General features: G+C 42.2%; 3 protein-coding genes across 6 annotated transcripts; 1 reads left to right on the top strand and 2 right to left on the bottom strand.

Annotated features, from left to right (window-relative positions):
• Positions 1-12,912: 12,912 nt before the first annotated feature.
• hibadha (3-hydroxyisobutyrate dehydrogenase a) lies at positions 12,913-34,859 on the bottom strand. The gene is made up of 8 exons (XM_010757199.3): positions 34,727-34,859; positions 31,942-32,102; positions 31,578-31,687; positions 30,806-30,927; positions 20,855-20,988; positions 20,113-20,189; positions 15,114-15,270; positions 12,913-14,417 (listed from the first exon to the last, which is right to left on the bottom strand). The coding sequence occupies exons 1-8, from the start codon at positions 34,794-34,796 to the stop codon at positions 14,259-14,261; spliced, it is 990 nt and encodes a 329-aa protein (XP_010755501.1). The 5' UTR covers positions 34,797-34,859; the 3' UTR covers positions 12,913-14,258.
• A 425-nt stretch (positions 34,860-35,284) lies between these two features.
• On the top strand, positions 35,285-55,165 carry tax1bp1a (Tax1 (human T-cell leukemia virus type I) binding protein 1a). Of its 4 annotated transcripts, none has more exons than XM_027286369.1 (18): positions 35,285-35,435; positions 35,777-35,880; positions 37,174-37,388; positions 40,635-40,737; positions 41,393-41,583; positions 41,761-41,916; positions 44,697-44,845; positions 45,390-45,480; positions 45,568-45,753; positions 45,913-46,164; positions 46,323-46,514; positions 46,620-46,692; positions 47,308-47,816; positions 50,573-50,659; positions 51,625-51,808; positions 51,893-52,104; positions 52,860-52,942; positions 53,545-55,165. In XM_027286369.1, the coding sequence occupies exons 3-18, from the start codon at positions 37,200-37,202 to the stop codon at positions 53,753-53,755; spliced, it is 2,868 nt and encodes a 955-aa protein (XP_027142170.1). In that variant the 5' UTR covers positions 35,285-35,435; positions 35,777-35,880; positions 37,174-37,199; the 3' UTR covers positions 53,756-55,165. The 4 variants fall into 4 exon arrangements, with proteins under 4 accessions (XP_027142170.1, XP_027142171.1, XP_019130999.1 ...); XM_027286370.1 differs by having other exon boundaries at positions 35,777-35,896; XM_019275454.2 differs by lacking the exon at positions 35,777-35,880.
• Positions 55,166-55,260: 95 nt separating this feature from the next.
• On the bottom strand, positions 55,261-69,341 carry jazf1a (JAZF zinc finger 1a). The gene is made up of 5 exons (XM_019275460.2): positions 68,972-69,341; positions 62,345-62,417; positions 60,902-61,098; positions 59,543-59,712; positions 55,261-58,469 (listed from the first exon to the last, which is right to left on the bottom strand). The coding sequence occupies exons 1-5, from the start codon at positions 69,084-69,086 to the stop codon at positions 58,293-58,295; spliced, it is 732 nt and encodes a 243-aa protein (XP_019131005.1). The 5' UTR covers positions 69,087-69,341; the 3' UTR covers positions 55,261-58,292.
• Between the last annotated feature and the right edge of the window lie 2,748 nt (positions 69,342-72,089).

Genomic DNA, 72,089 nt, shown 5'->3' with positions numbered 1-72,089 from the left:
GGAACTGCATTTTTCCTTGAACTAATTCCATGATGATGCGATAAGTGTACACTGCACTGTAAATAACTCATACACTGTGGCTATATTTCATTTAGCAGATGCTTTTGTGCAAAGTGACAGTCCTTTCAATGTCCACAGTTAATCATGTTAATTTCCTCCCTGTAGTGCAGCTCATGTTTTCTCTCTTCCAGAACTGCATGACTGTACGTCCTCATTACTTGTACTGATGCACAAATCCATATGGAATCTCCTGTCAGTGTGACAGTCCTCAAGGTCCCACTGCTTTATCAGCCCGCCTTTGCACTGATAGCGGTAGAAATCCAGTCAGCGCAAATCAATGCGGCAAGAATTTTAGTTCGCCAGCCGGCAAGTGTGAAAGAACACTGCAGATAATTACGTCATGCGTGTACAGGCCCTCTAGACTACCAACCTCATTGCTTCTATGGCAAGCTGCTATGTAATACACACATTGTGCGTACACATGCATTTTCCTATGATGTTCCCACCACCTTAGTTTAGTAATACAGGGGAGGCTTACTACACAGCTGCTCTGATGTACAATTGTCACTTTCAGTCCAAGTAATGGCCACATAATGGCCTAGTGTCACTTTGATAGTGCTGGGAGGAGCTCAGCCACCAAGGTCTCCCAAAAGTCTTACTCAGCGTTGCGATGATGATCAACTTATTAAATTTCATTTGGTTGTTCAGCTGCTTTTCCCCATGAGATCTTTTTTTGTTTTGTGCTCACGGAGCACACCACATCGTGCAATATTGTTTAAAATGATTTAATAAGCACTTTGTTTTACGACAGAGTGTTATTATTTTACGACCCTCTCGGCAGCCAATGGCTTTGCAGATCAGTCCAATTCTCTCCACACCTCATTTTATTTTACTGCACGCTGGCCGCTTTACTGCTCGGCAACGGCGGTGGCTGAAGGCGACATGAAAAGTTGTGCTCCTTCTTTCCCAGAGAATCAAGTGTGGAGTATAAGAAAAAGCTTGTTCCCACAGTCATACTGAACTTGCATCAGTCAAAACGCAGCATGCTGTGTTTTACAGTGAGACTGAGGTTTATTTGACGTCTTCTGCCATGATCAGACTCAGAGGTTTGATGGTGAGTTAAAGTCTGCGCGGGTGCACAGTCGGAGTGTGTCTGCTTGTGTATGCCTGCCTGTTGGTGTGTGTACCTGTGATAGAGCACCTCATTGCTGCAGTGATGTATCCTCATTATGCCTGCGTCCCATGACCGTCACACCCAGCCTTACTGGTCCTCTCCTGGGGAAACAGGGTGTCTGGGCTTCCCCTTCTCTTCGCTCCTCCATCTCCCAACCCCCTGTCCTTCTGACTCCAACCTTCCCATCCCCCAACCTGCACTCAGGGTGAAATGCTGAGTCGTGCTGCTGACCAGTGGCTGTGGTTTGGTGATGTTAACTGAACATGAAAAGCTTGAATTTATAAAGTAGACACAGCTAAATTGAGGGTCATGCATATTGACCTTAGCACAAAATCTCTTTCTGCACAAATTCTAATGGGGCAAGAGGTTCAACTGACTCTTACTTGCTAAACCCCTCCTCACAGTTTCTTTCTATGTTGACACCACATGTACAGGGCTCAAGGAAAAACAATACTTTCTAAAGAATAGGAATAAAATGTTTATTTGCTGTAACAATTCCAACATATTTCACTAACTTGCAGGATCAACCGATACTTTCAAGGTACAGGAGTACATCATTAACTAATAACTACCTTAGTTTTTTGGATTACAGTTATATTTAAAGAATCTCTACTATATGGAGTGTGGTCATGAATAATAATGTCTTCTAAGGTTGACCGTTTACCATAGCCGTTTTTATCAGAATGGAGGACAATTATTTCAACGCTTGGCGCACCTACCGAGCGCACCTTTCAACACCTCGGATGCCATGAACGCAGCATTTTTGTTGTCGGGTACTTTACAAAGAAAGTAAGCCTTTCTGGAGCTCTTTAGAGAAGACTGACTTTGTCTTTGACATGGCATGACTGTTAACTTATGGACTGGTTCTGTCAAAAAGAGCTAAAAGCAGTGCTTGCCTATGACTCACAGATTGACACATATGTAAACAAATCAGTGTTTAGTTCAGACGTGTGGTGCATTCATATGTTTTTTTTTTACATTAAGTTAGGTAATAACGAGTGGAACAGAACATGATGAACAAGTAATCTCTGAAAACAAGTATACTATAATTATTTCTTGGAAAACCAGGACAATTTAGTAGTGAATGTTGAATACAGGGACATTTTGGTGTTCTACAGATACTTGTGAAGATTCGGGACACCCAACTTGAAACTGGGACAACCCCAAACAAAGTAGGACGTCTGGTAACCGTTTGTCTTCTACATGGATTATCAGCTGGTGAGAATGATTACCTTTTGCATGGGACCTGCATGGGAGCTTTAGCCTGCATAGAGTCTTTTAGCACAGTGTAATGCTTGTAACCATCAAGTGCATTATAGCTTCATCTGATAAAATCTGCCCCCTACAATTGTCACTTTAATTGTCAGAACTGACGGCTGTACTGGCTTGAAATGAGAGGCCTGTTTTGTCTACCTCTGTCTAAAACCAATGACCCATTTTTATTTTTCAAAATGTAGTTTGTTTTATGTGTAACTGTATGTGCAGTGTGCATGAACGGAAAGCTTGACAGGCATAGCAGCAGTAACTAAGGAGTTGGGGCTTAGCAAATGGTGAACCGCCCAATGCCGAAGCTCATACTAAAGATGTGCATTTTGATACAAGTACCTACGAAGCAGGAACAGCATGGTGTGTATGAGTGTGTGTGCTGAGGCACGTAAGTTCGGGAGGTAAGGTTACACCATGGGAAAGGCAGCACAGGAGATAGTGGTACTAGATAGTGAGATCTTCAGAAGAGAAGTTAAGAGCCTCTGCTTAGTGCCTTAATGGATGATTTGAAAGAACACTCATACTGTTTGGCTAGGAACAGACCTCCCCAAAACTATAAAACCGTTGTGACTGACAAGGTAGAGGTAGGGTCAGCGGTGTGTGTGTGTGTGTGTCTGTAGTTAGGGCTCAAGATATATGTACAAAAAAAATCTTGCAACAGAAACATTTATCTGTGGGATTAAAGTTACGTTGAAGATATACGGTTATGTATGTATGAGCTGCAGGATGCAGGCTTAAATGGTAATCTGGCTTCTTCCCTAAATGCATGATTATTGGTATTCTAATATTTTACATTTTATCTGTTATGTTAGAATCTTGTAAACATCATCTTACATTAATGTCTCTTTTAATGACAGCAGTCAGAACCCTTTCTTTCTTTTAGTTATTAGTTGTTGCATATTAAATTGACACAGATCTCTGATGGACTTTAAAGTTTTACTTATTTTTAATATTTGATTGTTTCAATTTGTCTGTGTGTGACTGTTTTGTGCCATCTTGTGATATGTGTATATGCAATTGTCTCTTGCAAAATTATATATTGGTATCCCAGGATAAGTAAATAAGAAATATGTTTGGTTGTTTTTTGTTTTGCATAATAAATTGCACAGTTTTTAATTAATAATATAGTGAATATAGTGAATAATATAGACTCAGAATAAAACATAAGCATAATTTATGACTTAGAAAACTGTGAAATTATTTTTATATTTTATATCAAAGTGTTCCACACTAGTGTTATTTGTGTTACTTCCCTGGAAAACAAGAAGTGATGCGTTTAATTGTTTCTAGCAGAAACCTCAGTGGTGACTAGAAGTACAGGATTTGTATGGTTAGGGTTGATGGGGAGACACAATTAAAACAATACAATCTCAAATGACCACTTAAGTGAACAAAATGTCCTCACAGGGAGTGTGCGTGCATTTTTTCAATTTTATTTAAACGCCATGCACAGTTTAATGATTGTGTGCAATCTGAGGACAATCAGGACAATCACATTTTGATGCAAATTTCTCTTGAAAGCAGATCAACATGAGAGCAGTTGGTAAATAGACGTGGATGACTGGCGAGCCAGTTTAATAAGACAGACAGACTGACGCTGACAAACTGGTGGCGTCTTCAGGTTGTGACTCACAGACCAGGAACCCAGATTAAGAGGGGAGAGGGCGTTAGGAGGGAGTCCTGTTTTGGTCAGCTGGGGGGGAGGAGGAGGGGGGGAAGAGTTCAAGATCTGAAGGCAGAGGTTATCCTAGTTTTAAAGATTTGTGTTTTTTAATGTCTGTGCTTGTCCAATGTGCTTAGGGAGGAAGGATATTAAAAAACAAGAAGGAAGTATGAAGGAGAATAAAATGGAGACTGTCAGAGCAAGAGCTGTAGAGATCAAGAAAAAAAGTGGAGGGTTAGGAAGGAGGATACGGTTTATGGTGATGCTCTGTTTGTGACGGCTGTCTGCTGGATGAAAACAGTGCCTCTTTAACTCCTCGCGGGTTAATGGAACTTTTATGAGTTTGTCCTGCAATCATGTAACCCCTGGTGTCTCCTTTCCTTTCTGTTCTTCTCTCTCTCTCTCTCTCTCTCTCTCTCTCTCTCTATCCCTCTCTCCCTGTCTGTCCTTCTCTTTTTTTCCTTCTCTCCCGTATCGCAGGGCAGATCAGAGGTGAGCCGCTCCTGTGTTTCTGTAAACACTGCCCTCTCTCTGTACTGGGTTTATGAGGACAGGACCAGTTAGGAGGAGGTATAAGATGGTGGGTGACTCACTGGTCTGGCTTAGTTTACATTAGGTAAAGACGTGTTTAGCCAGTGGTTAGTATAGTCAGGTGGAACGTATGGACAGCAGCCGTATATAAGCTGCACAGAGGTCGTCTTTTTTTTGTTTTGTGCAAACGTTGCCTTTACTAGTGTGAGAAATAATTGGTCCCAAGTTCCAGAGAGAGTGGCAATGGGTGTTTAATTAAAAATAAAAAGTAGTAGCTTGTTTGGTTTATTACAACAACCACATTTGCAACCCCAGACACCAAGACTTCTATGACACCAGTCGCCCAAACCCCACAACTAAAAACTCTCCCACCACTTGGATAAAAGCAGTTACATGTCTGACAACACAAGGTGCATTCACTGTAAGGGAAGTGGGGGTGTCTGTAGGTGTGGTGGATTGATGGAGATTGGCTGGTGAAAGGCGATGGGAATCTGACCAGGTTCTCCCCATCATAAAGCACGGCTGAGGGATGAGCGGCTGTGGGCCAGACGCAACTTTTAATGCCCCGCCATGATTCACACTGACTGTCAGTAATGAGTTTTATTCACTTCCATCATTTGAGTGTCGATTGCGATCATGGGACTATCTGAGAGGCATGATTGACGGAACAGAGTCAGATGTGTGGGGTGGGAAAGCGGGATAAAGGAGGACAGAAGTGAGCTGGACATTGACTTATGGCGTTGGTAGCAAAAGTACAAAAAAATATATAGAAAATTCACAAATGTAGTGATTCAAGGCTCATTTTTCAAACTAGAAAACTAATCTACAAGACTGAATTTGCTTCTTATGTTCAAATCTTGCCATCTCCCATAAATTTTATTTCTTGTTTCATTGCCAAGTAGTTCTAAAACCCCAAAAATAAAAATCCCAAATCAAAAGTCATCACAGCCTTTTATTGTTTCCTCAAACCTCTGTAATACCTTTAGGGTATAGCAGCTCCTGAAGCACATGGTCAAAGACAGGCAGTTTAAAGATGATAATCAATATTGATCCCAGTTATAGAGTGAGTGTGGGGCGATGTTAGGGGTAGAGGGGGGGCTCTTTACTCCTTACTGGATGTTGATAGGATCAATGAGCTTTAGAGGACTGAGAATGGATGGTTTCTCGTGTGCTGGCTCAGTGGCGGTGACAAGGCCAGAAAGATTACACATCCTGGACTCCACATCTCTGTCATCATCTCTCTTTTTTCCCTCCATTTGCCAATATTTTCATTCAACTTAAACACATTAATGAACATTCATGTGAAAATGCATGCACTAAGGGTGTATGTGGGTGTGTAGGGTACATGCTGAAGTGACTTCATGTGAAACAATCCTTATTTTTCACACACTCAAGGGTATTGATTTGGAGGCAATAAGGCGGTAATCTGCTGGGCAGTTACATTAGAAAGACATGACATACACACACCATCTCCTTTTTTATGGACCGAGAACATTAGTAGTAAATTACAAATACTCATGTAGACACACCAGACCCCAGACAGCTCCTTTTTTTAAAAAACTGAAATAATTAAAACGGCTTCATGAGACATTTGTTATTTTAGGAATGCTACAGAAAAGAGACAACCCAGAGAGGTGTGGAGCCTTTTCGGAATAGCTGAGGATGACTGTTGGACTCTGGACGTAGAGGTAAAGATCCATCCCAATCGGTCATGCTTACCGGTGACAGTAACACAGCCTTTTCTATTCTAATAAAGCCTGTCCGCGCTATATTTACCTGCTTAGCACAGTCCACTGCTCTGGGGCCACTGTGACCTGTCTCCCCCTTCCTGTGTTTGTGTGTGTGTTGGAGAAAGGCATAATGGTGACTTAGCACCTGGACACGTCAACGATATGTAGATTCAGCGATGTTGATACAGCATCTGAATTGGCAGTGAATGCAAATTTATTTGTGGCCCAGAGTATGGGGAGATAGTTTACCGTGTGTGTGTGTGTGTGTGTGTGTGTGAGAGAGAGAGAGAGAGCGGACGTACAGTGTACAGCATGAGAGAGAGGGAGATGAAGATTCAGCTGTGTGGGTGAGAGTGTTGGATTAGAGATGACAGCCAAGAGCGAGGAATCCCATCATTCCACGTCCAGGGAGTGCTCCATTCAGCCAGTGACACGGCCCCTCTGGGTTGGGGCAGGAGGTGGGGGTACCAGTTACGCCTTGTCAGGGGGTGTTATGACCTGATGGATGTGACGCTACGGAACACAGGGAACACCCTGAATATTGCCTTTCTCTCTCTCACACACACACACACACTCACACACTGTCATCCAAGAACAGAAATACGCTCACTGACATCAATGCTGCAGGACGCGTCGCTTTTACAGCTGTCTAATTTTCTCAGTGTCTCTTTGCTTTACCATGTTTGTGTTTTATTGCATTGCACATTTCATATGACCGCACTGAGCAGCTCCCTAACATTGAGATGCAAAGCCCCAAAGTTGCACCTTCTTTTAATAGAATGGCATAATAACTATCCATCAACTCAGCCAGCCAACCATATCTCTCCCTCCTGACACTCATAGCCAATCGGCTACCTCGACATTTGAAAGCTAATTTGTCACAGTCAGCAGCGTCCCTCCCATTTCTTCCTCTCCCTGAAGTGAGTGTTATTGTCATCCCAAGTCTCTGCGGATGGTTTTATCATTCCTGCTTAGTACAGCACTGGGACATGTGGCACACACACACACACACACACACACACACACACACACACATATATATATATATATATATATATAAAACGCACACATTCATGAGCATCTTTCCACCCACACCAACCATTCTGCTAAGCTTGTGATGCCTTTTTTATGAGCATTTAATTTTGCTCCTCTTTTCTCTATATATTCCTCTCACACACATACAGACAATGACTGGCTGTGTGTGTGCTGTTTCCCTCCACTCTGCTCTAAACGAACCAATTATGGGTGTTTATGTAGCTTTAATGCGTGTAAGCGTCAGGAGAGAAACATTGCACCGCTCACCACCTAATCAATGAGGCCTTGCATGCTACACCACCCCTCGCTTCTCTCCTCTCAGTCGTCCTCTATCACATCATTCTGTCCTCCTCACACGACCCCCCTTATTTTCTCGCTCTCGCTCTCCCCCTCTCTCGTTCCTTCTCTGCTCGTTTAGCGAAAGACAAGAGCGAGGTATCAGGTCAATTGGCCATGAAGAGAGTTTTAAACAGAGCAATATGGGCCAGTACAGAGTTGCTATGCTCAGGACAACTAAAGGCTAGAGTTTGGTATATTTAGAGTCCTGAAGTCTTTTGATTAGCATTTTAAATGGTGTTGCAGCCCTAAACAGCGAGGTCTTCTCTTCTAAATCAAACTGTGGATGGGAAGTGGTGTGGATCTGTACTAAACACTATCTTAGATCGATAGATTTAAATCAAAGTCTGTATTTTTCTTACTGACAACTAATTCCACAAAATCAACAATGAACTGATGCCAAGTTAATATTGGTTATTCCTCTGTGCCATAGACAACTCCATTGTTACTGTACTGTATTGTATTTTGAGTCAATTGCATATACACCATTCAGGTACTGCAAATACTCACTAATGGGCCAAATCAGCAGTTAAAAAATGGTCCCCAACAAATACACAATTTCTTGTGTTTGAGTAATGTTTGCTGAAAACTACAGTACCCAGTTGCTTTAGGAAAGTACAGTATCTATTTAGGTGTTCACTATGAACAAATCGGCGAGAGGCGAGTCTGGATAAGTTGTGGAGTGGAGAAGGTTGAAAATGTGGTATTCAAAAACAAACAAATTTTAGTTTGGATAGACGGTGATGGTGTCAAAAAGGTGATTACAGTCGCTTTTGTTTAAAACATCCGTCTTCATTCTTTCCAGTAATTTCATCTCATTTTTTCAGTTTATGCCAGTCATTTTATAAGCAGATAAAGAAAATGAAGTTGAATATTAATCAAAACAATGGTTTGACCTTTGTTGCGCTCCTCCTTGCAGACAATATAGGGTAACCACAAGCTATCAATAAATGCTTACTTTCAGGGGTCGTTTTTTGGAGTTGGTTCAAATTATACTCCTTAAAATATATACTAACTTTCCTGAAACTCCACAGATACACATATTTTATTAATGATATGACAAAACTACACTTTCTTCATCCACGTTATTTATAACACTGTGCTTCTGCTATCATTTACATTCAGTCATGGCCGGCCACTGACTAAGTGTTTAGCGCCACAGTGGTCTCTGGCCACATGTTACCTTACATAAATATGAGTTCCATGCAGTAATACATAGATTTTAAATTTGTGAAGATCATATTTTCACATACCTCAGCTTCAGTGGCATTGTTTTCACCTGACAAAAACACTGAAATCAAAGAGGTGCCACAGTTTGATGAAGCACACCTAGCAGTCCTTGCTATGAAATCTCCCTCATGGTCCTGTGGTTGATTTGTTACAGTTCATAAATTAGTTTGAACTCCAGATCTCATTTTTCCTTCGAAGCCATTAATACCCCACACAGATTAATACACAGAATCTCATACACCTTTGCAGAGGTTGTTGTAAAACAGAATGCATTATTCCCTTCTGACTGCTGAGCCGGGCTCACACTACCTTCACTCTGCTCTCACCCACCCTCACCCATTACAGGTCTGAAGCAGCACCGGCAGCCCCTAGAACTGGTCTTCTCCACTGGCAGAGATGAATGCTGCTCAGTGGGAGCTGCACCCCCTTGGGTATTTAGGGCCCACCCTGGTGGGTCTGACGGGAACGGCGGGGCCGGAGCCCTGTTACCGACACCGGTGATTATTTACCGGGCCTGGGTCTCTGTGGGAACCGAGCAGTGATGGATTCTGACGGGTGCTGATGATCACTCTTCCAATGAGAGTAATTAATATAATGAAGACCTACTGAGCATGTGCAGTAGTGTGTGATGAATAGAGTGTGCATATTGTCGTTACTCACAGGTGACAGAGGGTGTGTGGGGGGTAATATGAAGAGGGGAGTGTAGTGTAAAAAGGGCAGTAAGAGAAAGCCAGAGCAGGATAGGAAAGTATGAATGAATCAATATAATGTTGGAGGATAGCAGGGATCCTAGTGTCATATTGATTCAACTGTTTGCAGGCCTTTGGACATCACATGTCCAACTTGGAGCCAGTTACAAAGGCAGAGAAAGAGAAAGAGTGAGTGAAATAAGATATCATGGCAAGACCAGGTCCTTTCTCCCTCAGATGTTTACTCATATTGTTGTGATGCAACCTTTTAACCAGGAACTGGCTCCATGTTTCACAACACCCCCACAGATACTCTAATGAGGACTTCATAGTTATAATTAGCTACTGTTATGTGCCTCGCTGTTGTCATGAGATGTTATGTACTGACCCACTGTCTGCAGTAGAATTATCTTCGCTAATGAACCTAAGCGGAGTCGGTGACTCAGGATGGGGGAATGTTGTCTACAAAACAGGAAGAAGACATGTGTGGGAGTGTTGTGCTGATGTGCAGACACTGTGGGCGTGGATGTGGGCTAAGGCTAAATGGCCTGACTATTATTGGTGGGTTCATGTAAAAGATATCAAGGCCACATTACTACACAGTGAGACAGTGGCTCGTTACGCACTGCCTGGTTAGCTATTATACCTGCTAGATTCCAGCCACTAATTTAGCCTCATGCCACTTAACGTGCGTTTGATATGAATCACTGGGTGCTTAGAGGAGCCCCCCCCCCCCTCCGTGCTGTGACCCCAACACTCTTACTTCCTTAAAGAGCGAGTCGTTAAACAGGCGAGAGGATCCACCAGCAGTTATAATGGTGAAATAATGAACGCTGTTGCCTCAGGTATTTATCACAGCAGCAACTCTCAGAGCCGAGGCTGTTTTATTCTCTAAATGTCAGCGGGGGGTTCAAGTGGGTAATTAACTTCAAAGTCTGAGAATGCACCAGCAGGAATAGAAACAATACAAAAACTTGATAATCTGTGTGTAATACGTTTAAATTTAATGTCAAGACCGGTTTAGCTCAGGTTCATGTGTGTGCTGATACTATTATCTATAATCAGGAGGACTGTTTGATGCCTAAAAAAGTAATAATGCCATAAAAGTCTTAGCTCAGTATTGTAAGACTTGGCCATATGAATCCCACAATACAAACACAAGTCTTGCATCAAACGGTGAACTCTTGCTGACACATCAGACTGTTGTCGTGTCCTGTTGTGAACACAATTCAGTGTGGTGTGTCTGGTGTCCCACCACTGGCTGCCTGGTTGAGAGGGTGAGGCCCTCCGGCTCAGACCGGCTGGCTCGGAACTCAGTCGGTCCTTCGGTCGCTTGCGTCCCCTTCAGACGTCAGCGCAGGCCGGTCTCACCAAGGTTCCTTTACAGCTTGCTTTCATGTGTCCTTTAATGAGGAAACCGCCGGCTCAGCAGCCTCCTATAAAACACAGGCAAATTAAAACACCCAAATATGAATCAGCTACGCTGCCTAATTCGGCAAGCCTGGCCAGAGGCGTAGCTCTTCTTTAGTGAGACCTCAGGAAGACCAGAGTCTACTGTCTGCAAAGGCTAAGATGGTGATGGAGGCTAAAAGATACCAAATGCTGCCTGACATGTGAGCCCAGCTTTTCATGGGAAAAAGATGTGTGATATCGTTGGCCATATCATCTAAACCTAGAAGTACTTCTCTTTTAGAAACAGATGAGGATGATCTTCAAAGCACACAGCAGAGGCAAGTGCATACTTCCCAAAGAACAATAACAAAGTGAATCACAAGCCCACGACACAACCCCTGCCACCAACAGCTCGCCGCAGTCTGCTACAACTGTGGCTGCCACTTAGACGACAGCAGCTCCATAAAATGTCGCGAAGAAACACCAGGCCTTAGAAAAAAAAGGGGGAGTAAAATAAAACGAAACCGCATTTGTTTTTTTCCCCTCATTTCATTGTAATGATGGAAATAAGGGCATCATTCTGAGATTAGTGCTGCTATTTCTCCCCGACTGACGTTAAGAGTTATATGAGCGCCTGCTGAAGAGCTTTGGAGAAACAATGGAACAACAGCCCAATGAAGAGAAAGATGGCAGAATCATACTTCAAGTTAAATAAGACTGGTGTACGAGCCTCTGACCGTGGTGTGCACACACATGGCGAGCTACAAGGATTGCGTGGTATTCCGTGTTATTGTCCTGTTGGTCTTCTTACCTGTTAAGTAATCAATCAAGTCATGTTTGCTTAAATAGGCCAAAGCACAAATTTGGCCCAGAGGGTCTATTTGCATGAGGAAAAGTTGTAGCAGACTTTACAAATAAAACCAAAAAAGTATGGGATAGATTGTCATGAAATGCATGAAATCCCCAGTCGATAAATCCTACTGACTTCGATGGCCCCCTGACTTTTCCTCTAGCAGCTAAGTTTCCTTAACTAAGGAAGTTAATAACTAAACAAGGTTGCTTGATCCAACTTGAAAAAATAAGTTTAATAGAGTAAAAGTAACATATTAAGTTTAATCAACAACTATTCAGTTGTGCTGGCAACATTTACAGTCAGACTTTCTTTTCATCAACGTTTTAACAGTTCCTTCTTCCTCCTAATTTTAGGTCACTGGGGGTTAGAGACAGAATTTTATATTAAACTTCATTTTTTTTAAAGAGCAAGTTTTCATGTCTGTTTTCTACAAAAAGGGTTTCTAGAGAATTGTAACACTGAGATGATGCATGATTAGAAGTCTGCAAGCATGCTAATCATGTTTCTTTAGAAACTGATTAATTGAAATTAGATGAGTTGAGTAAAATCAGTATATAAACCAAGTAGGTTAATTTAACTCATTGCTCAAAGTCAAAAGACTTGAAGTCAAACTAACTAATGTTTTTTCTGAGGTGGTCTGAAAACGTTCATTTTGTCCAGTGCTTTGGGTCATGACCAAGTAAATCAGCAAGCTAACATGCTGATGTTTCGCATTTTGTTCTTTTGTTACACTTTCAGCAGGTTTGCTACAAATGTTACTACTGTAGGTAGTGAATATTGTGGCTGCATAAACATGTTTTGTTATCTGGGTTCATTTTAAAATGAACTGAATTGAACTGAATTAAGATGATTTAACGTACACTTATTTACTTTGTAGAAGGCACTCACTATGGGTTTAAGTATAAAGTATATAAAAGTAAAGTATAATGAATTGAATTGAATACTTTGAGTGCTACAGCTTCAGCAACATACTGCACTTATCTTAAAAAAAAACAAACAAGACAAACACCAAATCCACAGAACATCTTTTATTTAAGGCTACAGTGTGACTGAGGATCTGTTTCACAGAGCAAAGACAAACTGTAGACACTAGAAATGAATTTTACTAAAAAAAAAAAGCGGCAGTCCATTTAGATTCCTCTTCAATACTACACAACAATATGAAATATACATTATGTACATTTGCTCGGAGCAGGGAGGAACTGTTCCTCACATTTCTTTTTACTAATGTCGTACAAGTTGAGAGACAGAGAGAGAGAGAGAGAGAAAGAGGAGAAATATGTGAGGATAGACTTTAATTAAAGTAGAACCAGGCTAGAGAAAAGTGCTAGACAGTGAGACATTTTGTAGTGAACAGTATAAAAACAGTGTTGTTGGTCACAAAATAATACTCCAGTGGCTCAATAAGCAGATGTAGACTGTAGAGGAGAGAGGTAATTTCAAAGAGATTCTGTAACCGTATCAAAATGGTCCGGCACATCGCTCTGCGATGCACACAGTGCAAAAATAACCAGAGATATCACAGTATTTCAGTGAGGAGAACTGCTCGATTCAGAGTGTTGACTTAAATGTACCAAAGAACTGAAACTATACTATAACTTTAGTGTATTCACAAGGTAGAAAAAGATGAACGACTGAAAAATGAAATCAACAAATGAGGCAGGATGATTGAATGAAACATGTTTCTGCCAAACAGAGACAAATGTAACAAAACAAGTAAACTTTGACCTGCAGTGTGGCCAGTTTTGGTAACGTTACATGTAGTAGTGTGAATGTAGGATTTTTTGTCTAGTGGAAAAAGCGTAACCTAAACTCTGCACTCTCTTGCACTGTCTCTTCAAAGAAATTTCCATTACTATGTGAATCCTTTCTGTAGCTTGTGTTTTTTTTTTTATCTGTCCTCTTTTATTTAACAGGGACAGGCCCAAGCCATTTGGGTAACAGGCAAAAATCTTTAACAATCATGCACATATTACTTATCAATCATCCTGAAAAAACACAAATTATTTGCATTGTTACATGTAAACCCACAGCGCCTCATCCTACCTCTCATTTTACACTCTGGCCTCCTAGACTAGGAAGAAAGTTGCTTTGTCTCTAGATACTGATCTAAGGTCAGTTTTAGCATTTCCCCCATGCAGAAGGAGAGTTGTGAATTGAAAATATGATTCAGCTAATGCAATGGAGGGGACATGTGTCGACATACAGCATGTTAATTGGACCGTAGATCTGTGCCTGAGGGCAAGGCCTTAGTCTCTCCTGAGCATAGTGGGATAAGGGGCACTGGGGTGTGTGGTTGTGGTGTGTGTGTGTGTGTGTGTGTGTGTGTGTGTGTGTATATGGTAACATCCCCCTCCATTCACTGGCCTTCCTCTTCGCGTAGGAATTGGAAGACGGATGAGAAGTCCTTGTTAGCGTAGCCGCGGGAGCACATGACTCGGAAAATCTGGTGGGCGAGGGAACCGAGAGGGATGGGTGTCTTAGTGTTGGTGGCAGTGTTTTGAGCCAAACCCAGATCCTAGAAACGGAGACAAAGAGTGTCAGATGGGTGGACCAACATAATAATCTCTTTTGTTTATCTAACAGCAGACAATTCTATTAGATTTCTTAAGTTTGGTGTGAAACATAAATCTCCTGGCTGATGTATGCGGAGCACACAATAAAAGTGTATTAAAAAGACACCCTGATGCACTAAATACACAGACACAGACTGACCCAGCTAATACAGTGACAGTAAAATGTGTCACAGATGGGATGGTGAGGAAGAGAGCTGGAGTATCACAGAGACAAAAGAACTGTGGAAAGTAAGACAAAGCAAATTACAGGGTTGTGAAAGAGAGTAAAAGAAAAAAAAAAGTAGTGGGGGAAACGATTATTTGATTAGTTGTTCAGCAGAAAATTAAATGGCAACAATTTTGATGGATCATTTCAGTAATTTATCCTGGGAAAAAGACCAAAAGGTTTCTGCTTTCAGCTTCTTCACTGTGATGATTTGCTGCTTTTCTTTTTTATTGTAAGTGCCTTTAGCCTTTTTGATTGTTGGATGGAGTAAACAAGAAATGTGAAGCCAACTTTGGCTCTGGTAAATTATATGAGCATTTTTGTCTATTTTCTGACATTTTATAGATTAAACAGAATTTAGAAAAAAATAGAGATTAGTCAAAAATGAAAAGAAATATTAGTTACAATCCTAAGAAAAAGTCACAGGTCGTACCTTGGCCATCAGTGTGGTTCCAAAACCACCCTGGTAGTTGTTGGCTGAGGGGACTCCCTCCATGACACCGGGAACTGGATTGTACGTGTCGCTGGACCAGCAACGACCTGAGGACATGTTGAGGATCTTTGCCAGCAGCTTGGGGTCCAAACCCAGTCTGGGAAAAGGAGAAGACAGAGGTCAGTGTTCTCCTTCAGACTTGACAACAGGGAAATTCATGGCATCACTGGTCATATTTGGTACACTGCAACATTCTCTGGATGAGACCCGAGTCTTGCTTTCAGACTAGATCTGCTGTGTAAAGAGTGTGGGTCCATGTTAGAAGGATTATGTTTACTGGCACACTGACGCAGAAGGTAAACTTCATCTTTTAAGGAGTGTGATAGGAATGTCTCCTAAACAAGAGCAAATGTCTAGTATTACACATTCTTGTGTGGAAGATGAATAAATTGTTTTATTTCCATGTTACTTCTTAAGCTTTCAACTAATGATCTAATCTAGAGCGACTCAGCATGAGGTGTAAAGCTGCTGGTAGTGATCGAAAAGAGAAGAGAAATTACGCTAGAACCAGTAACGAAATGGGACAGGCGGGATGGAAGAGACAGGAGCACCGATTAAGGAATTAAGAGCAAAAGAGGAACATGGAAAAAGATGGGTGTGGGGCGGCGGGGGAACGTAGTGACCCCCATTGAACCTTATGCTAGGTTGTGACCATTCCTCAGTGTTAATGGCTGAAGGCTTTGTAATGCTGGCTAATGCAGTATTGATGTTTACCAGCACATCTATCCTTCATCATCCCTCTTTCATGAAAAAAGAAAGCGACGGTGGAGGAGGAGGAGGAGGAGGAGAAGTGGTTAAGCAGCACAGGGGAGCCATAAACCTCGCTGTCACGTATGGAAGTACGCTCTTACTTCTTTGCTGCCCCATTTTGCGGCAACCCACTTTCATATGCAAGAGGACAAATCTCAAGGCTATGATAAGACAAAGCAAATGAGACAAAGAGAGCGCAGGCAGACAGAAGCAGGGAGTGAAACAAAGTGCCAACCATTACAGTAGGGAGGGTGTAACTGTAGCGTCTGTGTCGGTCGTTCAATCCGCCTGTGTAGCTTGCAGATTTTGTATATTAACGGTTTAAAGGCCAGTGTAAAGCTGACCACATCAAGCCCTGGCAGCCGCCGTTCGCTGTTACTTACGGTGCTATTCTGCTCACAATATGACTATTAAACCATCATAGGTCCTTAAGGCCAGCAGCCTCCCTCCCTCTCTCCCTCCACCTGGCTCTCATTCTGCCATTACTACCACAGTTTTTATTAGCTGTCTACCAACTAATTAAGAATGGGAATTGCATTTACACTCTCTCCATGTCTCTCCCTCCTCCCTCACCCTCCGTCTCTTTTGTGTCCGCTCAGCCCGCTCTCGTGTTTTTTTAACAAACTGTTTTGGAAATGTGGCATAAGTGACGCTGCGTGTGTGTAAACATGTGTTTTAGCTTGCATTTTTTTTTTAATGGCAGTCTCTCTGATGATGGCTTTTTTAGTTTATGTCTGTAAGCATCCCATCGCCATCCTGCGTCTCTTCTCCTCCGCCTCCACTTGTTCTCCCTCTCCTCTTCCTCCCCCTCGTCTTCCCCACTGACACCTCCCTGTCTGAGGACTCTGGGGGACATATGTTTGACATCGCGCACAAACCCCCCATCTCTCCGTGCACACACACACACACACACACACACACACACACACACACACAGTAGGCAGCCCCTCCCTGTGTTCTGGGTCAGCAGCTGAAAAGGTTACTGGCTGAGCTACAATAAAGCGCGTCCGAGCGCGCAGATCGTTTGTTATAGCGACCAGAGACGCTGATGGGGAGCTGTTGTCCTCTGTTAACGATAAATCAATGAAGTTCTCCCTCCTGCGCCCATCACGCATACACGCACACACACAACCGCTCACACATGCACAGTCGTGGTTATTAGCTGACGCAGTGGTGTTGTTCCTTGCCTGCGGTAATTTGCGTGGAGAAGAGGACATGTCACGCTTTAACAAGATTGACATGGATAAACACACAAAGACACAAACGGTGAGATGAACATGTTGCTGTGCGATGCCGCTGCAGATTAGAGAAATGCGAGAGATGGGGGGGCGAGTGGAGATGAAAATGAAGAGGGGTGGGTGTTTATGTACGGGTGGAGCTCTTGCAGGTAGAGTTCATTTGCAGCACTTATATTAACTGTCTGTTTCATTGCGATTAGCTTCTCGTCTTCATCTGATGCCACAAGAGAGGAAGCCCAACCCGTTCCCCATTTATTATTACATTAAAGAGCTAACGAGCACATATACACACACAAGCATTTACTATCCAATTTATAGAGGCAACAAGCGCGGTTATCGCTCAACTTTAATCTTCATCAGAACATATGCTCACGAGTCATTTAAAAAGGAGGAGAGATGCGTGTCTGTGGTCACGTGTGTGGTGGCAAACCCATTTCTCTCTCTCAACACAAAGGGTTGTGTCTTGTTATACCCTTTGATGCGCCTGTCGTTCTCCCCGTAAAATGAATAAAGGGGTAAACATGTGCGTGTCTGCTTGTGCTTCAATGACAGTGACTGCATGCCTTGTATGCATGAATGAATGAGTGCAGGTACACAGATGTGCAAGGTGAAGCATAAGCTGTAAACGCCTCATATCCCTTTCGTGGGCCAGTCACCCCTCTCCTCTTCTTCCTTTCCTTTCCTTTCATGTTCATGTGCATCATTAAAATCACCGCTGCCTCTCGTCCTCCTCGTTCACTGACTGGATGACTGCAGGCAGAAATTATGGCGGGCGGAAGAGGCAGAGGAGAGATGAAGGGATTAAAAGAAAAAAAATCAAATGAGGAGGTAAAGCTAATAAGGATAGAGAAGAAAAGCCGAAAGAGAGAAAAAGAAAGGACGGCAGGAAGGCAGGGTGTGTGTGTGCGCGCGCGCTCATAATTGTCATGCGTGGCCATTCCTTGCACTAAGAGAACGTCACGCTCTGTTGGAGACGGCCCGAGCTTCCATCTGAGATCAACAAATTAGCTCCACGAACAAAGCTGTGTGTGTGTGTGTGTGTGTGTGTGTGTGTGTGTGTGTGTGTGTGTGTGTGTGTCTGCCTGCATGTACAGGTACGGAGAAACACACACACACTCACACATACACCCGCACATATTTGAAGAAAGGGCAGCTCTATCAGGCCCAAGTCTAGCATGATAAAATGTTATTGCCGTTTTCCTGTAAATTGGCTGTGAGTGCTCAGTCTCTTTTGTGTCGGACTGTGCTGTGTGTGTGTATGTGTGTGTGACTCCGTACAAATACGCCTAAGAGAGTGTCCTCTCTGCATAAGAGACTGGGCCGCAATGCAGCATGGGAGATTTACGGGTGTGGGCTCTCTCTAAACGATGACAGTCTTTGTCAAACCCTATAATAAAGCCCTAGAGATCGGCTAGTAAGAAGGGGGGAAATATAGAAACACACACACACATACACACTCATGCATGTATGCACACACACTCAAGACTGAATATGGGTCAGTTTAGCAAAGATGTAAAAAATAATTCACATTCAAAGTGAAAGGAAGAAGTACTTCATATTCTTATCCTTTTTTCATAGGCATACGTTATAATGATGTGCACAGTGAGTAGAAGTTGTTGTAGTTTGCTAGAAAACTGCTGTCTTTTAGTGTCTGTGGATGTAAATCTGTGTGTCTAAGTGTGTGTGTGCGTGTGCATCAGAGACAGTGTGGCAATGTGTAATGTGTTGCTGCCTTAATGCCTCCATATTTCAGAGGCCTAGTGGGGGGATTTATGTGCGACTGCTCATGCCAATTTTCCTCCTCTGTCTCAGCACAGATAAATCAGCTGCACTAACACAGCTGCACTGTGAGAAGAGCAATTCGAGTACGTGAACACACTCGCGCGCACACACACACACACACGCACACACTACTGGGTGCACACACCTTTTAAGTTGCAAAACCCATAAAAAGACATAATAGTAACACGTGAACAGAGGAAACAGTCTATTAAAGGCAGGAGGTATGTGTAAATAGAGTAGATAATAAGGTGAAGTAGTCATCTGATGGCTCAGGTAAGATAATTCATGTGAGGTAAAACCTGTTATAGAAAACGTAATTTCCGAACACAACCTCAAAAAAAAAAAAAAAAAGGGAGATTCGAAGGGACTCTGTACCAAAATGAGACTTGGATGCTAAGACACTTGTTTCACACTTGTCTAGCATCATTCTGTGAGCCAGATATTTCAGCTCATATAAAAATGATTTGGTTTAACTCTTCATATACCATCATTTTCAGCCTCCTGGCCAAAGAGCCTCTGTGCCAGGATAGGGGCATGATGAATGATGGGATTTCTAGGCGGTGTTCGGTGACAGGGTTGTGGCAGGATGCTGGTGAGAGCTCAATCAGCAGATGTAAATCAGTGTCTGTGGCTCCACCCCCTCATCCATCTCTCTGACTCAGGGCTGGGCTGACCCCTTCACACTTCCATAAACCACGCACACACACACACACACACGCATTTCCAAACCTGTATAGAAGTAGTAAATTACTGCCACAGTTACGGCCATATCACTGGTATAGTAATGGCTTTTATAGTGATGGCTATATCTAAAAGGGCCAGGTCGAAGCCAATTTCATGCGTGGCTCGAATGTGGAAGCATCAAATGTGCCACCTTTAAGTTCATGGTGCTTGTACTTCTTATAACCAAACGTCTGGAAACTTCACAATTGTGTTGCTCCACATCCTTCATCAAAGATAGGGAACCCCTCTGGATCTGCAGTACATGTAATTACATCTCACATGGCATCATTGGCATGGCAACAACACCCATTTAAGGTTGTAAGTTTAAGTCAGGTATATTGACTTTTATTAGCCCAGTCACAGGTTTCTACATCTACATTACCTTGCCCATGTAAATCTAGGATAACAGGTAGAAAGCAGCTTAGCACAGCTTTTGCTGACAATACCTGATGCCAAGGTTCATGGTCTCTGCGGTCCCAATCATCCCGATGGCCAGGAGCATGTTGTTGCAGATCTTAGCTGCCTAAAGAGAGTTGGCCAGAAAGCAGAAAAAGGCACCTTTACTATGTGTGTATGGAAAGGAGACAGCATATATTGATACAGAATGTAAATACATTTAAAAGGTTATATCAGACATAATCATAAGACGATCAAATTTACAGACTCACTCAAGAGGGACATTTTGTATCATTCCTTGATGAGTGAGGTGAAATCTTTATTTATAAGTTTCATAGAGTTTCATATTCAGGATGTTCAAGTGTTTATGGTCTATTGATCTTTGGTGCAAATGTAGTTCTCATAAAAAACAACTTGCAACTAACAGAATTGAAGTAAAAGATCTTTGTATGTTTAGATACATTACCGCTAGCTATAGAAATGAATAGGTAGGATTTATGGTCTCACCGCAGAGTAAGTGACTTGTTTTTTTAATGAGGCTTAGATGAGACTGAAGTTGAGAATCATGATTTGCATTTTTTTATTTTTACACTTTATAATAAATAGTCCTTCATTCTTGATTAAAAGTTGAAAGAAACTAATTATAGATACATGTACACGTAATTAAGTGTATTCATACAGAATGTGTGGGTACATGCAAGTATGTACATGAGGTTTGTGTATGTGAGCAAAGATGCAGTTCAAAAAGCAGGAGGGCGTGTAGTAAGGGTTAGTGTGTTTGCATGTATTTACCTGTCCGGTGCCAACCTGTCCACAGTAGACAACATTGGCTCCCATGCAGGTGAGCAGCTCCTGCGCAGCATTGTATTCTTCCTCCACTCCACCTACCATGAAGGTCAGTTTGGCTAAGCTGGCAGCCCCGACACCTTAACACAGAACACATGTTCGAACACAGTGGTGAGGTTAACTGAGGTGAACTGTACTTGATAGTATACACATTCTACATTTCGATCCCTGGTTTCAAGTCCAATCCATAGCTGTGGACACACTGCAAACTTAACACAAGGTTAAATAGTGAGGTCACTTTTACAAAACTCGGAGTAAGTGCAGATGAATCATGAAGTAAACAAGTGTGTCAAGAGAACATAATATATCAACCACTTGATTGTTTCCACACTACCAACTGTGTCTAAAAGGTCAGCTGTGTACTTTACTGTGTGTGTGTGTGTGTGTTAGACTTATAGTGGGACAGGCGTGTTAAGTAGTTGTGCACCAGAGGGACAGAGGTATCTTTAAAAGCCGATTGTTGCCATCATCCACTGCACAGCCCTCATGGGAGTCCTTGCCTTTTGTCCTGTCACCCTTACTCTCTCTGTCTCTCACACACACACACAAACATGCACATACCCACCAACAGCTGTGCCTGAGGCCAGTCCCCCTCATGGGGGTATCAGTGACAGCCGTGAGGGGTAATTAACTTTACACTTTATCATGTTCAATTAGGCGTCCCTCCCCATGCCTGATGGCTTAAGGAGCGTGCCATGTTGTAGGAGGCAACCTTACCCCCCCCACCTCAGCCACTCCACAGGGTCCTTAATGCTGAAATAACCCCTTTTCAGAGTGGGCTGGACCCAGCCGGCCTGAATCTCCTCTGTAATGTCCCTTAAATGCTTCACTGAATAGCACCAAGCATTAAACCAATGAAATCTGGTAGACACACAATGTATACACACAGTAACACAGGAGAACACAAAATATTATGCTGAGTGCACATATACACACACACATACACACAAACACACACACACGTAATAATGAGGAAAATAACGTGGAAGTCGAAAGAAAGAAAGAAAGAAAGAAAGAAAGAAAGAAAGAAAGAAAGAAAGACAGAAAGAAAGAAAGAAAGACAGAAAGAAAGACAGAAAGACAGAGTGAGTTTAAATTCCTCTTCAGGGTGTCGTCTCGCTCTAATGAAAGGCCTCTTAATAGTGAAAGCCTAATAATGTCAGTGTTAATAATTAAAGAGGGGATTGTCGGGGACAAAACAGCTGAAATCACATTATCTTCACTGCAGAGGAGAAAGGGCGACGGGATGGAGAAGAGACTTACTGTATATTTACATTCCCCATAAACATAAATATACATCCATTTTCTCCCTCCCCCTCCTTTAATTGGCTGTGCTGTTGTCAAGTGTATGATGATGCCACTACACTGTACGTGTGTGTGTCAGTGTTGAGCTGTCAGCAGGTCATTAGGGCCACATAATGAAGCCCAAAGCCCACGCTGCGGCAGCTGCCTATGGACACACGCTCAACATAAGGCCGCCACACACACCAATCATACACACATATGGTCCACAGACCATGGACATGATAGATTTTAGTTCCCTTCTTGTTACTTTATGTTGTCTTTTTTTTTTACATCACTGTCTGAGTTAATCTACTTGAGTCTAGTTTCATAGAAAGATGTTTTTATTTAGTGGCTCTGAGTTTTTTGACATTCTATCATCTGTTCATTTAATAGCTTTAGTTATGTATTACATTCAATTTTCAATCCAATTAAAAAAAATGTGAAATGTATTTTCCTACTATACATTCTTAACGGAACTAAATAAATAATAACAGTAATAATGATAATAGTTTTCTTGACAATTCAATCATTATAATGTTGAAAAAAATATTAAATAACTAATAACTCAAACAGAGTTCTTTTTAAATTACAGGGATTTGTAAAGTTCAATTCGCATTAGCATTTTCTAGTTTTCAAGCTTCAGACTGAGCTTCTCTCTCTCAGAAACACACACACACACACACACACACACACACACACACACACACACACACACACACACACACACACACACACACACACACACACCAATATATAGAAAGAGCAGTGTGGCAACTGTGCTGGTTCATTAGAGGAGATCACTGTTCGTGGACGACTAAAGAGGAGATTATTGATAACAGAGTCAACAAGCTGATCAATATATCTCACTAAGGAGGGGAAGAAGGCGAGTGAGGTAAAAGAGACTGAGAGAAAAGTGGAGAGAGAGAGAGAGAGAGAGAGAGAGAGAGAGAGAGAGAGAGAGAGAGAGAATGTTGAGACGACAGCAGAGAAATAAAATAATCTTTCTCTTCCTACCTCCCAGCATCCCTCCCAACTCTCCCTCCCTCAAATTAACTAATCACCCATAATAAGCTCTTATGATCTGTAGTGGATTTCTATAGGCAGTGACACCAGGATGATGGAAGATCCTTGTTGGTGGAAGAATAACGCATCATTAGCATAACAATGTGTGTGTGTGTGTGTGTGTGTGTGTGTGTGTGTGTGTATTGGGGCTATCAGTGAGTCTGTTCATTGTGCACGAGCAAAAGTGCATTTTTTGTGTTTGCGTGTGTGACGTGTTATTCTACGATAGTGTATGTGTATGCTACTATTGCGCGTGTGTTTTTCCATGTATGTATGTATGTATGTGTGTGTGTGTGTGTGTGTGTGTGTGTGTGTGTGTGTGTGTGTGTGTGTGTGTGTGTGTGTGAGGGGACATCCCGTTCTCGGACTGGTCCTGTCAGAGACGGATTAAAGAGGAATCCTAATGAGGCTTCCTGAGCGCCGGGTCCGCCCGGCTCATCCATCCCAGCGGGAGTGACAGTCCTGGATCGTTAGCACTGCACAACTACACAACGCCCCCTAGGGGGGGAGACAAGGTGTGTGTATATGTGTGTGTGTGTGTGTACGTGTGAGGAGTGGGGGGCACCTATGATAGAAGATACAGGGTTGAGAGATGGAGAGGAAAGAGTAGAGGAGGGATGAAAATACTAAGAAGACATCCATAAGAGAAAAAGTTAAATATATAATGCCACACCAAATACTACTTAATAAAGTGAGAATGATATAATTATACCAGAGTGCTGAAAATAATACATACTTCAGAGAAAACTGCAGTAGATTTAAAGACAAAAGTGCCACTATAATGTCAAGCAGGTGATGCTTTCTTGGGAAATAATTCCCTCAGGAAAGAACCACCTCTCTCCTCTGTCACTTTCTCCCATCCATCTCCAGGATTAGGACAAGTTTTGGGTGGCTGAGTAGTGGGTGCCTATCTCCTCACCCCCAAATCACCCAATGCAAATATTCTTCTTATTCATAGCACGCTGAAGCTGGTTGGACTTTTAATGAGCTACTCTGCGTTTTTTTTTACTGTGTAGAGTGCAAAGAGGAGAATCAAAGTGGCTCCTACAATATTCTGTATGATGTATGGGGAGTGTGTGTTTCGGTGTCTCATTGTGAGTGTGTGTAGTTGTGTGTGGCCTGTAACTTCCATTAAGTTACAGACATATTATAGACATCTCCTTCATCTGATCTCCTCTATTTACAAGGTTCAATTTAATAAGCAGGCAATCAAACTCTATTAGGACAGATGCTTTGCAGCAGGATTCGACGACAAGCATCAACCATGAACATAAGAGGGTGAAGCTGGTGGTGTGAAGGCAAAGGAAGATCAGAGAAACAGCTTTGGTTTGGCCCGTTTGTAGTGAACACTAAATTCATTAGCACTTCTTTCATTACACACGAAAGAATCAACCAAAGCAATTCATGACAGCCTTATAACCTTTTAAACGTGGGCTCTTTTTGAAGTGGTGTGTGTGTGTGTGTGTACAAAGTAAGTGAGAATCTCTGTGTACATGTGCATGCAGTATCTGTGTGTGTGTGTGTGTGTGTGTGTTCCCTTTGTATATGTGCATGTGTGTGTACCAGGGACAGGTGCAGATCCCAGAGCCTGCCGCCAATAAGACGTCAGTTAGAGCTTCTGAGGCCGTGTCTCGAAGTTACGAGCCTCATGTAAACCAGTAGGCACTTTTTATTGGCGGTGGGTTTAAATTAAACTACATTTGTGAATATGAGGCTACGCAAACAACACACACAGTTGCAAACACACACACACACACACACACACACAAAAAAGGGATGTTCCCAGAGTTTGGTAATGAATGACGCATTTGACAACTTGCCACAACCCTGCTCTTTTGCGGAAAAACACTTCAAGCAAAACAACACCTATAATATCATTACAGCTCCTCCAAACACCTCATTTCCTAAAATGATAATGTTACTGCTCTCACTTCGAGAACGCCAGAAGAGATTTAGGCATAAGCCAGATTTCATGGCATGCCTTCAGGTCCAATTGTAGTTGGTGTGAAGAAACTCTTTTTTTTTTGGCAACACACAACATTGTTAGCTACTAAGTTTTTAACTATATGCAGATGTACAGTTAAAGTTTTGCCTCGGTCGCAGTCATCTATAATTCAGGCTGAAAAGAGCCTTCACACTTAATAGTGTAACAGCCTTCAATGAGAGATGACTGCCTGCAGTGTAAGCCAGTGGGGGTAGGATGTTTACAGGCCAACAACGCAGCCTCATGTGGTCCACCATTATAATTACACCCAAGGGCAGATCTTTTTCTAAAACAAATTAAAAACCCAAACAGGCCCTGTAAAAAGCATAACGGATATCAAGTAAATAAGAGAAATGGTACGAGGGTGCGCGTTAACCAAAATCGCTCACACACATAAAGAAAAAATCAGCACTTTCAACAGTTTATCTGCCAACTTTGCTAATGCTCCTCTGTTATGTTAAAAACAGACTCTTTATCGGCTCCAGTTAACGAGAGCACAGCCATGAGAACTGACTCCTGCACACAAATACTTCATGAGAACCTCCAACGAGAAGCGACTGGAGAAAGTTTAGGTTTGGGAAAGGAAAAAAAAAAAAAAATCTGTTTAGAGACGCCAACATAGTTTCTTGTGTATAAACATTCCTACAGCCTTAAAGGTTTAGTTTGCACTGCCTTTCCATTGACCACCAGGCCAGGCCTCATCATCATCATCATCATCATTACCATCATCATCATCAGTAACTGCTCAATTCTGCAGGGGAGAGGCTGGTCAATGGTAGGTGACAGAGGCTGGAGGGAGCAGGAGAGATCCACAATCAATCCCTTCCCTGGTCCAATGAGACTCATCTAGGACGGAGCAAGTTAATAATGATCCCCAATTAGGCTGTTAGCAGGCAAGCACAAACACACACACACGTGGTTGCACAAACTGTCCTTCATATGGACAGACCGCTAATTCGCTTTTAGGTTGAGTGACATGCAGTGTGACGTTTGGGCGTACATTTGACGGACAGAGACTTTTCGTATGACTCATACACCAGCTGACTATCTGTCTGCGAGCACACACACGCACACAGCAGATGACATAGGGGCAGGGATGTGAGAGCCAGTCCCCAGCTGCTGTGGGTCTACCTCCATCTGGAGCATGGGCTAGCTAGAGCCCCCCGTCACCATCCCTCCATAATCACCGTCCCTGGTCACTTCTACCGCCCTACACCCTCCCACCCACTCGTCCCCCTATTCCCCCTCTATGTCACCAGAATCCGTCAGTGAGAGGCTTGTTATGCTAATCTAGTCTTTGGACCACTGACGCTCTGTAGTAGTGGCCAGCCATCAACATGACAGACTGCGACAGCACCACCCCCTGCCCATCCAAACTGATTCCTTAACTCAGTGTCAGAGAATCATCACTAACCTTCACTAAACTGCCTTTGGACTCTCAGACTCATCTTCTCAATTAATCCCATTCTCAGACTGGATTAGGTTGGCCTGCGTGCTCTTTTGCTACCTCCTCTGACCAGAAATACTAGTGTCAGCTTTTACAAAGACAAGTCCTGTCTGATTTATTGACGTCTTTGGCATCTGAAATCACTCACTGTTTGCTAGTCCACTATATTTACTTCCCACCATTTTATTGAAGATCAAAAATTCAAAATGTCAAATTTTGTGCTTTATTATTATTAAATCCCACAATGGAACAAAAAAAGTATTCAGAGCATGAACACTACTTACTGATAAAATCATGTGACACTACACCTGTGAAGGCACAATAATGTATTTTTAAACAAAAATGTCAAACATTATCTTATTCTAGCGTCTCAAATGTGAGAATTTGCTGCTCTTTCTTTTTTCTTCTTTTCTGTGTAATTAACAGCATATATTTGAGTTCAGACATCACATTAGTCTTGAAGAAATTGTGATGTATATTTTTTACAGTTTTCAGATCTTTTTAGGCCAAATGATCAATCGATGAATTGCGAAAAATAATTTAAAAAAAGAATCCTTAGTAGCAGCCCTAGTTAACAGTGATTTAAGCTTGTGTTGCAAGCAAAGAAACATCTTTAGGACTACAATTATCCCTTGGGTAAAACTTTAAAAAAAAATCAACTACTGGAAATAACTCCTACTTGTCTGAAAAGTCAATTTTCAGTGTATGTGCTCTGGAGGATTCAAGTTTCCATATAATATACTTGTGTAAGTTGCATATTGCCTTCTAAAGTAGTTGTGAGGTCAAAAAATTCTGCTCATAGATCCATGTCTTCAAACTCAGAATTAAAAGGTAAACAGAGAGAAACTTTACTTGTTCAGCAGTTGAATGTGAAAACGGCCTTCAAGTGACAAACTCTGCACATACAGCACATCATTCTCCATAGTGAAGCTCAATCATCCAAGTGGAGAAATAATAGGAAAATTACATCTTTGAGTGGACTTTAAGCACTTCCAAAGTGAAGAACTACTTTCATGCTTCAAAGTTTAACTAACTAGTTCTGGCACTAGCACTTTCTCCTTTTAAGTGTCAGCTATAGTCAAAATTGGTCTTTGTGGAAGAAGCGCCCATGAAGGTCCCATGGGCTTGGAGGGAGAAATAAAGCCTCTATCATTCAGCAAAGGAGTGAATTGGCAACGTTGACTGACGAACAAACTGGTGCCAACTTTGGCTTGAACAAGCTCCTACAGGCTGGAGGATGACGTTCAAACTGTCGGCAAATGACACACTGCAACACTCTGGCTTCACTTTATGTGGTATGGATATGATTAGAGTGGTGTTGAGACTCAGCCTAAATAGGTAGTTAGCTGAGGATTATAAGACCTCGCAAACAAGCAACATTAGCCCGAGTGCCCATGGTCCCACAACAGCTAGGCTCACTCTTGCTTTCATTTGCAGCGATAGCTGACTTTCCCAGTGCTGGGAAAAACACAATGAAAGGTTTTTTAGGGCCTTTTTAAAGCCATCGTCCGTTAGCAATGTGGCAGCCCACCATGGGCACACAGACACAAGCACAAGCATTCTGGGTAATTACTGCTAACGACCCCGCTGCTTGTTAGCCAGACCTCCTATTTTTGCCATCGCTGTGCCAACACCCTGGGCCTGTGACATCAGAGCTTGTTTTGTTGTGGGTCAACTTTGCATGCGGACGCTTTTAATGACACCAGACAGTGGTAGAAGTGTGTGTGCAAGCAAACGTTAGCATGCCTGAAGTACCAGTGTCTAAGTTAATATAACTGTGTCTACGCAAGAAAGAGATTACCACCCTGTATTGATTTGTGTGTGTGTGTGTGTGTGTGCGTGTACCAAGACACAGCTGGGTCATGTGCATCTAAAGCCAAGACACTGGTCAATGTGCATGAACAAAAGCCAGCAGGATGCCCATGAGAAGAAAGTGAACGTTGTTTTTTGATGCCTCTTTTTAAAAAGGGTTATGACTCCGCTATTCGGATCCCACGGTTGGCTGCCAAACCTCTGGTGACGCACACAACATACACACACACACACACACACACATTTCTGTGTAAAATACGCCACCTCACACACCACACATACACGAAAGTGTTCAGTTTATATCAAAAGAAAAAAATCTAAAATAAAAATAAAAACAAATACAGAAACCACACAGAAAAGAACAGGCTGCGTCTGCAAAAGTTTAAGAGTATGGGAGATCACAGTAAGTCTGCGCCGAGTGTTTTCTCAGTGAACAAAATACATTTCGACTGGACAATGCCCTGTCAATTCATTTAAGTCTATCCACAAGATATAATAAATTATATCAATAATCATGATTAATGATATAATGTTATGTTATTGTATGTCTGTCTGACACTATGACTGTCGTTTTGAAGTACTTCTATTTCACTTGTATGTTATATGGTATTTCATTTGTGGAGAAAATATTAATACAAGAGCTGATGTCAGGCATACTCTGTTCTGCAGTAACATACACACAAACCTCATGAGTATGACAATGCCCTATTTGGGTAGGGTGCCATCTCCTGGTTGGAACGGAGCATGTAACTTCATATCCCAGTCAGGGAGAGGTGAGGGGGGGTTACGGATGGGGGAGGGAAACAGGTCTTAGTTGCCACATGCTCTTTCTCTTCCAACAGTCCAAACCTGTTTTAGGTTAAGTGACTATAATTACTATGATTACTTACTTGTTTATTATCACTGACTCGAGGATTTTTTTGCTGTTGTGCATTAAACTAGCTGTATGTACTGTACTACACAGATATGACTTATGGCTGTCTCGAGGTGAGACTGCGTGGGCGAGTGCGTGCCGCATGTGTGCATGCGTGTGTGAAAGAAGAGTGTCTGCAGAGCCAGTCGCAGAGGCCAGAGGTAGCAGGTAAATCATTGGTCATCTCAGGCTAGTAAAAGAGGCTTAGTTAAGAGACAGGAGAGGAAGAACCTTCACAGAGGACTGCACACACAAACTGCACTGTCTATAGTATGTAAACACTGTGTGTGTTAAGAGAGAGTAACAGGCTTAAGGCTCTGATCTCGCTGACTGCAGTCGGTCTGTTCTCCAGACGCCAGCTGGTAAACATGCCAATGTGGGCCAAGTCTGTGTTTGTATGTAACAGGGCAGGAGCTACACTGTGTATTGTGTGTGAATTGTGTAATAAAAAAGCAAATAAGCGTGTGATCAGAGCTAGATCAGGATGTAGCATACTTTATCTGCATACTTGAATGAAAGGAATTTAAAAAGTGTGTGTGTGAGAGAGAGAGAGTAAAAGAAAGAAAGACAGAGAGATGGACAGTTTTACTGCAATGTGTCTCCTTCATGTCTTATCTCCCTCCTCTTCCCTCTTGCACTCCATGTGAGGGCAGTTTCTCTCCTCTTTATGACTCTTTATCTGACATGAAAGGCACTAACATGGGATACCCGCCATTACGGCTCCATCAACATGAAAAGCTCTGACACGGGATTCTTCGCCGCAGCTCAGCCCATTAAGGACGACTGGTGATCCTGTGCTCTGTCAAGAAACCTGTCACAAGCAGACAGCACCGACATAATGAGGACTTAAAACCTTAACCTTGCCTTTAAGACCCCTGGTCAAAAGCAGCAATAAAACCTCAAGAGGGCACCTACTGGCTGGCCCGCTCAGTAATTACAACCCATGTCCTAGCACTAACCCAAAAGGTCCCATAGTTTAGATATACAAAAGGGTGTAAGACAGTTCAGAAGTAAGGATGAGGGGTCATAGGCCGAACATTATGATTGGTATTCTCAAATAGATAAACTAGCAGTCTGATTCTGCTTTTCATACTGCCACTTTCACGTCCTCTTAATCCCTTTATATAATGCCTGATGGCAATTGTTTTAAGAGAAATAAAGTATGTGATACCATTACAACTGTATATGTTTATGCTCCCATCAAACACTGCGTGCACAACAAACATTATCTTCCACTTTACAGATCTTTAGAATCACGTACTATGAAAATCATCCACTGACTATACTGAATATATTGAATACTTGCCATTGTATCAAAGCAGAATGAAAGTTTACAAATGGCAATCATCAAGCTACACAGAATCAAGAAAACATTTCTTTCTTTGGGTGGATTACCTCCTGATACTGGAGCATCCATGAACACAGCACCCATCTTCTCCGCAGCAACAGCCATCTCTCTTGAGACGGCCGGGTCGATGGTGGAGGAGTCAATCAACAGTGTCCCCTTCTTCACCTTCCTAAAGAGAGCGACACAAAAAAAACATTAAAACTGTTTTGTCTTGCCAAAATATATTCATTCAACACTTTGAAATCACAGGCCTCCTCAACATTAAGTGATTTCCAGACTGGCAACCAGGTATCAGCTTTTGGTTGCAGAAACTGAAAATATGGTTGCCAATTTTAGCCCTAGAATAGTATCCTAATTAAGAGCTTTAACACATCATAATGTAACTCAATGCAACCTGATGATAACAAGGAGCTGACAGCAGCTCGGTTGTCAGAAACGCTTGGCTCAATTTGTGATTTGCTGAGTGATAGAAGCATTACGCAGACGATGTTTGTCTGCCCCAAACACATTTTCTTTTGTCCCCCAGGATGACGGGATGCCGTTTGCTTTGAGCCCTGCTGTTGTCTCTAAAACAGATGCCTGTGCGCACACAAGTGAACACACCGACACATGTGCAGTGTTGTCTGTTTCTGACTGTTGCAGATATATTAAAAATATCACCACTGGGACAAATATTAAAATATCTATTTATTTTTGGGTTGCATATTTTGCTGTTTTTTTTTTCTATGCAAAAAGTCAATAATTCGTGGCTACTTTCTCAAAATGGTTGCCAATGTATGAATGTCACAAACAGAGCCTCTGATAGTAAAGTTTGCTTACTTGAGGATGCCATTCGGGCCTGTGTAAACTTCTATGACGTTGGGACTGGAGGGAAGCATTGTGATGATGCGGTCTGCTTTCTCTGCCACCTCTGCTGGAGAGTCTACTACCTGATTATTGGGAGTTATCATTGCGCAATATTATCACGTCATCAACAGAATAAACACCTTCATGAACAAATGGAATGCATTTTTCCGAGATTTGATTTATGGCAGCTTGTTGGCACATATACACTTTGTACCTGTCAATCTACAGTGTTTTCTTATTTGACTTAGCATGTTAAATGTCAGTTTTAATATGATATATGTATTCTATTAAATGTTCAAATGTCAATATGTGTTATTGAATGTGAATGGAGTGTTACCTGGGCACCAATGTCGTGCAGCTCCTTGCAAGACTCAGGGAAGACATCAGTGGCAATAATGGGATAACCGTTCTTTAACAGGTTTTTGGCCATGGGACTGCCCATGTTTCCCAGACCAATAAACCCCACTGGTGTTTTTGAGGCCATTGATCGCTTTGACACTGAGGGAGGATAACAAAGACGCCATTAGAGGTGTCAGAAGTAACATGTCCAGAGCAATATAAACACATTACAAATATTTCAGAGAGGCTGTAGACAATAGCTGTCAGTAATAACAATGACAATGTAGCTAAGTAGTTTGATTCCCAATAGAAACAATGTAAATTATAGCAGTGTTAAAATTAAGACTACTTTCCACCACAAATGAAAAAATGTAGGTCCTCATGGATAATGAATTAAACAGGAAAAAAACTGCTATCCTAATATTTTCCAGAAGGAAAGCACTAATTAGATTAAACAGCGAAAATTCTTAATGCTGTAACTTAAGGCAGCTTTTGAGCAGTCTGGCCAAGCTATTAAACACTGCTTGTTCAGCCAAAGTCCAGCCGGGTTAACAGATACTGAACAGAGCGAAGCAACCGGAATAAAAACAACAGGATTGGGCCTGGATAGTGAAGCCCTAATAGAAAGTCTTCACTTAAATTCAATTCAGTTGTCACAATCCCTTCGCAAGGATGCAGTGTTCTCTGACAACTAAAATGACTAAAACAAGGTGTTGCTTCCTTCGGATGGAGTTAGGTTTTGGCTTAATGACACACCACCATTTAGTTGTGAGTAATCCTCTATAACACTATGATCTATGACATAAAAACAAGTGACAAGTCTGTCCCCTTGCCTCCTCCAGACAGACATGGAGCCTTCACCTGTCTCTTTTTCCTGAAGTGAGTTTAAGGAGGGGATCATAACATCCTCACAAAACATACACACCTTTCAAGAGCTGCAATATGTTAGATCTAATACTTCTTTGGAAAAAAATATGCCATTAACAATTCACTCACTATTTATTTTTAATACATTACTACAGACAAGAGGGTGCAAGCGAAAAAAAAAAGAGCAAATATTTCTGTTAGAATGGGAACATGTTTCCATATTGACTCATTTCAATTCTCTAAAATAGATTTCTTCTCCAAACCTGACTTTAATTTCCAGCCTGTTTTTTTTTTTTTTTTGCATGAACCAAATATATTTTTATTTCAGTCCTGTACAGTCCACAGTAACAAAATGATGTATTGCACTAAATGGCTGATGGTGAATTAAACAAATTAAGCATTGTTTAATTTTGCAAATGTAAGATAGGGACGCAGTGGTTTATTGAACCAATAATCAGGGTTTGTAACCGTAAAGTTACACCGAGTGTTCCTGTCACTTACAATCAGCGGTGAGTTAAGGGTTAATCTTTTAGTGCAATGTAACAGGAAAAAGATCTTTACACTGTTTCTAGATTAAACGCTCACTGCAATGGCATGCAACCCTCCTCAAGGGCATAACTTCCTTCTTTCACTTTACTGAAAACCAGGAAAATGTTTGCAGTAAATGACTGATTTGTTTCAGTTATGTTTCTATCAATTCATCGCTAATTTGAATCTTGTATGTGATAATAACATAACTATTCACCGCCACAGATTCATTCACATAAACTCTGGAGTCTTCAATTAGTGCACGACAGCATTCTTGGCTTTCCTTAATCAATTCATCATTCTGATATCGTAACAACATTGCTTAACGTGTTCACATAAGTATGCCAATGCATTTGAAGAAGGTACTGACATTACCTTACTGTTTTCTTAGGACTGAGGCCAAGAAAATGTCTGATTTGTAAAAAGGTATTAGCAATGCAAAGAGGGAAAGCACTGTACTGGGACCTTTAGAGGAAGGACCTTCACAAAAATAATTCCTGTAGCCAAATGTATTATATTTATAAACACAACAACAGTCACAACACGACTGACTATTTTAACACCAGAGAGTGAAGTAGGGGCCAGTGTAACTATAACATTGTGTCACCTAACCCTTCATTTCAAGTAGAATCTTAACTAGAATAATTTAGTTAGAAACAAAGTTGTGTCTGGCATTGTAGGATGGGCAGGGAGGGGTGCACAGAGTGGTCCTTGTGGCATTGATGCAACCCATCAAGGGACAATAAAGCTCTGAACTGAACTGAACTCAACTCAACACAGATCTTATAATATTAGCCTAATATTTGTATCAGGGCCACTTTCTTTGCAATATTTCTTACACTATGGTGTAACTTTACATTACAGTACTCTTTTTATAGATCATACCACTTTTTATCCTCAGTACTTGTCTGTTTGAAGGTTGATTGTTGTTCGTGTTTATTGTGTAGGTTATAGATATTTCTGTCTGTTTTTTTTTTTTGCCTTTTCTACTTTTTTCTAATTCTCTAGTGTATGCTACACTTTCCTCTGCTGCTGTAACAAGTACATTTCCCCGTGGTGGTGATGAATAAAGTAAATCTAATCTAATCTTAACACAGTAAAGATCACTGACAGTCAGGATTAGCTGTTGCTGGCCATTGTTTCACATTTCACCATTGTCCTACCGTCCTGCATGATTGAACACCGCACAGCAGGTGGTTAACTCGTGGACATTGTGTCCAGACTTGAAGACTTGTTGTTAATCAGCACAGACAGTGAGTGTTGATACTTTCTGCAGAGGGCTAACAGGCTAGCTAACAGGCTGGAGCACTGACTCTCTCTCTCTTTTGAACACGCACTCATAAAAAACAAAAAGAAACGACACAAGACAACACGAACGAATACGTTACCGAGAGCGAGGTCGACATGCTTGTTCCACCTTAACAAGACATTTCGCGACCCTCTAAACAACGCAGCCATGCTTCTCTCCCCTTGACCTCGGCGTACAGTGACAGCTGTCAGGGGCAGGAAAAGCTAAACCAGAACTGCCGTGATTGAGCGCGGTTTCAGCCAATCGGTGCTCTCCGTGAGTTCTCGCAGCCAATGGAAACGAGGCAAAGGCGGGATATCCTGTGCTTTTTATTTATTTTTATTTTTTTTTACTTAATGCCCCTTTAGCCGCTGCTGTGAGTACAGTATTTACTCTGAATTAAATTAAATTAGTTAAATAATAAAATTAGCTGTACTTGATATATTTTGCATGGGAATGAATTATATATATATATATAGGGCTCGATAATATAGACCGCAGTTATAATGTGACGTTTTAAGTCAGCAGCGAGGCTGGATCTCTGAAGCAAATATAATTTAATCGTAAAGTGATATAAGTGAGTTATGTCATTAATATAGTTTCCTGTTGCTCCTCAGCATCACTGGTACTGCTCAGCATCCCGGAAGTTCAGCATCATTTTTTTTTTTTCGCTCTTTCAGGAAGAGACGCATCATCGTCAGAGCTTTGACAACAACGAGGGGGGGACAAGTAGCAACAAAACATCGCGTACCTGTCCGGCAGAGATTCACTGTTTATTTTCCCCGCAGGTGGAATTCATCTGACAAAGGGTACTGTTTTAATTTGACGTTTAACCCTGTGAATGTCCGCGTCTTGTGTCAGCAGCTTCAATGTTTAGACATGGCCTGCTCGACGAGCTAATGTTAGCTGCCTAGCAACCCGTGAATAAGATGAAATCCTCTCTGACTAAACCTGCAGGTTTGTTTTTGTGCGGCACAGCTGTGTGTGTGTGTGTGTGTGTGTTGGATGTCAGCTGTGACATTATACTAAAGTGTTAGTTTGCGTTTGTGTTGTCAAGTGTGCAGACGATGCTGTGTGTTAGCGGGTTAGCTGAGCATCAGTTATGACTTTCATTCATCTCACTAAAGGAGAGTGTTTGTTTTTTTAAAAGGCAAACGTGAATGGATGGTTCAGTTTATCCACCTCAACAACTCCTGAAAACCACAAAGCAAAGGCTGTGTTTGAACAGCTCAAAGTCAGCGGCCTTGCTGGAAGGTACTTAGTCACAGAGGTGTGTCTCTGTGTGTGTGTGTGTGTGTGTTGGTAGGATTGGTATACTGTGTTTGCCAGCGACTTTAACCACACCAGCTATGTGGAGTATAATTTCCTTTTAAAAAAAAAAAAAAAAAAAAAGGCTGCTCCAGCAATTTAGTTGTGCATTTTTATATGAAGTTGGGCAACTTGCAAGAAACACATTTTCAAAAAATAATAATGATCAAACTTGAAATATCCTGACATCATCGTTTATCATCTTTACCCCCCCTTCATAAGGAACATCAACTCACTCTCACAATTTAAGTCTGCCTTTTCCATCTGATTCAATTGCATTGTCCTGTTTTAACCTGTTTTTAATGTTGTATTCTTGTAATTTTATGGTTCTTTTTGTTTGTTTCTGTTATTTGCTGTCTACTCTCATTTATTATAAGGTGTCCTTGGGTGACAGAAAGGTGCCTATGTAATAAAATGTATTATTATTATTATGTTTTAGTTGCTGGTACGTGTAAGGCTGCACACACGCTGGATACTGCCTGTCCTATAAAGCAGCCTTGTCACGGTCTGGTTTAAAGCCCAAGGCCTTGACTCACAGTATCCTCCCTCCAGAGTCAAGGAGAGTAGCTATTCCTCATCATCAGCCTCATAGACCACAGTATATAAACACTCTGTTAAACTCAAAGTCATACATGTACTCATCTGTTTTATACACTTTCATAAAACGCATAAGTTATCCATGATCAAAAGTGCTTATTTCTCAGGCTTGTAGTTGTTATAGGAAGGTGCAGCAGTTTCGTGGATACTGGCACTATCTTAAGTTATGAGACAAAAGTTTTCTTTTTGCACTAATCGTCACAGATTATAAGAAATATTGTGGCATGATTGGGACCAAATTTTGCCCTACAACATGGATCTTTTTTTTTAAGTCAAGTCAATTTTATTCATACAGCTTTGAGTTGCCTCAGACGGCTTTACAACACCCTGTGTCCTTAAACCCTTGTAGCAAACGGGATAGGGGAAGGAATACCCTTTCCAGCGGTGGGTATGATATGTACTTGCATATATACTCCACTTTTTTTAATTAATCAATATAGATTTTCTAAGATGGTGTGGAACCTCAAACTAGAGATCTTGCCACTAGAAATATGCCTTTTGACTATAATCTTGCTTTATTTGTCTTTTTGTCATGTGTGTGTTTGGGTGTGCGTCACTGAAAGAAATACTTTTACCTCCTTCACTCTTTTTTTCGAATTTGGGATACTCACCTTCCCTCTCTTTTGCTCTTTTCTCTTACAGACAAATGAAGTGACCAACAGGATACAATGTCATCGTTCCAGGTGGTGGACTCGTCACCGGGCAGCAGCGTCAGTGTCATGGAGACGTCTAACTTTGCCCACGTCATCTTCCAGAATGTTGGGAAGAGTTTCCTGCCCCAGGCACCCCTGGAGTGTCACTACACCCTAACCCCATACATCGCTCCCCACCCCAAAGACTGGGTGGGCATCTTCAAGGTACAGCACGCACACCACAGCTGTTTCAAAGACCTCGTCTAACATGATCAGTTAAGGACCAGACTTTCATTAATGTGAATCATCTATGTTACAAAGAGACATTTGGAACTATTACCAGCCCATTACATAAGTGTTTTTGACATGGATTATGTGTTTAGGGTTTTATTAATTGGCCATAGGTTTGCAGTTGGTACAGTAAGACATACATCTGCCCTGACACTAATGGTTCAGCTCTTTGCTACTTGCCTAATACCTCACCACAAGCTTTGGTGTGGTTGCTCTGCATGCAGAAAGAGGAAGAGTGTACATGGTGGGCTGGTTGCAGTAGGTCTCGCTGGGGGGCAAACATTTGGTGCTCTTTGTGAACCACTCTAATTCTTATTAGGACCTCTTTTTCCCCTACTTCACTTGTTCGTTCCCCTCTGTCTTTCCATCAGTCTTTTCTGTGCTTCCTGTTAACCAACCTCCGCTCCGGCTCTTTTATCAAGGACCTCAAATCTCACACGTAATTAACAGGAAATGTGAACTAGGAAACTTAATGTCTCGTAAAAGTCAAAAGACAAACATTTTATTGTTGTTTAAGAACCGACTTCAAATCCACCAGCTCAATTAAAAAAAGGAATAAAGATGCTGGGTTTATATGGAAAAAAGTCAATTGGAAAATTTTTAATTGACGTAATCGACGCTAATGAAACCTTTTTGATCATCAGTGCTTACCACGCTTCTTTAATCCTTTAGTCTGTCTTTGTGTCTTTTCAGAGAGATATTTATCTTTTTCATTGTGGCAAAATCTTGGCAATATGTCTACATATATTATTATTACAGTAAACTGTTTACCTTGTAATGAGTTTTGTCCGTGGGGTGTGTATTAGGTCAGTATTTATCTGACTTTTTACAAATAATATTCATCCACTTTGATTATAAAAAGGAGATTCAGTTGTGCCATCATTCAAGGGCTACTGAATCTTATGTTTTGCCCCTAAATTAATTTAATTAATAAATTTGATAGGGTGTTTGAGGACTCTAATGCCAAAATCAACAGGTTGGTAGATTATTATTACAATGATTTATTAGTTTTGACTTTCCCACAGAACGTGGATGACAATGTTTGTCTTCTGTCATGTCTTTTTACCTCCCGGAGGCAAAAACTCTGTACAGATATGACTCAGGGAAAGAGTCACACCCCTCCCCCCCAACACACACACACACACACACACACACACACACACACACACACACACACACACACCTTCCACATCTATAGGCGTTACCTGTCTCACAGAGAAAGCTGACTTGTTGTGGGGATGACTCAGACTGCTCAGACAGGCACTGCAACTCGTTTGAGTTGTGCACAGACACCCCCTAGTGGTGGGAAATGCTCATAGCACAGTAATAAGGATCCCAGTGAAATAAAGTTCCTCCTACATGGTGGCGCACTCAAACAGTACTGCAGTGTAAAGCCGTGAACACACTGTACATCAGCTAGTTTTCTTTTTCTTTCAATTTTTTCCATACAACATACACATTCATTTAGTTTGAGTTTGATCACACACACACACACACACACACACACACACACACACACCCCTAAAAAAGTCCTGTGGAGGTTTTTTGGTTGTGGCATGTTTGTTGGAGTGGCAGGGAGAAACCCGTTGTGTAAGTGTATAATTAAGGTGTCATCGTGCCGTTCCCTCACACCTTGGTTGAATGATTGATAGCTGCTTTGCCTGTGATTATTTTATAACATCACTCCCGTGTTGGAATGCTACACCATACCTAACCAAATGTCAGTCAAGTTCACTCTGCAATTAGCAAAATGATTTATGTCTGTTCTGTCTTAAGCAAACACACGTGAGCACACAGGCAAACCTGGCTGGAGTCCATCCATCCGAGGCTCTCACTGAGATGCTGTTAGACGTGGAAAGAATGTTCCTGGACCAAGTTTTCACACTGACAATTACCATTTATTTGGAATAGCATTATACTCAGTGTAATGGGTTGATAAGGCTAACACTACAATTACATATCATGCAACAGCCTTATCACAACAGACGTTTTGACAGATGTTTTGAGGCGGCTATTGATTTACAGTTACTTCCCAATGCTTTTCCAGAAATTGGCAGTGATGTGTTTTTGAGGCCTGTTTTTCTTGGATTGCTTACTTTTTTCATTCATTTGATGAATTCATCTATCATTTCATTCAGTTCATTTTCTGCAACTGATTATTGTTTATTTACATATTTAACGGCATAAATGGATTTATGTGAACATGAACGTTTTACTGGCGTGGTATTATTTAATCTTTGAAAGTTATAGTTAAGTTTAAAATTCAACAAAGGTAAGTAACCTCACTCCCAGTGTCTGGAGCAGCCTATAATTTTCATTACAGCATAATCAACCGACTGTCTAAACATGTAATATATGATAGCTATGTGGCAGCTGTCCAAACGAGACTTTTTGTTTCTCCTGCACCACCGTTTCTGCATTTTTAAAAATGTAAAAAATAAAAAAAGTCCCCACAGGTGGTTGAGTTATCCACAGCTGAAGTCCAGTTATGTAACGTTACAAACATGTATCGCACATGTGAGTCGAAACGAGGTGTGTGTATGTCCGTAAGCGGCCCAGACAGGGAGAGTGTGCGGTTGTGCGCGACAGATTTACGACGCAGGACCTGAGTTATGATGTTCACAACTCCCTTTCATCGTCTGTCACCTAACAACACATGAAATCCATAGAATTACATCTCCCCTGCCATTTTGTGTAAAATTTTCACCTCTTCTTACCTCGTTCTTTTTTTCTTTTTTTTTTACCCCTTATTTTTTTTCTTTTCCACGTGGGTCATTCTGTGCCTCCTTATGAGGCTTTGCGTGTGTGTGTACACACACGCAAAGCTGCATACACCCCCTCATTCTCACACCTCCACTGCCCCTCTTTTGTGTGAGCCCAAAAGGGGCAGGAACTGAGAGGAAGGAAAGAGGAGGAAGAGGAGGTGTGTGGAAGAATGAGGGGGGGCATGGTTTTAAATGTTTCCATTCTGCCGTGAATGTTGTATGTAATCCTCCAGCGTCCTTTTATTAAGCATGTTTTTGAAAATGCAATGATAAAAGGACATCTGGCTATTAACAAATTCATGACAAAAGTGAAATTTGTGATGTTTTTTTCCACATAATATCTTGCTTTACACTGTTTTTTTATTTTATTTTTATTTTTTTTATTGTGGATCAACATTTCTGTTGATGTCCTCAGGTGGGTTGGAGCACAGCCAGAGATTACTACACCTTTCTTTGGTCTCCTATGCCTGAAAACTACGAACCAGGAAGTACTGTGAACAGGACTGTGGTGTTCCAAGGTACACACACACACACACACACACACACACACACACACACACATAGACTATGTAAACCACTATACAGACCCAGGGTATTCCAAAGTAACTCCTCCATTTTACGGTGCGTATAAAAACCAGCACTTTTATTTAATAAGGGAACACAACCGCAAACGGCGGCCTGGGACCTGAGCACCTCTCAAACCACACACACAGGTTGAGGGCCTGCAAACTGGTTTTACTGAGCCTGGAACGGTCAGATATTACACAGTGAAAATATGAGAGCATGCTGTGGTGTGTCAGTAGTCAGTAAAACCACTTGGCTGCCGGATGTTCTGTACTTACTCCTCCATCCCAGAACCCGGCCCAGCATATGAATGTAATGCTCCAGTGAGATCTCAAAGTGTAGCTATGCACTGTTTGAAATATCAGCATATATAAATGATGTGTCGGCTGTGACGTGATGTGACAGTATTAAATGTCTTTTCTTCATGTTGAAACAAAACAGTTTTATGTCACTGAAATGTTTAGGGATACTTTTGTTCCTGATTAAGTGAAATACATGTATATTTCATATTTAAATATATTCACATATATTTATTAAATACACAATAATGAGTTTTTTTTTAATTAAAAAGAGAATTTAACACAAATACACAATCTTATTTATTTGTAGGGTATTATGTTCCTAAATCTGACGGCGAGTTCTACCAGTTTTGTTATGTCACACATGCTGGTGACATTAGAGGAGCCAGCACACCCTTCCAGTTCAGGTCAGCAACACCCACCGAAGAGTTGCTGACTGTTACCGAGGACGACAGCAACTCCGACATACTGGTCGTCACCACCAAGACCGGCCTGCTAGAGGTACGCCACACGAGATGTGAACTCTGACCAACCATAGATACAACACACAATATATAATTTCCAAAACGGTATTAAAAAAAAATAACAAAAATGACTCAAACAACAAAATCCTAACGGAGCAGGTATCTTTGTCACCTTTTTTTCTCTCTACCCATAATCTAATTTCTGCCATGGCAGCATGTGGAGGAGGCGCAGCAGGAGCGCAGGGAGCTGCTGAAGGCCATGCGTGTCCTCCAGGAGGAGAAGCAGCAGCTGCAGGAGGAGCAGAAAAGACTGGCCAGGGAGCGGGAGCAGGAGAGGGAGACGTGCAGCCTGCTGAGGACACACAACCAGGTTAGAGAGTGATCGCAGGAAAGGATGATCCCACAGAGAAACTATGCTTTTTTAAAATAGAGTTATATATTTAAATAATATTTAAATAAGTTCTAGTGTTTTGTGCTTATCAAAAAGGTATTTGTGCCCCATACCACAGGTGATCGGCATCTTCCAATCAGCCATTAGAGATTTAAAAGTTATAGCTCAAAAAATAAAATGAATTTAAAAGTCTAAAGAAAAAATACGACATACATTCTTTTACTAATTCAGCAAATGTCGCAGCTAATACAAAAAGGGACAACAGTAAGACTGCACATGAGGTTTGGTGTCTTTGTGCATGTGTGTATTTGCTTGCAAGTGTGTGGGCTGTGTACATATGTAGAGGTGAGTGTGTACATAAACAGACAGTCTCTATTTGCACATGTGTGTGTGCGGAGCCGGTTCCTCACCAGTGATCACAGGTCTGAAAACTTCAAAGGCCCGAATTTATGAATAATCTGTGCCCATGTTTGAGAGACACACAAAGAGCTGCAGCGTGTGTGTGCGTGTGTGTGTGTGTGTGTGTGTGTGTGTGTGTGTTTGTGTGTATGCCAATCTTTTTCTCCTTCTTTAACGACCTGACTCAGTGGGCCAGAACGGAATTGGGACACAGTTTTTCTCGGGCATCTGGCGTCAGGGACGATGCCATTGCAACCACAGAGTGAACAAACATGACGTCAAACACACACACACACACACGCTCGTACGCGTACACGCTGCGGCCCCCCTCTTTACTCTCACACTCGCATTCAGGTTCCACACCACAGGGCCCCCTCTAATGTGCATTCACACATGCACAAGCGCGCACACAAACACAAACACACTCATTATGCCACCCGCTTGCAAACCCTTTTAGTCTGTGTGTGGAATGAGAGGAGGGTAGTCCGCAAAACCGCCTGCCTGAAAAAAAAGAGCCCTGCCCAGCCTCAGGGACAAACACCACTCAGTCACGCGATTTCGGTGGCCACTGCTTTCTCACTGTCTATTTTCTCCCGCGTCTGTCTGTCCCCGTCTTTCTCTCTCTCGAATTTTGACTTATTTTGCCAAAGTTACCAAAAATACATTTAGGAACATTTATCTTAATTAAACACACAAAAAATAAATTCAATTTCATTTTGTACTTTTTACTCCATTCCCTCCCAATGCACTCACTCACTCCCCAGGATGAGTCAGTTTTTGGTGTTTTATGAGTTGCTTATTTGATAAGCAGTAACTTGGCTCACACACCTAAAAGCAGTCAACTCAAGGCATCTCAGTGAAATAAGAGAAGCGAGGGTGGAAGGAGTGGGGAGAGGTGAAACACTGAAACTTGCCAAGAGGTTTGTGAGTTTGAATCTAGTCTCTTGTTGCCCCCTAGTGCCGCTCTTCGGAGTAGGCTCCAGAGTAAGAGAAGGCTGCTTCTGGTTAGTCCACTGCTCTTTTTTTTTTTTTTTTTTTACATTTTTTTTTATGAAGGACAAAATCGCCATAAATTACGTGGTAATACACACACACACACACACACACTGTTATTACCGTGCTGCTTTTCATTCAGCAGGCATGTCCTTCTGTAGATATACGACTTGTGTGAGTAGGTGTGTGTCTCTTTTTGTGGAGCATTTACAGTAGGTGTGTTAGCTCATGCCACGCTGATGGAAATGTCCTGAGTTTAACATGAAAACATAAGTACATATTTTGTGGCTGCTAATTTTACGACTACACTTTTTATAAGGTCTTTATGCACTGCTAAAGTGCTTCCCAAACGCCAGCCGTAAAAATCATACAGTAATCTACGCCGGAGCCAAGCCCAAAGGGAGTACACTGAGTATGTATCTGTGGTTCATGTGCACTCTGTCGGTTTCTGATTGCTTTGCTGTATTCTATGATCTGTCCGTCTGCATTAGTCCTTGAAAGTGTAGTTATGTGTCTTTTCACTAGCTCTCTGTGAGTGAGCGAGTATGTGTGCACATGCTACAGATAGAAGGGTGTGTGCGGAGGTATGTTGCTCTTTCACAGCCAATATTAGCAAAGAATGATTTAATGTCCTTCACTGCCGATTAGCAGCAAGTTCAAACAAGGCATTTCCTCGGCAGGCCAACCATACGGAGACAACTGACCTAATGTGATCTGTTGTGCGAGTTCACTGATACTAGACTCGAATTCCTGCATGCGTTCACCATATTGGTTCAGACATTTCAGTCATTTCAAATCACGAATGTGTGCCTTGTGTCAATTAAAAGGCCCGAATGAGTCATAACTTGCAACTGGTGATTTATGATTGATGAAATGATACTTTTCTGATACCCAGGGGGGGAATTCATGTTATAGCTGTACTAGAAACAGGCTATAAAGATAGGAAACAGAAAAGGTAACTATTTAAAATTAATTGTAATAGAACAGAATGAAATTAGATTAAAAAAGTCTGTACATAACATATGCATTACAATATCTTACACTATATACATGCATTTATTAATTTGTGCATATATACCTGTGCAAAAGTAATTAGACCAGAACTTCAAATCAAGTAGTTACACTGCTATAGTTGTAAAGTAGTAGAGTGTATGTACAAATGATGAATAAATACAACAAATAAAAATAAATTTACTGGCAGTCCAACTTGAACACATCACACGAAATCTGTGATTAATCATGAGTATTGCATAAGATCCTGCAAGATCTTTCCCCCTCTGCTAAAGTTCAGCCTGCTGATGCAGCGGCTGTGATGATGGCTGCCGCGCCTGTCACCCTGATCCACAGCTGCCTCTTCTGTCCCGCAGGAGCTGCTGCGCTCATCGCAGGGCCTGTCAGAGGACAGGGAGGAGGTGAGGAGGAGGCTGACGGAGGCCACGGACCGGGTTCGGCAGCTGGAGGAGGACCTGCTGGGAGTCACCCAGAGAGGCCTGCAAAAGGAGACGGAGCTGGACTGGTGAGCGGAGAATGCGATCATGTGACCATCAATCATCCAAAGTCATCCACTTCTACGTGGACATGGCAGTTACAATGATTGTGTCTGAGGAGGAGTTTGTGCCTGCCTTCTGCTTCCTCGACATCTTCATCATTCCACTCGTCTATGCTGGGTGGACAAAATAATGCAACGCGTGAAGTAAACTGAGTCAACACCTCCCTAACGCAGTAAAATTCAAATATAAGGCTAAAAAGGGTGGTATTTATTCTGGAGGATTGTCGTGTATTGCATTAAATGCTTGTCTCTTCCTTCTTTTTTTCTTCAACCCCCAACCAAGATGATGGATGGGGGGTGACCATGCAGCTGAGCCTTGAGCTGAGAAATTTTGCTGACTTTCAGTGGGTCATGGTTAATAATTTGGAAACTTGTAGTGTAATTAGAAACGTTTTTCAAAGCTGCCCACTTACTAAACGGGAGCATGAATTGCTTGACAATTAGTCTAATACAATGATCTCACTGGATGGTTTAAAATGCAAAAGTAATTTTTTATCATTCTATGTCGCAGTCTGCGTGACCGACTGAAGAAGCTGACAGCAGAGAGAGACAGCCTGGAGAGCCAGCTGAAGAACGAGAAGGACGAGAGAGATCTTTACAAGGTGGGAGGAAACGCTGGATAACTGAAAAGGTGTATCTTGGCTAACAAACCTTGTGTTTGACTTTTTTTTTTCTCTCTCACTTTGTAGGCCCACCTGCGTAGCACCGAGCTGGAGAACACTAAACTGAGTGCAGAGCTGCAGATGCTGAAGGCAGTGGAGCTGAACCGGGAGGTGACCATTGCCCAGTTCCAGGAGGAGCTGGAGAGGCTCAGGGCCTGCGTTGCCCAGCGAGATAGCTTGGAGAAAGAGCTGCTGGCACACAAGGCTGACAAGGTAGTAGTGGTTTGTTTGAAATGTTACTGCCAAGACCAACTCAGCTAACCAAGGGCAACAAGTAATAACTTGAGTGTTATCATGTTATCGTGGTGAAGCATCCAAGAGCAGTGTAAATTAGTTCATCTCTGTATATCATGTTCTTTGACATGCCTTCAGGCAGAGCTGGCCCGTGTGCGTGAGCACCTCCGTCAGGCAGAGGAGCAGCTCCAAGCGTCCCGGCAACAGGCCTCGCTGTTGGCCTCGGAGCTCCGCGATTCAGCCAGCGCCCGCGACCACACAATGACTGAGCTGTACCGCGCCCGCTTGGAAGCCGACAAGCTTCGTGCAAGTCTGGCTGATGCTCAGGCCGAGTGCCAACGCATGGAGAGTCAACTAGACCGCATGAGGAGCGCCGCACAAAAGGAAGTGGTCAGTGTCAGACTTCCTTATTCTGTATAAACATCTTTTATTTTCTGTTCTATGATAGGCCGAGCACGTGGGAATTCTGAAGCAAAGCATGGAAAAGGGTTTTCCTGAGAGAACTTTCTCATTATTATTATTTTTTTTTAAATCATCTGATATCCCAGGGTGTCGGGACCAGCGGTGAGATGACACCAAGCATCTTGGTGGTGTCAGAAGCAGAGGCCGAGCTGCAGAGAGAGGTGGAGGAGCTGAAGCTGCGTCTTCACATGGCTGCAGAGCACTACAAGGAGAAGTACCGGGAGTGTCAGCGCCTCCGTAGGCAGGTGGCCAAACTAAACACAACAGAGTCACAGGGGGTGAGTGCTGTGAATACTATAAAATAATATCAAATAAAATGTTACTAAACCAGTAGCAACTCCATATTGTAACTGTACATCTTGTTGTTGTGTGTATTTCTGCAGGAGCCAAAGAGAAATGCATCCACGGAGACAACACTGGAGCCACTGACCCCTAGTCCAGAGTCACCAACAGCAGGTACACACACACACACGCATACACCTTCAGATGCAATACATAAATATACATGTTGTTATATTCTTAGAAAAACTTCACTTGGCTCCAGAATAAATAATGAAACACTAGTTAAGTTAAGAGTTAAGCGGTGCTGGTGATTGCGCCATGCAAATGAAAATGTAGAAAGACGAGATTTTCCACTAACTGTACCTCCAGTTGACGGTAATGCATTCCAATCACATGGCATAATGAACGGTAAGCGTTGACTCACTTTGACTTATCTCTTTCGATGCTGTTACTGTTGCTTTCTTCACTCAGGCACACTAACAAGCACGTCTTTAAACAATGGGGTGACTTAAAATGTAAGATCTTTCTTCTGAAATGTGGGAAGTAAATAAAAGCAGATGTAGATGAGTGAGTGCGATGGATAGTGATTACACCAAATATTTTAATGACAACATTATGATTTGAAAGAGAAAGAAACAGTGCTTTTCCCTGTTTTTTTATGACTTTTGTTAAAGGGAAAATAAAAAGTGATTGCATTGAAATAATTAGCACTTCATTTCAAGTCAGATCAAAGACTGCTCTTCTGACTATGTAATCCTCTGTGTTCTACTTCTTTGTGTGTTTTTACAGGGAATATAGCCGCTGCAGTCCTACAACAAGCCGAGATGACAATCACTCGAGAACTTAATAACAGGGAATCCACACATACTGATGCGTACGTTGGCACAGAGAAGGAAGAAAGACAGAGAGAGAAAATGCCAAAGGAGACGGTTGAGGTGGAGGCAAATCATGGAGAGGACGGGCAGAAAGAAGACAAAGAGAAAGAGGAGAAGAAGGACAGCCTGCCGGAGGAGAGCCTGAGGATGACGAGCTGGGTGGAGGTGGAGAACGAGAGGCCGAGCGCCCAAGATAACGGCGAGGAGAAAACGTCAGGGAAGGAGGGAGTCGGGGAAGTAAGGGATGTCGTGGAGGAGCAGGTGCTGCTGGGGGTGGAGGGGAGGAGCTTGGGGGAGGCAGAGAAGGAACAGACTCGCTCGGTGGAGGAGGAGCTGGCGATGATGGAGGAGAAGTGGAGGGAGCAGTGCGCAATCAATGAGACGCTCAAACAGCGACTGGCCGACGAGGAGGAGCGATTCAGGGTAAGACGCACACTTACGCGGAGTGGCTGGAAGTATGAGGGATCAGTGCTCTCTCAATGGTCAGCAGAAGCCTATAAACAAGGCAGTCACTGTTCAGTGCAGCAAAACACTTCCTTTGTAAATATGGGTTAAAACAACACATATGCCACAGTGTAGTTTGGCAAATGTGAAAGGAAGCCTCTCACACAAACCCACTCTGTTCCTCAATGTCCTCATTTCACTTACAGTAACTCAACAGTAACATTTTTATTATCCCTGTTCTCCCCTTTCACGAGTTAATTTTCCAGTCCATTTAATTTGGATTTTTTTTTTTTTTATCACTGGATGTCGTTGCACACACAAATAATACTTAATAATAAATTATATTTTGAAGTTGAGTTCCAATCCTAATGGACATGTTATAGTTTGTTTTACTCTGACATAGCACAGGTTATTTAATGTTTAGTTCAAATTAAATCTTAAACATATTTCTGATTTATTTTCTGAATAACAATCACTAAGCTCAGATGAACACAGTGATATGTGTGTATTCTTTTACACAAAAATTAGTTTGACTATTGATTAATTTTTTTTTCTTTCGTTTAATTCTTTAAATGTCACAAAATAAAAATAAAAAATGCTAATCCTAAATTCCCAGAGCCCAAGGTGACATCTTCAAATAGATTATTATGTCTAAAAACAAGACAAAAAAAAGACAAATGTTCCCACTATTTTGTTTGGTTTAAAAACAAAGTAATTATGAAATTGATGTTGAATAATTTTCTATTTGATAAATAGGGTAAATGTTCCACACGAAACATTCTAAAGAAGCGGATAAACATGACAGATATCGAGAGTCTCCAATGCTGACTCGAGGTGAGAAGGTATAGCTGACAGAGTAGCAAATGTTCATGTTTACTCGAGGCTGCATTTAGCAGAGTAACTGGGCTACTCCGTGCACGCACACATAACGACTACATCTGTGCCGCACAATGTGTGTGGTATCTGTGTGTGTGTGTGTGTGTGTGTGTGTGTGGATTCAATATGAGCTTGTATGTGGGCCTGTTGCATTTTGCGTGCGAACGTCCGCCAAAGTACCTACTGGCATTTAATCTCCATGAGTGAGTGTGTGTTTATCGGCGCTGTAAATAAGGCTCTCCCCTGTCTTTGATAGAGTCTCCCGTCTGAGGCGAGTGCCCCAGCCCCCGAGCTGCTCTTAATGGTCCCGGAGACTGACAAGAGAGGCAGCCAAGGAACGCCATGCTTTACGGCTGTTTACATCAGCCACCCAGAGGATGAAGCGAGGAAGAGGAATAGACAGGGAGAGAGGAGTGGGGGTGAGGAGTAAGAGGGGAGGGAGGGAGGGAGGGAGGGAGGTGAGGGGGCGCAGAAATACACTGTTGCAGAATCCCTTCACTTGAACTTAACCTCCTAACGCTGCGCCGTAAATTTATGAAAGAAGGGAGGACAAAAGGAGATGAAAGAGAATGACGGGAACTGAATTTAAGAGTGAAAAAAGCGAGACAGACAGACAGACGTGAAGCAGAAAGAGAAACCGGGAGATATGGGGGATTTGGAAACTTTGTAATGCGAATGAAATAAGAGAAGAGCAGACAGCTAGTCATGTAAACTATCCCACAGGGTCAGTCCTGTTAGAAAGTAAGAGATTTACTACGATCATCCGGTCTGCTCTGGTCTGCGCTGCTTCTCCAAGCTGCCCTGGACACGGACCCTGTTTCTGTGGCTTTAGCTGTGTGTTTTACAGTAAGCACCACACATTTGACGCTGCTCCAGGTTAAATAAAACTCAACCGGACAAATATTATGTTCACTTTGCTTGCCTGTGTGTATGCCTGCTGACATTCTTCCTCATCAGTTGACACAAATGGAGTGGACATTGAGCCTGAAAGCAGGGAAAGGACAGGATCACTGAATCTATTATAATTTATTTGAGTTTAAACAATTAGTTATTTTATTAATTAGTCAAAAACAATGTCAAGAAGATAGTAAATTAAATGTCTGCTTTTGGACTGTTGGTCAGAAGAAACAAGAGATTTGAAGAAATTTCCTTGAAATAAATTGTGATGGCCATATTTGATCTTTTTCTGGTATTTTATAGAGTAAAGAATTTATTTCACATTCTGCTCAAAATAATTATTTAGAAATAAAAATGACTCTTAGTTGCAGCTCTAGTTATTTAATTCTCTCTCTATTTTATTCAACTTCTGCACTAAACGTGTACATTTCAGTATTATTTCTTCATTCCCTTCATTATCACTAGAAAGCAAGTTAACAATTTAGTAGTCGAGCATTTATTGCTTCAAAGTACAATTAGTTAATTAGTCACAGATGTCACAGACGATGATGAGTAACACAAGAACACTGGTGTTTATGTTTAGTTTTGGCCCGCTGGACTCTTTTCTGGCTTCCGTTATTATCGTTTATTACTGTGATGGACATATTTCACTATAACATTAACGGTTTTATAGAGCAAACAATTAAAGAATTTATCACAAATGTATTTAATAGATGCATCAATATTGAAAAAGTGCTGAGTTGGAGCTCGAGCTTGGTTTCACTCTATAATGTTTCCTTGGCAGGGACGCCGATGCTGACGTAACACCTCTTAAGGAAATGTGATATTCTTGGCACTGAATGTCATTTGTTGTATGCGTATAGTTATTCCAGGCTCCGTTGTCATGTTATAACACTGCTCAGATGTAGGTTTATTTATTTATTTATTTATTTATTTTTTTTTGTTCTCTTCCTTGTCTGTAGGTGCAGATGGCCGAGCGAGCCAGTGAGGTGACGGAGCTGAAACGCAACCTCGCACAGGCCCTTAGAGACAAGGAGCAACTACAGGAGGTAAAGTAATACTACCACTATATACATATGGACTCTTTACATTTGAAACAGCGCATGCTTTGATAATGAATGTGAATTGAGGTTATAGTTTTTTATTTTCAAAAAAGCCGCCTGGTTTTAAATTTGCATCACGACCTAGCGTTTGATAGCAGAAATGTAGATAATGTAAGCCCTCCATAGGAAAATCATCACATTCAATTATGAGAGCTTCTGTGCGGTGTGTGAACCCTTTCTGTAGCCATCCCTACCCTTCTTCATACTCCCCACCACCCTCTAATTAATACATCTATACTTGCTTCTTTCACCAACCGGTACAGTGCCATTAGACAGTGCAAATGCCACGCGACATGTCTGTTTCACCTTCCCAACCCTGGTTTAAATGTTAAACCTGATAGCAGCGCACTAATGAAGTCATCAAGAGAGGAAGTCATTCGGAGGGGAGGGGAGGGGGGTAAAAGAGGGAGAGGGTGGGTGCCTCCATCAGCGAAGCCAGAGCAAAGGGAGCCAAAGTCTGACACCCATTACAGTAATGAGTAGGGTACTAATGCTCTTGCTTCAGATATAATCACAAAGGGCAGAAACAATGTAGAGGGAAACTTAACTCTGAGCTGAAAATACTTACTCACCGTGTGGTTCCAGCAGTGAAAATGCACTGTGGAAACACTGACTGACTTTCTTTCACACAGCTATTCTCATCAGTCCCTCTCTCTCTTCAGGCCGTCGGCTTATTAATAATAGCATAGATACAGAAGAGGGTAAAAAGATTTTAGTTAGATGTCATACTGAAATACAAAAATAATGTACAGTGTGACAATTTAAAGACACAATATATAGTTTTTAAGAACTTATGAGACAAAAACGTGTGCAAGATGTATGACCTAATAATAATTGTACTATTATACTGAGTCACAGAAAATATGTTTATCAGTTTCAAAGATATGGGATGGATCTTGTCGCCCCTCTAGGAGCTGCAGCGTGTGTCCAGGCAGAGGGAGCAGGAAGCCAGTGTTCAGGGGGCTGAGATGAGGCAGCCAATGGTGTTGCGCTACCCCATGCCATACCCTCAGGACCCCTCTCCTCCACCGCTGGTGCCACAGAGGCCTGCCGAGTTGCAGTATGGCAATCCCTACTCCACTGACACCACAAGAGGTAGGAGGGAGTGTCAAATCGTTTTAATTTAATCAATTAAATGTCGCTGTCGTTTAACACTTCCACGCGCTGCTGTTTTTCCAGACCGGATGGATGTTGCACTGTCTCCCGAGCACATGTCTCGTCCTCCACCTGAGGCCCCACCATGTGCCCCTCCCTGTGCACCCCCGATCACACCCCCAAGTCCTGGCTCCGCAGCACCGGGCTGGGACCAACAAGAGGTGGTCTGCATACAGCCCTCCCGCAACACGACTCCCCCCGAGGGCCTGGAGCAGCCACCGGAGGAGCCACGAAATGTAAGTGCATACAAACACAACCACCGCCAAACTGAAACCCAGGCTGGTATGACATTTATTAACAATAATGGATGACTGGAATCACTGTGGAGTGCCTGTATCAACTGTGGTTGCTAATGCATCAGATTATGCATACTTAATGCATGTACGGTTAATTAATTTGACATGTTTTCTGCCCAAGTACCATAATTGATCACAGCATCAGTTTGTCTGGATATCGTTTGTAGAACTTCACCCATATTTTTAACAAATAACTAACTGTGATCCCAGCGTTTGCCTTCCTGCCCTCGCTTTGTGTTTTCAGCATCTAAAAAAACTGCTGTCACAGTAATCTCTCTCTCTCCCTCTCTCCCTCTGTCTCTGGAGTGCTCCTCCTCACTGCATAAAGGGAATTAGTAGCGTGCCCTTAAAAGATGAAGCTTTGAACTCATTTGCATAAAGCTCTAATTAACGTCACTCCCTCAGAGCTCAAGAGAGCGGAAGATAACAAGGGCTTGGAGAGTAATTAGGGGAGATTTTGCAAAGGGACAGACCTAAGATCAGTTTGTGTCTGTGGGATTATAGCGTCGGTTGTTTTGAAAGCAAAACTGTAAATACAGACTTACTTTGTGTTGTTCTTTGAAATAGAAGCATAACCACACACACCCATATCTTACCCCTTTCAACCCATTTCTCCTCTTTCAGTAAAGTTTGTTTGCGCATCATATGGCCATCATTTCACATCCTTTTTTTTTTCACGTGTTTGTGTTTCATAGGCTGCCAATGGGGCTCAGCCATCGTGTGATCACCAGTCGAATAGACATAGTGATGCCCGGAGCAGCTTCTGCTTTGACTCCAGGTAGTGTGCTTACCCACACACATAAAAAAAAAATGACTTCAGAATAAAGATAATGAAAAATGGAAAAACATATATAAATAGGATGAGGCCAACAAAGATGAAGTCAATCAATAAAAGTGAACTGCAGAGAGATTTCTTCTTTATTTAAGTCAGTCAATCCCTGTGCCAGTGGTTAGCCTCATTTTTGTCCTGCAGACAGATTAAGAGGTAGATTTCATGATCATGCGTAATCCAAGGTTGAATTTTCATCCTCACAAATAAGAACACATGACATCTGTGTAAAGGCATACATTTAGGGACTTATGACTTCCAAACTCAGAGCATTGTGTATGTATGTTTTACCCCCAGGCTAAGTTTTTGTTGAACTGTCACATCTGTCCATCGGTTATGAAGTAAAACCACAACTCCTGTTTTTTTTTTTTTTTTAATGCAAATAATTTAATACAGCTGTAACTGTGTAACTGTAAATGTTCTGGATCGACAGACAAAAATATGTAACAAACAAAACAGTCACGGCGTACACATTTCTACTAATTGATACAAACCACGCTGACATCTCCCCTCGTCACACCTGCCCCCCTACCCTTTTTGCCTTCCCTCAGGAGTGACGTCCACAAGCGCTGCCCTTTATGCGAGGTGATCTTCCCACCTCACTTTGAGCAGCGCAGCTTCGAGCAACACGTGGAGAGCCACTGGAAAATCTGCCCCGTCTGCTCCGAGCAGTTCCCCCTCAACTGTCAGCAGCAGCTCTTCGAGAGGCACGTCCTCACGCACTTTGACGGCCACGTGCTCAACTTCGAGCAGATCGAATGAAGGATGTAAAAAGGGAGGCCCAAGAATTCTATATGGGTAAATGTGTTGTCAGCTATTAGCTCATTACGATTGGGGTTTGGTTCAGTTGTCTCGTTAATATACAATCATTAGCACTTTTTTGCAATCTTAATAAAGGTTAGAAAGAATGTAATCCACCTTTGAGAGGAGGCAGAGTTTGTCCTTTGGGGGCTACTCCACCAAGGTGTTTATTAAGTAGGGTAGCTTTCACCTTAATACACAATAGGTAAAAGTATTATTACCACTCGGGAATAGTGCCATGGTCTTTTACTTTTTTGTATCGTTTTTATCCTCATCCTTCTGCTTCAAGGGGCTACAGCACCGTTGGTAGTGCATGCATTTATTCTGTGTTCATAACAATTGAAAAACCACTGCAGTTCAAGCTAAAAGAGTGACTTGTAGCAGGAGCTTGAACCAGGGCTCTGGTATGTTGATTTCCCCGTTCTATAACTACCCTAAATATTTCTTTACAATAAGTAGGACTCTCTTGTAATAAAGCAGCCAAGACATTTTAATTTTAATCTTTTAATCGTCCACATGATGCAAAATGCTTGTAAAGGCAGAAAGAGATGAGATTTTTTTAAGTGTAAATGCAGAGCGAGAGAATATGCGATGTCTTAAAAGACTCATCTGAGTGTGTGTGTGTGCGTGTGTGTGTATATATATATATACATATATATCATTGAAGAATGGCACGGCAGAGATTTCTTTGACTTGAATGGGAAGCGATTCCTCCCAAAACTACGGTACTACTGTCCGTACGATAGTGTTTTTGCAAAGACGTCCGATGGTTTAAACAAAAACAGCACTACGTTTTCATGTATCTGCACTAAATAAGGCTTTATTCTGAATGTACTGTACATATGAAAAATGAAATATAAGACGTGGAGAGACCTGTAAGTTACTGTCGTGACCCTTCCCCCCTCCACCCCGTCATTGTTACTTCCCTCATGTTTTAGTGATGACAGAATGACGGACCAATGTTTTACTGCTGTAGGAAGCTGGGCAAATAAGACTGCAAGACACTTTAGTTACAGACACTTTTATTGTTATGTACTTTCATGTTTTAAAATTAGAATTGTGAAGAAGAAAAAAAAAAATTATTGCTTTGTGTGCAGGTCCATATCAGGAGTGAGTGTCATTTATATGTGTGTGTCCACGGGGCTCCTTACCGCCGCTTGTCTATTTTCTGTCATTACAAAGTGACCCCAGACAGTGTTGTATTCAGGCTTTTAAAAAAATTGCACATGCCCAGTAATCACAAGGCAAATGTGTGTGTGTGTGTGTGTGTCATGTGTCTGATGCAGCCCTTTTCATGTGAGAATGTCAGGACAGTGGTTGAAGTGTGTATTGCAAAGATCTTTATGAATAAAGTAAGCTTGTCTAAATGCATTCAGCTGTCACGTCTTTTATTTGTGATGAGAAGAAATAACACGACCATCACGACCAGATACAGAGTTCTTTACTTTATTTTTCTGTGGGTTTTATTTTTTCAGTCTTTTCCTGTTTACATTTAAGCAGCTTCTCTTTTATATAGAAAGACAGTTTGACATCATTTACAAGTTACTCTGCTCAGAACCTGTTGTCCCCCCATACAAAAAGGAAACATCGGTCTCCACGTTACATACGAAAATATAATTTAAAAGCACTTGACAACAGACACACGTTACAATACATTCACTGTACACGGTATACTGAAACCCCCTCCCTCGTCTCCTCCGTCTGCACACAGCCTCCACTCCTCCTCTCCTATATGTGTAATACTGCAATTGGCCCCCGTGTAAAGCTGAAACTATTGCCATGGTGACGGCGGGATCCGTGAAGCAGGGGATGTTTTTTTTTTGTTGTTTTTTTACGAGTGTTTGACAGAGCTCCCGACGGGAGACTCTCAGTCTCCGTCCATCTCAGGGTCTGTCTCTGCTCTGATCTAAACCCAGCCATGGAAATTCTTCTCCTACACTGAAAGGCAGGGATGAAGCTTTTCTATCGCACGCAAACCATTATCTCAGGGTTACTTTCAGGGTAGTGATTCCACAGATGTACTTTGAAACCGATACCAAGATTTTAAGAGATCTTGGCTCACTTATTGGTGCTTCAGAATAGACATGGATGTCTTTCAGGCCACATTTGTGCTTATTTGCTAGCTAGCACACCATTTAAAAAGGCATTTTAAGTACAGTACAGACGCATAAATAATATATGTTCATTTAACCCTCTAAATAAATTAGGGGATTAGATAAACAAATACCAGAGGAAAAATCTGGTATCTACCTTTTTAATATGGTGTAGAAAATGAAGTGTATCACAAAGTCAATTTAAAAAAAAAAAAAAGGAAAAAAAAGAAACTGCCATGTTAACCCAGTGGTTTCCATGGCAACAGCAGCTTGGAGGACAGGAGGGTGTGTGCATGTCAGAGGTCACTGTACCCATCAATTGAACAGAAAAAAGAAAGTGCTCATGCTTTGAGCCTTCCACAGAATAAAAAACGTTGTGCACGATGATGGGACATGATGTCATGAATCGATGTGTCTTGGCACGCGGTGCCGCACCGCACCGCTCTTGTTTTTCTAGAGGCAAAGAATGATGAAGCATCCCACTCAGTGGGGGCAACAAGTTGGCCACCGCTACACTACATCACGCAACGCTGCCAGCCATCCTGCTCCACAGGAGTCGAAACCAGCGGCCTGACGCGGAAAACATGACAGATCCGAGCACTGAAACACACTGTAACACTCTATAGGCTGATGACTTGGATACTGAAAACGCACACACACACACACGCGCACACTCACACATCACACACACATACGTACAATGAACTGGAATGCTCTTGTCTACAACACACAAATGACGGGTTGTAGATGGTAATCTCTTTCGAATGCAAATCCGCCCTCCTCTCTCACATCGTTTCTCCCGTTACGACACAGAAAGCATGCATGAAAACATTCCGTTGATGTACATCCACTCATCCACACATTTAGGAGGCGTGGTGAAGAAGAAAATCATTGCCACACGTTTGGCGACCTCCAGGGTGAAACCACTACGACTCCCTAAACCCACCCGTCCCCACCCACCCGCACCCACCCACTCCCTCATCAGGCACATGGTATGGTCAATGTTTGGCAGTGGAGAGCTGTTGGCAACAATCATGGAAAAACAAAACAACAACAAAGATCTTGGCAACTGGAATACAGTATGACGCTTAACCTGCTTTTCAAGGCTAAGTCTCTGGAACACAGCTCTGGCACTCTGAATGTGGAAACACTGGAGATATGAAATACATGGATGGCTTTCTGCGGGATGAAATGTTTAAAGGTATGGATTCCTGGCCGGGGCCGTGTTGTAATACGTTCAGCGCTGAGCATCTCTTCCTGATCAACAGTAAAATATCGCACACTCAAACCGAAAGGTGTATTGGCTCCTAATCTCTAGGATGTGGTGAGAGAAAAAACCTGACACCTAAAGTCAGACAGCTTTTTTTGATTTGACCTCGGAGGTGACAAAACTGGTCTCAGCAAACAAGGAATGAAAGGAACACTTATACATAGAGGGGAAAAAAAAAAATCTAAATCTAAAACGCTGACAAAAATATATAAAACTAGAAGGGCACCCGGAGAGCGCAGACCTCCGCCAAGGTGTTCTGTTTCTACAGTGATGTTCAAGGTGGCTCTTGTGTTTTCTTGTGTTTAGTCATGGCACACCATTCACATTAATCAATCACAGGTTTGCACGTGTAGCAAATTCAGTCCATTTCATTTCATGAAAATCTTTTGCTCATCCTGCTGACAGACAAACAAACAGCACCGAAAACATAAGCACCTTAGCAGAGGTAATAAAGCTTGAAAATAAAGTGTAACTATTTATGTATATGCTCATGAATACTTTTATATATTTTTATGTACACATACATATTTATTGTTTATATATCAATATATCTATTTAAAGTATAACTTAACTCTTGCACTTAAACCCCCGGAAGTTACTGCGAATGCACAGATCTAAGCTCAGCGACCTCTCTGCATCAGACAGAACGGAGTGTAACGACTAACTGAACTTAAATCAGCACTAAAGTTAACTTCACTCCGCTCGCAGACGAGCGGGGAAAAGGGGGGCAGGGCTTGGTTGCACTTCTTGTTTCACATCATCTTTTGTTTCTCCTCTCTTCTTTCTTAACGTTTGTTTTTTTGTCTTTTCTTTCTGTTGTTTTGTTTTTTTTTACAGTTAGCACCTTATGTAAGTCAAACAATAGAAAAAAGTAACGTGATAGCATATACGAATGTGCAAATGTACAACATTAAAAATACTACAAAGATTTTTTTTTTTTTCAAAAATACAAGTGATATAACATGGATAGAAAAAAATAATGTAACACAAACAAACAAAAAGATGAAAAAAAAAGAAAGAAAAGAACTTAAAGCATGCACTTCTTTTAGTGTGTGGGATGGGCATAAAAGGGTTGGAGAAGGAAAGTCAGGATAGGGCTATGTTTGGGGTAGTTGACTTGGTGTGACCACGAGCTCTAGCCTTGAATCTTGCGCAGGATCTCAGTAGAGACGGGTGGGTGAAAGTTGATGGTGTGGTGTCTCAGGCCCTGTGAGGTCTTGTAGCTCTTGCCACAGCGACACTTGAAGGGTTTCCTTACACGGATCTGTGTGCGGTGGCCATTCTTGGCGTGGTACTTGATGCCGTTCACATTCTGAGACGGGGAAGAGGAGATACATTAGGAAAGGGGAGAAGAGTCGCAAGTACACCTTTTACACGCAAGCACGTTTGACACGTAATACTTACCACGCACTCACAGCTTGATCACTTATTGAGCCGAGTCTGAAACTATAGTACTTTACACATCCTGGTCGATTTTTCACCAATGATAACATAATAAACTACTATTTTTTTTCTATGGATTAAATAAACAAGATATAATATGTTAATTAGAAAACTCTTGTGGTGTTTTTAGGCTGGTTTTGTTACCTTAAGACAGAGCCAGATTATTAGAATATATGACAATGTTACAGACATTTTGCAATTTATTCGGTCCGCTAAATTCAACAAGTCATCATGTTCAAGAATCTCAGAGACTAAGAGGAGCAAAATTTATGACTTGTATGGTTAGAGAGCACACACAACGTATACACAAGTATAGTCGGATTACAGCTTTATAATCATTATATAGTTTTAATTTTTTGCTGTTTATTTTATTGGATGTACATTAGTTTTTGCGATGGCTGTTGCTAATCTTAACAACCTATTAAAATGAATACTGATTATCCATACGTCTTGTTACTATATAATCACTCTGCGGTAAGTAAATACAGAATACAGAAACCCATTTTCACCATTTTAGATCAAAGCTTAACAATGTCAGACTTGCATCAATCGCCGGTCAGACACTGGGTAGTCAGCTTGGATAACCCGTGTGAACAACCCATTCAGATCAACAACAAATATAGCTTTATCCCACGTCACTGATTTGGTCTAGAAAGGGTAAAAAGAGAGTAATGTTCCCACAATGTCCATTAGTCAAAGAACTGGGACTAAAGCTGAATGAGGTTTTTGTTACCAGTTGTAATAAAACATAACCAAAACAAATACACCATGATATATTTATTGCTTCTTCCAATCACGAACTTCTGAATTTATAATGTGCTTTTTCAAACATTATGTCCAGACATGTGATACGCAGACAAAAGCTCCAGTGTGGACATTAAAAACTGTTAAACCTCATGTCCAATGGTTGTGTAGCTGAGAGTGACTCTGGTGTAGCCTTACCTTGTATCTCTTCTTACAGCCGGGGACGGGGCACGCAAACGGCTTCTCTTCTCCCCCATTCATGCACATGGAGCTGAGGATGGACTCGGAGCTGATGGCGCTTTCTGTGGTCCACGACTCATCGCTGTCCGACTCCTCGTAGTCTACCTCCTCCTCATCATACTCACTGCCTGGAGGCACAATGGAGACATGCAGAACAAAAAAACACACTTGTCATCCCAGATGAAATATGAGTGAGGAGAGAAGCACAACATGACTTGGGAATTTACCAAACAGAGATGATATGTGACTTTTTATTAATAGTTTCCTCTGTATTCTGCTCCTGCTTTGATTCGCGAGCGGCCCACCCGTCACTGAGAGCGCGGCTCGGACAAAACAGCAGTGTGGTGTGCATGTGCGTGTATGTTTCTGCTTCCGTGTGCGCCTGTGAGTCAAAACGCAGGGGTTGGCATTGAGAAAGAGATCATTAAGTGGGAGTGATCCCCATTGCTCAGCCTGGAAAAAGTGCTTTGCTAAGTGCAGAACATTTTCCACTCACATGCATGCACACACACTCACAAACACACACACAGACATTCACATACCACACTACTGAAATGTTCAGGCACACAGACACACACACATAAAGGCCCACTAACCCCCCACCATCTCACAGGAAATGCTGCACCTCAGCATGAGGAAATGGATGGCACCCTGGCACATGTCGAAAGAGGCCGTGTGTGTGTTTGTGTGTGTGTGTGTGTGTGTGTGTGTGTGTGTGTGTGTAGCTGTCCTGGTGTATAAGCCCAGACCTAACACTACGTTTGTAACCATTTGGGCTGGAATTGGACATCTGCTTCTGGGCTGTGCAACACACGGCCCCATGCGAACACACAGCGTGACAGCTGCTATGTAATTAGCAGAGTGTTGACTGGCCTGCTCACTGCAGGGGCCACCAAACCCAGCACACAAACAACACACACACACACACACACGCACACAAACAGTGCTAGACAGTGGTTGGGGTTTTAGCGTCTTCCACTTTCCACTCCGGAAGTTTCTTCAGGAATTTATTCAGAAATGCGATGATATATTTGCAAATGTCAAACTTACTACAAAATAACGTAATATATTGAATTCTGCTCAGTCACTAGGTATGAAATAAGCAGCATTCCAATTTTGTTACAAATATTTTCATTTTCTCATCAGTACGCTGTCTGAATTTGATGAATGAGTTCCTGATAGTGCGAACATGACTGTAAGCTGCCAGAAGCGTTAATTTGTATTAATCAGTTTCAACACCTCCGTTCACTCGACAAGTATGAGCAATCTGTCTTTCTTCGTCTCAAACATACATTTCAACACACACACCTGTCGTACCTGTAGGTGTGCTGCTGCGGAAGGAGGAAGACGGGGTGATCGGGGGCGTGACGGGAGGCGTCAGGTTACCGCTGGTGTGGCGAGGAGGCGTGGCCGTGCTGTTCCTGGACACTCCGCCGGTGATGGACAGGGACAGTTTGGGCGTGGCCTTCTTTTTCATGGTCTCCTGCTCTCGGCGCGCCGCATCTGTCATGAACCTGGTGATACGCAATGCTGGAGTCATCAGTAAATCCTGTGACGAGGCAGAGCGCCTCAATCTTACACAAGTTACCAGCAATCCTCCCGTCTGACAAGCACGTCGATGTCAACTTGAAAGGTGAGACCTTGAGGCAATGCTGGTGAACTGAAAGCCCAACTTCATTAAAAAAAAAATATATATATATAAATATGAATTAAATTTGTTATCATTTAGAACTAAAAAGATTATTTGGGTCTTCACTTTATGGGCCATAAAGTCTGATATGATTACACTACTAAAGTGATGCTGAGATCTTAGAACACACCAACATTGTTTCACCAACATCTGAAGTGGCAATAAAAAATAAATAAACCTAATATAGAAATAATAAATACTTCCACTTTCCCTCTCCATAAAATTTTTATTTCTGGTTTGTTTAGAACCGGCCTGATCAGGTGACTGCGGTTATTTCCTGTCCAATGAACTTCTTTTTAAAAGGAATTATGGTCAAAGCTATGAGACGAGGCCCCAGTTCAGTTTTGATTAACTTGAATTATAATTGAATAAACCATATTTACTGTAGTATTCTTTGTATTCAGCTTTTGTTTGTACTTTCTAACTTTCTACAGTGTTGAAAATAATAGGGGCCTTCAAGGTTTCATCTCATCTAATTATGTCTGTTTATACACTGGTGCTATGACAGGGAAGTCTGAGGTTTGACATGACATAATTGAGATTCTGAATAAACTGCCCATTTAAATATACAGACATCATTGTACATTTTATAGTGAATACGGATGACATTTACAACCTCGCCGCCGCAGAAAACAAACCTCTTCCTCTCTTTCTCTCTCTCTCTCTGTTTTACCGTTATCTTCCACAGCACTGTGTCTTGGTGTGATTTAACGGGGCATGAAGTGGGACGTGACACATCGGTTCACCACACAAAAACATACACATGCCGTAATCCTAAAACGATGCCTTTGGCTGCGCTGTTTCGCAGCGCATGCAGTCAGGACGGATTGTCTTGTGTGGTTTTCTGTGTGCTGGTCTGTGGATGAGTCACTGCTGTGTCTATGGGAAGACATCAGTCATTTGAGCTGCTTTCCGCAAAGCCACATGTACACACACTCTCTCACACACACACTCATACAGACATAGAGACTTTACTGGTGGAGCAATGCTGCCCCCTATGGACATCTTTGGTTATGTGTGTGTGTGTGTGTGTGTGTGTGTGTGTGTGTGTTTGGGTGAATGTGTGTTACCTGTTGATGTAGCTTAGGGCCAGATACGTGGGCTGCTGTTGCTCCTGCTTCTCCAGGACCCGTGGATCTGTGTCTGTGAAGGAAAGGGAGAGCGAGACGTTTAAATTAATCACAGTTCTCTGCGGAGGGAAAATGTGTGAATACTTGTAGTAAGTAGTTGACTCATACATCTATTCTTCCTGCCAGACTGGCTGATAGGTTACTGAACGTCTCTCACACTGCGTTCTCTGTGTTACTCCATGATATGCGAGAGCCTGCAGGTACATTTCGGATACGTTCATAAGCAGCGCATTATTATGCCAGCGCCAAGCCCCCTTAAATTTATTACCAATTCCTTTCCCAAAGTGACCCAAGGCTGCTTAATCATCGCCGGAGTCTAAATCTGACAAAGAAGAAAATTGTCTAAGAGTGAAAGAGGGACTTGGAGGCTGTGATGAATGTACACAGTGTATTACTCGAAAGACACGCATACACACACAGACGCTTTTTCCAGTTGACTTGCTCAGTCACACTACAGTAGGCAACTTCCACTGCCTGAGGGAAGCAGTGTTAACTTCAAAGCCCCACCTTCCACCCCCTGGAAAACAGGGGCAAGTGTGCATGAAAACACTGCGGGTGGGTGCATCTGTGAAGTACCAGTGCCATCAAGTGTTCAACGGGGGGAACATTCAGCGGGTTCTACGCTCAGAAACTAGGTTTAAGCCATGGCGTGCATTGCCATGCTTGTGTGTGTGTGTGTGTGCGTAAGTTTGTGTGTATAATTGCAGCTTTATATGTAATGGCTAGCAGATGTATTGCGATTCAGATCCAAGAACTGGATCATCTCTGTGCAACAATTAACAACACACTCCCGGACTCTCCCTTCCTACTAATCCCAAGTGTGTGTGTTTGCGTGTTGGCCTTCTTAGCCCTTTGGTTTTTTAGGCTTTCACACCTCATAATTAAAAAAGAATGCAGACTTCCCACCGTGCAGGAGAACACCAAGGAGACCAGCAAACACGAAAACAACCTTGAAGAAAATGAACACGGCTGCTGCTGCTGCTGTGTAGACCCACTATTCATGTGAGTGTTTGTCAAAACAGCACAAAAGGCAAGGCGAGGAAAAAAGATAAGACGCGCAATATATACACACACACACACACACACACACACACACACCAGCTTACACACAAACACACAAATCTGAGGTGGTCCACAGAGGTGGTCTTTGACAGTCTTTTATAGCTGAGCCTTAATAATCCTACCTGCTGCTCAGACGTAGAGACCAGAGCTCCCTGCACACGCACTCATCGACCTACATCACTGACACTTATGTATATATGCCGTTATAAAATATGACAATATTTTTGGGATGAATCGGCACTCTTGAGTATATTAAAAGACAAGACAAATAGTGGATGTAAATGTCAACTCAGCTGAAATGGTAAAATAAGTCCAGAAGTGACTGACCCGACTGTGATGCAGCCCTCAGATTACAACACACCAAAACCTTCAGACAATATCTCAACAGATTAGCACTACTGGTGCTCTGTCCTTAACTGGTTGAGCATGCCTCTTATGTATTGAGGCCTATATTATTTTCTTTGATGAACTGTTTTTGGCAGGAAAATGTCACAAAATAGTGAGAAATGTCACACAGTTTTATCCAATCCAACAGTTTGAAACCACAAAGATATTCAATTGGGTGTCAAACGAGAGCATAAAAACCTGGACCAGAACCGGCTAATTAAAACAGTTTCACAGTAACATTATTGATCAAATAATCATTTCAGCTGTATGTGTTATGTCTATTAAATGTCTATAAAATAAGCCAACAAGTGGTGTCCATAAATTGCTTGTTTTATGTAACCATCCATATTGCAAAGACATTTATTTCACAGTCAAATGAAAGAAGAAAATCCTCACTTTCACTTCTATATTCAGTTGAATGAATGAGTGTGTGTGTGTGTGTGTGTGTGTGTGTGTGTGTGTGCGTGTGTGTGCGTGGTGAATGGGGGGGTGTTGGTGGAAATGGAGTAAGCCAGGTGCAGAGAAAGAGAGAGAGTGAGCTGCAGTAAATGTTCACCGGCTTTACGACTTCCGCTCACCTAGCAGGACAGGAAGCTAACACACTGCTGATCCTGCGCACACACAAACACACACACACACAAACACACACACACACACACACAGTAAATCCATGAATATCAATTGTCACTAATTTAATTTGCACGTTTTACATCTAACCTATACAGTGCATCGACAGCAGCCTACTCCATGTGTGTTTTCCATCTACATGTGTGCATGCGCGCAAGTTTCTGTGCATGTGAGACATTTCAGGGTCTCCAGGGTCTATAAATATCACCCTAATTAGCATTCCTGTCATTAAAAGCAGCAACCAATCAACAGCCGATCCACTCACTTCAGCACAGGCATCCATCTCTCACCAGCAGTGCACTGCTGCCCCCTGCTGAACACGCACTGCGCTCGTGTCCACATGTATGTACACATGTGTAGAGGTCTGGGTGTATGTGTTGAAACTAAGCCAAGAATGCATGGCTTGTTTTGTAGACTGCTAATTAAGCCACAGAGAGCATTTTAACGTGTTTCTAGAGCAGCAGGCAACCGGATGGAGGGAGTGGAGAGGAGGAGGAGGAGGAGCAGGGGGGATATGGGTGGGGGAAAAGGCAAAGTTCTCTGTAATTACACTTCCCAGTGCTTGGTGGGGTGCTCAGGCCCTGCGACTTCCGAAAGGCAAACTGTGTGACTGTGTGTATGCATGGCTTGAAAAGAGAGGGTCTGCAGTCTCCAGTTCGGGATGCCGATCCACTAATTGCTCCGCTACACCCTGACAGGTCATTTGGGAAGTATGGTGAACACGCTCTCTTGTATGCACAAACACACGCCCTTTCCCGTGTCACACCTCTGAAAGTAAGATGGGAAACAATCTGGTGACTAGGGTGAGGGTACATGGTTTGAGGGGGGATTTTCTGATATTGATTCATATCAGTGTATGGGGGGAATTTCTTTTTTTTGTTTAAAGATTTGCTGTTTTTCTGTTACATATCATTGTAAACTGAATATTCCGGGGGTTTGGTCTGACAAAACAAGGCATTTGAAGCCATCACCGCGGATTAGTAATTAGATATCATTGTTAATTGTAGCCCTAAATATAAAAGAATCAAATTTATGTTCAAAGCAAGGATCTGTGTTCCAGTATTAAGCATTACATGAGACCAAACTCTCATTATATATATATATACATATATATAAATTATGTGGAATATCTGGAAAAAGTTTCTTTAAAAAGTGCCAATCACTGTATCCCAGAGTCAAAGGTCATGTTCACATTCATTTCAGCTCATATCACCACAAAATAATTTCACCTGTCAATAAAGTCAATAAACACTCAGACCTACTGGGAACATCAAAAAAACTTACACAAAGACAAATTCTGTTATCTCTGCCAAAACCCCCTTAACCATGCAATTATATATTTATTGAATAGAAACCAAGAGTTGCGTTGTGAAGGGGTTTTCCTTCTTCTTAATGACAGACATAAAAGCTGCTTCACCACATTGTGTTTACTTTTGCCTTTTATTTGAGCCAGAGCAGATAAAAGGAACACAGCCAAACGTGTCCTGTGGGCTCAATGATTATGTCTTTAAAAGTAACTGTAGGTAAATGTAAATTCTCAGCAAGCTTCAGCAGAGCCCACATTATTACAACACAATGCAGACCTGACTCCACTTTGTTAAGTCATACCTCATCTTTTTATTCCAGCTGTAAAACCTAAAAAATCCCACCCCCCCCAAAAAAAAAACATTTATTCTGTCCAAACAAAGCTGAGTTGTTTGGGATTTCCCTGCACTCATACTCATATTTTCCCCTTTTTTAACTCTCTTTCAAATCTTTTCCCAACTTTGAATCTCAATTGGACTCCCCCCGCCCCCTCCCTCCCCCGGAGCTCCTGTTTGGTGAGGTAAGAGGCAGGTATGTGCTTGTGCAGGTGAGAACACAGCACAGCGCTGCCGTGCACAAACGCAGGCCGCGCCTGACATCATTACATTCCTCAGGCCTTACCTAGAGTCACCGCACAAAGCTTTCGTCAACAACCAAACACCACACCAAACACACTTCCCCTGACCCCATTTCCTCTTGCATTTAGCCGTAATCTAAACAGTTACGGGTATGTTATTGACGCTGCCGCCAGCCTTTTCTTCTAGGATGAGGTCAGCACTAAAGAGCCACATATTATCTCATTTTCTCACGGAAAAGATCACGACGGGCTCATCTGGTTTGTTTGCTTCCAATAACATACAAGTTGAGATAATGGAGATACAGATAGGGGGAAGAAACCAGACCATGTTTTTGGCTGTGCAACACATTGGAGGTCCTACCACAAGAGGGAAGCACAGTCTATGGTAATGACCATATGTTTCTAACACAGGCCTACTGATTTTGTGCACCCTGACCCTGAGAGCCACTGACTCACTTTTCACTGCTATTTATGTCTGATAGCAACAAGCCTGTTGTCACCGCTGGATTATCTAATTTATTGTGAGCGCCTGCTTTTTCCATAATCTGTTTGCACGCTGCAGGACAGACCACGATCTCTGCAATCTGTTATCTACTAAGCCTCAAACGGCTTATCGGACGTCTCGTTGTGAAGGAGCTACGGAGGATCAGATTCACTTATCTTTTGATTGATTGTTGATCGCACACTCCCGCGCCGTTTCGAAACTAAAAAAAAAGGGTGAATCAAAGGTAAACGCCTCCCCTTCCTCCTCCTCCGCTTCAATCCTTTCCATCTGGCACACTTATCCCTGAGGTAACTGATCTGCGGGAGTATTGATTGGGCTATGTGTGTTCTTGACGCCGCTGATGACCGGCAGAAGCGCGCAGAGGGGAAGCTCATTAATCCAAGTGATATGACTAGTAAACCGCCGTTCTGCTCAGCTGGCGGTTGGGGTCAAAGGTCAAAGAGCCAGATGGGGCATATATCAGTGTCTGAAAGACTAATGCTATTCATGCATTTGAGTCAGTCTATATACCCTTTCATTTGTTTACTGAAACGTTGGGGTCTACACTGCCACAGGTAAAAAATAAAATGACCACAGTGTTGATTTCCCTCCATATTTGCTTAATTTGCAAGTGATCCATGGAGCATATAGAGTGGTCCACAACACCACCTTCACTTTCTCCTTACAAAATGTAACCCCCTACATTTTTTGGGTTCTTTTTTAAAACCTCAGCAACACCAGTCCTGCTCCACATGTGATGTGACGTCACACGTCGGTGTGTCCTCGCCACAGCTGGCTGCTCAGAAGGGAAGCGCTCTTTGTTTGTGAGACAGCAGGTGTGCAATAACTCTGCCAATATACTGCCCCCCCAAACCCTTTTAGAGACAGCCAGTTGCCATGGAGACTGGCTCAATGAAGCATCCATTCTACCCCCTCTCACCCCACCGCTTCAAAACAGCCTCCCGAGGATGGGATACACGCCACAAATAATGATTAGCCCCCACGTCAACTTTGCGGGCAGATTATTGAGTGTTCGGGTGGTTGACGAATCCCCCGATTCCTTTTCCGTCGTGTAATTTGATGCGGCGGATTATAGGTTAATCTAACAGAGCGTGTTATTTAGTGTCTGAGCAGAAGCAAGCGTCATTGGACTGTGCTTCAAAAAGTGTTGAATATTTAACAAGCATTACATTGCAGGCTACTAATTAGACAATAGCAAAGCAGCACTCCTTCATCACCGGGCGATGATGATGACTTCATTGACTGCATCTATGATTTCCGCAGGTGCAAACATTAGTTAATGCAATTGAAACATCAAATCTGTTCTGTTTTTGTCTCGAGAGGCCACATTATATGCATTTATAAGTTGACGAGGTGAGTCCCAACAGATATAACATTTCAAATCACTCACTAACTTGTTTCCATACTATTCTACCTGCTGTCAAACACTGGATAAAGTGATCATGAGTCTCTAGATGCCAGGTGACAGTCATCAAAGAGGTTACTGTCGGGTGGAAATCTAATAAGCGGTGCAACAAGTTGAAGCATGTGGAGGAAAAAAATATAATTATCTCATTGAACTTCTTCTGCCACAACTTGATTCAGCTGACAATGGCAATGAAGTGACACAGGCGGTATGTGTGTGAATGCATTTACAAAAGGTGACACCTCAGGTGACAAACGTGACAGACAGCTCAATACACAAGAAGCCGGTGTGAGAAGAGCTGTGCACCAGGCCTGCAGACGTAAACACACACACAGACACACACAGACACACACAGACACACACAGACACACACAGGCTCCTTCTCCTGCGACGTTTAGCCAGGGAACCGCTGCCTGGTCGGAATGCTAGTTACACCTATGAGACCTACGCGGCCCTCGAGTTACCGCTGCAGAAAGGTGACTATCACACCTAATGCAAAAAAACAAAACAAGCACTTGTTTCACAGAGAAACAGTGTTTTATCATAAGATTTAAAGCTGGGTATAACTCGCACTCCCGACGAGCAGCAGGAATAGCGGAATGCGAGCCGAGCCCTCTATGCTAGGGCGCTAGCTCATGAGCGGCTAGCCGCCTAGCTCCGTCCCCCCTCCTCCCTCCTCTCTCTCCGGCCCTGACTCACCGATGTGATTGTCCTCGATGTGGACGATGAGCTCGGCGAGAGACTCGAACTGGAGACCGCAGCCCCCGAACCTGCAGGAATTAGAGAAGAAAGAAGCGGCGGCGATGCCCGTCATGTTTTCGGCGCTGGTGCATTCACCGGGTGGAGATGGGGAAAGGGGTGGTGGTTGGTGGTGGTGGTGGTGGGTTCGGGAAGCCGGGGGTTGTGGTGTGAACGAGGAGGCAGAGTCTTCGGGTAACGGGGGTGGGAGCGCCGCGGAGCGCGGAGCGGCGGAGCAGGAGCAGACACCGGGCGGCCAGACAGGACAGCGGCGGACGCAGCTGGGGAGGGGGGGGGAGGCAGGGGAGGCAGGCGGGACGGTGGGGGTGGCGGATGGGGGTAGGGCTGGATGGTGGCAGCCTACGTCACGACCTGCCTACCTGTTGGGATCTGTGACTGTGACACTCCGGATGACATCAGGCATAAATCAAAGTTAAAGCACGTTTGCCAACACAATGTGCGTGGGCATATGCGATAAAGATAATCTGATTTATTTAGTTTTTTTCAGAGCTGAGCAATTTCATTAACATTTTATTTTAATAACAGCCTGTGAATCTGATGTTTTTTTTTTTTTTTAACTAAATTCATTGTAAATACTTCAATTATAGGTATGTAAAAAAATAGGTATCAGTGAGATGTGTTTATTTGATGAAAGTTATGGAAATATTGATTACTTATAGCAGGTAATAATATATTTTATATTTTTATTACACTGTCAGGTAATAATATATTGCATATGTTTTTTTTACACTGTACATAGCAGGTAACAATATATTGTATATTTTTATTACACTGTATATAGCAGGTAATAATATATTGTATATTTTTTTATTACACTGTATATAGCAGGTAATAATATATTGTATGTTTTTATTACACTGTACTTATAATAAAAATATATTAACAAGTTGCCTGTAGGTGTGAATGGTTGTTTGTCTCTATGTGCCACTATGTGTCTGCGATAAGCTGGGGACATGTCCATGGTTTATCCCACCTCTCACCCAAAGTCAGATGGGATAGGCTTCAGCCCCACCATGACCCTGGTGAGGATAAGCAGTTCGAGATAAGGTATGGATGGATAGACTACATATCAGAAAATTCACAAATGTCTGTAGTTGTAGCTCATTAGTGACAGGTAAATATACTGTCATGCTTAACTTGTGCCAATTAGCCCACATTAGGATCTCGGAGCCTGCCAAGACATATGTCATGTAGATAAAGTGTGGAGGAGTCAGGAGTGGCAGCATTATAGTACCAGAATAGCAACTGGTTGTGAGCTGTCAATATGCCGACAATCTACATTCTTTTCTATATCGTCATCATGGTAAAAAAAACTTGCTGGATTACCATTTTTCCAAACATTAATTTAGCTGTATTTCTTCCTTAAATGTCTTTTATGCCTTACATAGTCACTCTGAAATCTGCAATATAAATACTGTTCATGCTTTGCTTATTTGTGTTAATAGAGTGTCTAATATTGCCATACAATGTGCTGGATCCAGATTTTTACATGTTTATAAAACATGTTGAAGTGCTTTAGCTCATAACTAATTCAAAACAGAAAATCAATCATTGTTTGTAATATTTATTAATTGTTATTGCTTATTTTCCATCACTGGCAGTTGACACAGATACCTCTAAAAAGAAATGGGTGCACATGCTATCTTTGTGTGCATCAATGTTTAAGTTACAGCAGTTGCATAACCCATTGACAACAGCATCTATTACATCCATAAAGTTAACGGATTAATGTTACCCTGTAATGGCAGGAGGAGAGGGTTTTGTAATAGTTTGTGTGTGTGTGTGTGTGTGTGTGTGTGTGTGTGTGTGTGTGTGTGTTTGTGTGTGTGTGTGTGTGTGTGTGAGGAGAATGTCCTTAAATCACTGAGGTTGGCTAACCAGGGCCGGCTGGTCTGTGTTGGACCTGTTAATCGAGCGTTAAAATGGTCTGTCATAAACCACTGGCCAGCGACTTCAGCAAACAGCCATAAGATCTGGAATACACTTGCTCTTTCTCTGACTGCCCAGACATATGAAACACACACACACACACATACAGAAATTCACCCCCTCAAGTCATTACTGTTACAAACACATATACTCACACAAACAACATGACATCACCATCGTCCACAGTCTCTCACACATGTACAGTATAGAAATCCAGTGACCTCATTGGCCTAACACAGATGTTCTCTCTTACACTGAAACATGTAGACACACACTCAACATAAACACACTCATTACACACACATGGTGTATCAGACCTGTGACAGTGACGCAGTTCCCGACACCATTACGTAAATTAGAAGTGGTAGCATGTGTTGTGAAATACAAGAGCGAAAGGAGAGAGAGAGAGACACAGAAAGAGAGAGTTTATGGTGCATGACATCATCTGATCTGAGGTCTGTGGGGCGGACAATGTAAGAGCTTGGGTTAGATTTCAAACTCACAGATTTTCTGATTATCAGCTTCTTTCTGCTGAAGACAAACCAGTGTGACGACCAATGCACAACTCCGGTGTACACATGTTGTGCAGTGTGGGTCAAACTAAGTCATAACACACAGCAGTGGTCTGTTTTTGAGTGGATCTGCATGTGAGGGCAGAGCTGGATGTAAATTTAACTCCAGCCATCTCATTACATAATCAGATGACTGTAACTTGTATACTTGGATGCTGCTTAAAGTATCTGTTTCCACTTTTTAAGTCGTTCCGTCCCAGATTATTCCTGGAGTAACAGAAACAGTCAGAAACAACCATGAATCAAATCCAAACAGTTCGGCAACTGAGCCACATGTGTGATGTAGCTGCATTAGGATAATGCTACATGGGGTCAGTAAGTTTATTTGACCTTTGACCTGAAATGCTATATTTTTACAGACAAGGTGACATCAGGCTCTGAGCAGGCAGCTCTCTAAAGCTCCCAGTCTGGCTGTTAAAAGCCACACTGAGGTAAAGATGCCAGATGGTAATGGCCGGTATAGTCGCTGAGTTATGGAGGTAGTTGTAATCTCAGTGGCATTGTCTGCTCTGGGGCACAAGCTAGAGACTTCCTGGCTGCCGTCATACACTTTTTAC

Source organism: Larimichthys crocea, chromosome XIII (genome assembly GCF_000972845.2).
Source record: "Larimichthys crocea isolate SSNF chromosome XIII, L_crocea_2.0, whole genome shotgun sequence".
Taxonomy (NCBI): domain Eukaryota; kingdom Metazoa; phylum Chordata; class Actinopteri; family Sciaenidae; genus Larimichthys; species Larimichthys crocea.
This window is presented reverse-complemented; position numbering and strand designations above follow the sequence as displayed.

Excerpts from the sequence above, each read along its gene's own strand:
- jazf1a (XM_019275460.2), bottom strand. The coding sequence starts at position 69,086 with ATGACGGGCATCGCCGCCGCTTCTTTCTTCTCTAATTCCTGCAGGTTC. Across the intron at positions 61,099-62,344 it reads GCCCTAAGCTACATCAACAG|GTTCATGACAGATGCGGCGC; the intron begins GTAACACACATT and ends GCGTATCACCAG. Across the intron at positions 59,713-60,901 it reads CCGCAGCAGCACACCTACAG|GCAGTGAGTATGATGAGGAG; the intron begins GTACGACAGGTG and ends TTGTGCCTCCAG.
- hibadha (XM_010757199.3), bottom strand. The coding sequence starts at position 34,796 with ATGGCTGCGTTGTTTAGAGGGTCGCGAAATGTCTTGTTAAGGTGGAAC. Across the intron at positions 30,928-31,577 it reads GGCCCGAATGGCATCCTCAA|GAAGGTGAAGAAGGGGACAC; the intron begins GTAAGCAAACTT and ends CGCTCTCTTTAG. Across the intron at positions 15,271-20,112 it reads ACCATGAACCTTGGCATCAG|ACTGGGTTTGGACCCCAAGC; the intron begins GTATTGTCAGCA and ends TCCTTTTCCCAG.
- tax1bp1a (XM_019275454.2), top strand. The coding sequence starts at position 37,200 with ATGTCATCGTTCCAGGTGGTGGACTCGTCACCGGGCAGCAGCGTCAGT. Across the intron at positions 37,389-40,634 it reads ACTGGGTGGGCATCTTCAAG|GTGGGTTGGAGCACAGCCAG; the intron begins GTACAGCACGCA and ends TGATGTCCTCAG. Across the intron at positions 52,105-52,859 it reads CACCGGAGGAGCCACGAAAT|GCTGCCAATGGGGCTCAGCC; the intron begins GTAAGTGCATAC and ends TGTGTTTCATAG.